General features: G+C 35.5%; 4 protein-coding genes and 1 long non-coding RNA gene across 5 annotated transcripts; 3 read left to right on the forward strand and 2 right to left on the reverse strand.

Annotated features, from left to right (window-relative positions):
* Positions 1 to 1,296: 1,296 nt before the first annotated feature.
* On the forward strand, positions 1,297 to 2,268 carry LOC121247306 (uncharacterized mitochondrial protein AtMg00810-like). The gene has a single exon (XM_041145675.1). It carries the CDS (start codon positions 1,297 to 1,299, stop codon positions 2,266 to 2,268), a length of 972 nt encoding a protein of 323 aa, XP_041001609.1.
* A 2,941-nt stretch (positions 2,269 to 5,209) lies between these two features.
* Positions 5,210 to 6,172, reverse strand: LOC121247307 (protein FAR1-RELATED SEQUENCE 4-like). The gene is made up of 2 exons (XM_041145676.1): positions 5,885 to 6,172; positions 5,210 to 5,677 (listed from the first exon to the last, which is right to left on the reverse strand). Exons 1-2 carry the CDS (start codon positions 6,170 to 6,172, stop codon positions 5,210 to 5,212), a joined length of 756 nt encoding a protein of 251 aa, XP_041001610.1.
* Positions 6,173 to 12,184: 6,012 nt separating this feature from the next.
* Positions 12,185 to 28,508, forward strand: LOC121247100 (biotin synthase, mitochondrial). The gene is made up of 6 exons (XM_041145437.1): positions 12,185 to 12,567; positions 13,526 to 13,705; positions 15,555 to 15,661; positions 17,135 to 17,340; positions 23,895 to 24,034; positions 27,886 to 28,508. Exons 1-6 carry the CDS (start codon positions 12,364 to 12,366, stop codon positions 28,177 to 28,179), a joined length of 1,131 nt encoding a protein of 376 aa, XP_041001371.1. The 5' UTR covers positions 12,185 to 12,363; the 3' UTR covers positions 28,180 to 28,508.
* Positions 28,509 to 39,427: 10,919 nt separating this feature from the next.
* Positions 39,428 to 57,472, forward strand: LOC121247028. Its single transcript, XR_005937205.1, has 3 exons — positions 39,428 to 39,539; positions 45,370 to 45,372; positions 57,457 to 57,472. It is a non-coding gene; the product is annotated as an uncharacterized LOC121247028 (long non-coding RNA).
* LOC121247027 lies at positions 54,376 to 56,151 on the reverse strand. Its single transcript, XM_041145360.1, has 2 exons — positions 55,501 to 56,151; positions 54,376 to 54,835 (listed from the first exon to the last, which is right to left on the reverse strand). Exons 1-2 carry the CDS (start codon positions 56,039 to 56,041, stop codon positions 54,756 to 54,758), a joined length of 621 nt encoding a protein of 206 aa, XP_041001294.1. The 5' UTR covers positions 56,042 to 56,151; the 3' UTR covers positions 54,376 to 54,755.
* Positions 57,473 to 72,089: the final 14,617 nt, after the last annotated feature.

The raw sequence follows: 72,089 nt of genomic DNA on the forward strand, positions 1-72,089 counted from the left end.
TTAGGACATGTATCCCATCAAAAGATGAATGTTATTCAATCCCATGTTCCTAATGTAAAATGTAATAGTGATATGCAATGCACAATCTATCATTTGGCTAAACAAAAAAGGAAACCTTTCCATTTGAGCTCCATTTCCACATCTACTCCTTTTGAACTAATTCACTGTGACATTTACACCAAAGAACTTGCATCTACACCCCTCAACAAAATGGGGTGGTGGAGAGAAAGCATCAACATCTTCTCTCCACTGCCAGAGCCCTTCTTTTTCAAGCTTCTCTTCTACTCAAATTTTGGGAAGATGCTGTGTTGACTGTAGCACACATCATCAATAGAATTCCTACACATGTCCTCAACAATAAGTCTCCTTATGAAACTCTCTTCTCATCTATTCCCTCCTATTCTCACTTAAAGGTCTTTGGATGTCTATGCTTTGCATCCACTATCAAGAACCATAGAAGTAAGCTAGATCCTCGAGCAAGAAAATGTATTTTCATAGGCTACCCACCTGGAATCAAAGGATACAAAGTTTATGATCTTGAAGATCACTCTTGTTTTGTCTCAAGGGATGTGATTTTTATGAGTCATTTTTCCCTGTCCAACACCAAATTTTTTATACCACCCCACCAACTCAAAACCTAGTCCTTCCAATACCTATACAAGAATCCATCTCCTCTCCCTTCACATCCCAACATTTCACTCCCTTAACCCCTACTGAAAATAACACCACTGAATTTACCTCACAAAATGATGAACACAACCTGCCTCCACCCTCCTCACCTTACACACAATCACCTGCCTCTCCACAAATCAACACAGCACCTATCACCCTCAGGAGGTCTGATAGAACTCGAGACCCACCTGCTTATCTCTATGATTATCACTGCCAGATAGCTCATACCAACCCATCTTCACATTCACTTCATATCCCTACTGCTCATCCTCTCCATCACTACCTCTCCTACAAAAATCTTTCCCCTCATCACCATTCCCTTGCTCTCTCACTCTCCCACCTTTGAGAACCTCAAACCTACCAAGAAGCTGCTAAGTCTAAGTATTGGCAAAATGCCATGAATGCTGAACTCAAAACCCTAGAGGAGAATGACACCTGGACAATCATTGTGTTACTTGAAGGAAAAAGGGCAATGGGATGGAAATATGTCCATAAGATTAAACTCAAGTCTGATGGTACAGTAGAGGGCCTAAGGCTAGATTAGTAGCAAAAGGCTACACTCAAAGGAAAGGATTCGACTACCAAGAAACTTTCAGTCCAGTTGCAAAATTCACAACTGTCCGTATGTTTCTTGCCTTAGCTGCTACCCTCAATTGGCACCTTTATCAATTAGATGTGCACAATGCCTTCCTTCATGGAAAATTGGATGAGGAAATATATATGGAATTGCCTCCTGGTTATCACAGTAAGGGGGAGTCCACCACCAAGGGAAAGCTAGTTTGCAAACTCCACAAATCACTCTATGGACTCAAGCAAGCTTCTAGGCAATGGCACTCCAGATTTTCTGAATCCCTTACCTCCGTTGGGTTCCAACCCTCAAAATCAGATTACTCTCTCTTCACTAGAAACAATGAGGATGGTTTCATAGCCTTGCTTGTCTATGTTGATGACATAGTCATAGGCAGCTCCAACATCAAAGAAATTGATAAAGTAAAGGCCCACCTACACTCTCAATTCAGAATTAAAGACCTTGGCATCCTCAAATTTTTCTTGGGATTAGAAATTGCAAGGTCAGCTGCTGGGATCCACTTGTGCCAAAGAAAATATTGCCTAGAGATCTTAGAGGATGCAGGGCTTCTTGGGTGCAAAACAACAAGCACACCCATTGAAACAAATCACAAACTTTCACACTCAGCTTTAGATTCACTGAATGATCCCTCAAGCTACAGAAGGCTTGTGGGAAGGCTGATTTACCTCACCATAACCAGACCTGATATCACTTATGCAGTAGGCATACTCAGCCAATTTATGGACAGACCAAGTGAGGTGCACATGCAAGCTGCCCATCGAATTTTGAGATATGTGAAAGGGTCAATAGGGCAAGGTATACTCTTCTCCTCTCAATGTGATCTACACCTCAAGGCCTTTTGTGACTCAGATTGGACAGCCTGCCTAGAAACAAGGAAATCCATGGCAGGTTTCTGTGTTTTCATTGGTAATTCTTTGGTTAGCTGGAAGTCAAAGAAACAAGCAACTGTCTCACGTTCTTCTGCAGAAGCAAAATATCGAGCACTAGCTCACAGCTTGTATGGTTAATTTCCTTATTAAAAGATTTTAACATTATGCATACCAAGTTTGCCACCCTATACTGTGATAACCAATCTGCTTTGCACATAACCAAGAACCCAATTTTCCATGAAAGGACCAAACACATCGAGCTAGATTGTCATTTTGTTAGAGAAAAAGTGTTGGCCAAGGTTATCACTCCTTTACATGTTGCTTCAAGGTTTCAACTTGCAGACATTTTCACTAAGGCACTAGGCACTGCAAATTTCTAGTTTCTGTTGTCCAAGACGGGCATCTTAAATATCTATGCCCATCTTGAGGGGGAGTCACAAAACTCGAATGTCTTAAGGTCCATGGAGAAGCAATGCAACCCTATTAATGCTACAAAAGGCTACTCTGTCAACACTGCAACAGAGGGATATGCAGCTAACAAGCTGCAAAAGCTGGACCAACAGCCACCATGATAAAGTAAGAGGAACCTGTAGTATGCTTTTGGTGCCAGAATGTTACTTTACTGTTTATGTACATTTTGTAGAATTGATTGTATACTAGAAATAGAAACTTAGTTGTCTTTTTCCTCTTTCCTTAATCTTTGTACCCATATGGTTTGTGCAATATATAAAGGGATAGTGTGTAATGAAGAACATCAATTAATGAAAAGATTCAAAAAATGGCCTCAACTACTCTCTCGATTTCCTTTCTCATTTTCTTTTCTCTCAAGGTGCAATTCTAACAACCGTTTCACTTGGTACCATCTCAAATATAGACACGGTTGTTTTTTTGTCAAGTGAGCACCGCTTATATGTCATGTCTAAACAGGTCGTTACAGAAGACGCAACCATTAAAAAAAAAAAAAAAACTACTGAAGAGGCAACTGACGAAACCGAAGTGGCAAATATGAAGCAGTTCTCTTTCTTTCACTCTTTCGATCATATATATTTTGGAAACTTTTTTTTTTTTTCACTTTCTTCTCCGCTCGCTCTCTCTCAAATAAATGCCATTTCAACCACGACGCCAAGCCACTGTATATTTCTGCATTAAACTGTGTTACGGATGTAGAGGTGTCGTGACCCCATCTCAAAATTTTGGTTTCAGATCTGCAGCGATTAGTGATTTATTATTTCTCATAATGATATTTTTGTTTTCCTGCAAATGCATCGGTTTATCCTGTTCTAAAAATAACTTGATAGATGTGTTTATGTGTATAGCCACTCTTTCTTTATTCTTTTTTTTTAATCAATGCAAGTTTGGTCTTAGAAAGTCTTCAATTGATAGGCATATGACCGTTTGAAACAGGGACAATCACAGTAACCCCGGGATTGAAATTTGAAACTTAGCCTTTCGACAATGACTTAGTTTCGTATAGTTCTCTATTACTAGATTTCATATATTTCAAAAGTTCTACACTACCTTTATTGTTGGGAGAGACGCCAACCATGGAATCAAGACTGACCTTCGGCATGTATGTCTCTTCTTGATAAAGAGAGAATTTCACTTCAGATAAATAGAATCCAGCATGGTTATAAAGCATAGTTATAATCAACAATTTGTTTGGTTCTCATAAGACTCTTACCATTAGGACCATGCAATCTCTCTGTCATCACAAGGAAATCAAAAGAATAGGAATTAATAGAAAAGTGCTAAAAGAAATTTACGTATTTGTCAGCATAGAATCACAAGTTCTTTTACCTTCTCATCTAGTATGCAGGCAAACCATATTTTCCCTCAATTTATATTTTCCAAAGCTTCAGCATGCACTTAAACATTGTAATATGCAAATGTTCGTTGAGGTGTAATTCTGTTATGTTTATATGTTAAAGGTTGGATTATAGTGCAAACTTTAAAAAATGTATTGAAGTTATATTCTATTATGTTTCGTACTTATGGTTTACCTGTTAAAAAATTGCTTCCAGTTGCATACTTTCTGGTTTATCTTGGAAATTTATTCCAAGTTTGCTTTTATCATCTTTCTAAATGGTATTTTTTTTATCAGGAGTATTGGTGCAAAAGATTACCCGATGGTTTAGGGGTATCCAAAATACTTTTCCAGTTTGTGATGGTTTGGGTTTTTCATATATAGCAATTTGGTATGTGTTTTATTAAGATATTCCTGATGAAAATAAATGATAATTTATGACAGGAACTAGAATTGTTTGGTGCAATCGCTACCCATTTTAGGTTAATAGTTCATAGTTTTATTTGCTTCTTTTGATGCTTCCGATTTGAGAGATGGGTAGAATACACTTCATGGTGATCATTGTCATCATGTATTTATTTGTTAGTTGAATAATATGCATATATTAAGCTAAACTAATCGTCACATCTTCTATTTATACACTGTGCTTTTTAGATATGAATTTGAATTTTAAAATATATTCAGTATATGTATTCTTCTCAAGATATGGGAAAGTGAAAAAACAAATCCAATCTAGAAGACATTGGGAAAACTTTAAAGAGACAGATTCTAAGATCAACAACGGTTGCACTATACAATTATCAATGATCCCTTCAACATCCCAATGATAAACCACTGAAAGCTACTGTGGGTGGAATCCACTATACTGGAAATGTGAAAAGTCTAATAAAGAATTTCAAACATGAAGAAATATTGGAAAAAGTATTCTAAGAGAAAAAATTGTTCATGCTATGCAATCTCAAAGGAAAATCTAGATGAAGGCAGTAATGACATAGACAACCAAAACACCTCTCTACCAAGGATCGAAGAAGTTGGTCATACCAAGAAATGTGGTCAAAATGGTGGCATCTACACAAAACATTACGTTGACTATGATGGGTGTGACACTAAACGACGTTCTATTTTTTTAATGCCTTTAAATAACCATCAAAGTGGTACTTCATTTACATCATCATGAGAATCCAATGCACATAGTTGGGATGATTGTGTATCAGATAATGGTTCATGGAAGCATGGTTTTATAATGATTGTGTATCCAATGCACGGAAGCATGGTTCACGTGCATTTAACTTCACATTCGTCTTCATTAAAGTAAACTATGTACTTCACAATTTTGGACTGTCCGTTAGGTGTGGAAATTTCTTCAAAAACATCGAAGGTGGAAATGCTACCTTCTATGCTGACAAGTGAAGGGTTACATAAAAGCATCCCCCAAACCTCTGCTTGGACCTCTTTAAATTTTACATTCGTGTACAATAATTGAACCTGCTTCTCAATTTTGAATAGGGATACACATGGGATTGTTTGGTTACACGACTGGAAATCAGTTGTCATCTCCGTCTCCACCTTCTTCCTTAGAGCATTGTCAAATTGATCGACAAATTCTTTCAATGTCGTACCGGAATGTACATATTCGTCGAAAAAGGCATTCATGCTTTCAGACCGTTGGGTAGTGCTCATACCAGCCCAGAATACACCTTTCAAGTTAACTGATACCCAAAATGACCTCTCGGTGTACAACCCCTACAACCATGCATTATCAATAAGGTCATACTTATGAATTAACTGCCCCCACTTCTCCTCAAATTGTTCGCAACTTTGTGTATCATAGACTACACTCTGAATGGCAGTCTTCAACCCTGCGTTGTATGTCAAGTGGGATCCTAATTTCTCTGGCAGTTTCTGCATTATATGCTAGAGACAATATCTATGTCTTGTATTCGGGAATACAATTTGAATCGCATTTTTCATTGTCTGGTCTTGGTCTGTTATGATGGCTTCAGGTGCCTGTCCATTCATGCATTCTAACCATGCTTCAAACAACCACACGAAAGTACTTGTGTCCTCGCTTGAAATCAAGCCTGCTCCTAAGAGTATGGACTGTCCATGATGGTTGACACCAACAAATGGAGCAAACGGCATCCCGTACCTATTTGTTAGGTACGTTGTATCGAACTTGATAACATCTCCAAAATACTCATATGCCGTCTTGACTTCTTGTGTCAGTCCAAAACACATTCCTAACTCTAAACTCATCATCCACATCCATGACGGAAACAAAGTCATCATTCATTTTCCTCATTCTCTTAAAGTAGTCATTTAGTGCTTCACCACCTCCTTTACCCATTCTTAAGTATCTAGCTTTGTCAATAAAATTCCTACAATTTTTCTCTTGAAAAGCTAAATTCTCAAACCCCCCGCATCAGTCACAAGTGCTTGGAAATTTTTATTCATCCGAATACCCACTCTATCATTCAAATCGAGTATCCTCTGACTATATTCATCTAAACATTTGTGAGATCTAAAAAATCTAGATTTTTGTGGGCTAATCGTACTATGATTGTGAACAAGATCAACACTGGTCAACACCCATACCCCATTCACAAAGCGAGCATTTACCTTTGCCTTACAATCAGTTTTTGTCGTTGGTCATGGCTTTGATAAATTATTGTGGCTAGGATAGTACCTGTCGTCACGTGCACAGGCAATGGTCACATACTTTGCACCCCCATCCAGATTTCTCTTCGTCCTTTTTATGATAACACCAAAACTCTCTTGTTTGGTGTATTGTTTGTAATAGTCTAAAACCTTTTTATCAGTAGCAAATTGCATACCAGATTTGGAGGCTCAACTCTATTATCATCATCCGATACATCATTTATCCCCTCCGCATCAGACTCTATATTTATGTCGAATGAAGTTTCTGACAAGGAAGATTGCATGGTTAGGAACATTGCATTTTTCATATATACAGTGGATGTTAACTCAAATATGGTTAAAACTGTACCTACTAAATTCTTTTCACCTACAGTATTGGATGACATAGTTGATGACTCACTTGCGCAATGTGGGTAGGGCATAGTTGGCACACATGGTGGCATCGCCGAATGTCGCATTTTTCGCAATGCACGTTATTCAGTAAGGGAAATATGGAAGTAGAAGAAAAAATCATAAAAAGAGACTCAAATGAACTACCTGGGTTGTATCTTCAACTCGTCTCAACTCATCCGGATTACTTGACAGAGGGAATGGCCTCTTTGGTCCAAAGGGTGACAATGCCAGATGCTGCAAAAAATCCACTATGTTAGAATGACTCAAATCCACGCATTAAAAAAATCAATATACTAAATTAACTTTATCTAGCTACTCCAAGCATATGGATATGGATGTGGATATGTTTCTGATAAGGAAGATTGCATGGTTAGGAACATTGCATTTTTAATATATAATGTGGATGTTAACTTATATGGTTAAAAGTGTACCTCCTAAATTCTTTTCACCTATAGCTTTGGATGGTATAGTTGATGACTCACTTGTGCAATATGGGTAGGGCATAGTTGGCACACATGGTGGCATCGTCGAATGCTGCATTTTTCGGAATGCACGTTATTCAGTAAGGAAAATACGGAAGTAGAATAAAAAATCATAAAAAGAGACTCAAATGAACTACCTAGGTTGTATCTTCACCTTGTCTCAACTCCTCCAGATTACTCGACATAGGGGATGGCATGATTGGTCCAAAGGGTGACAGTGTCAGATACTGCAATTACCAACTTTGTTAGAATGACTCAAACCCACGCATTAAAAAAAATCAATATACTAAAATAACTTTACCTAGCTACCCTAAGCATATGGATATGGATGTGGATATGTCATTGGAGGCGTCATATATGACAGGTTATATGGATTTACAGTTCCATAACATCCCTATAATATACAAATAAACAATGGATTAATTAAATGATACAATATCTCACGCTGCGATATTTTCAAATAACCAATGTGTATCATACCTGGGTGAGGGAAATCGATGTAGAAGGCCTAGGTGGCCTTCCATCTTCCTCTTCGCCCGTCACGTTATTATTCAATAACTATTGAGTGTTACAATATCATATTAGCATAACAAATCCCTCAATCTACTACCACAAGGTATAGTTTATATACTAAAAAGAAGAAGAAAATATCCCATATATCTAACAACTATGCATTGATCATCTAAACCTCATAATTAATCCTCATAATTAATTAGACATAGTCCAAATACAGAGGGAGTACACAAAAGGGAGACATATAGTTAGAAGCTAAGAGCTGGAAAAAAGCCTGCATAAAAAGTCATTCAAAGTAGTCCAATTCAAGACAAAAGAGGCCACTTGTAAATGCAAGCAGCAAGCCAGTTATTTTTTCAAATAAAAAGTGATCAAAGACACTATTTTTTCAAAGTAGTCCCATTCTTTTAACTTATTTTTTTTCATTAAGATGAAAAGTGATATAAGATAACTATTTTTTCAAAATTTTATAAATTTATTTTAAAATTTTAAGTGAAGCTTGTTTTGATAAAATAGAGTTATAAGAATATTATTAGTTTATAAACATATCTTCCATTTAAGTAGAGTTATGAAAATGAAATTGTAAGAAGTATGCGACTCTATTGTTACTCTTTTCAAATATATGGAAAGAGAGTAAAGGGTTCAACGAACAATCTAAGTTGGGTTTTTTTTTCCTTAAATTTCGCATTATGACTATCAAATTATCTTATTTTCATTTCATTCGAATATTTAACGGGTGCGATCACATTCTTCCCGAAATAAGTTCGATATCATTTTCATTTTTTTGAGCAATATATACAAAGAACTCTTTCTAGCTAGCCCCAAAAAATCTAAGCTAAACTTTTACAACTCAATTAAAGATCAATTTCATATAAAAATTACAAAGGCATTTCAAGTGATTAGATCATAATCCTACAATCAGCATGACATTTTCTAGTATTATTTGGTAGCTAGCTAGTCACTTGAAATCACCGCAATTGACTAGTTTTTAACACAAGATAAATTATTATTTATCGTTGCCATAATGTATTCCCAACGGGGTAATTTTTGCCAGAATAGAGTTTTGTGGCGATATGTGATTGCCGCAAATAAGTTTATTGAACAAAAAATATTTCCAACGAATTTTACTCTCCAGAAAAGGTTTTTCACAAAATAAAAATAAAAAAATAAAAAAAAACACAAAAACATAATACATAAATTACTTGAACTTCCCAACTCACACCCAAAAAGGTCATTATGATCAAACAACACATGCAGTATCTCTTCAACTAAGAATGAATGAAAATCGAATAAAATGTCACAATTTAGCTCTTATGAGTCTCACAATCAAACAACCTAGGAAACAAATTTTTTTTTTTTTTAAAAAAAGTAACATCAACAGTCAGCAAGAAATCCACCAGTATATAGAAAATTTCACAGCCAAATGAAATGAAGAGGTAGTCGACTTAAAGTAGACTCACAAGTTCTTTTTGCTGTCCAATACCCACTGAGGTACTTCCCCACTTAATTAGTTGTGGGTTAAGAACCTACATCCATAAAAATCCTCAAATAGGACAGAAAAAAAATTAAACTTTTATGACTCCAAGAAGGGAAAGATGGTAGATAAAATGAATGGAAGTACAAGACTCACAGACTTGTAAGATTGATCCAATTCCCAACATAATCGGGTATTTTCCTTGAAATTCTACTCCAATCTATCCTACTGCAAGCATTAGCTCAAGTTTTAAGAATTTCTGAATTTTAAAAGCTGCATCTCCAAATAAAGTTTATAGAATCACACAACTTATAACTTTTCTAAATTATTTAAATTTCCAAATGTTTTCAGTATTGCATCTGTAGAATTGTTTCCAGATAGAAGGCTGCAAGATAATGAAACTTAGAAAATACTTTTCCTCGAAGAAGCATGATTATAAAAGTAGATGGACCATAACTATGCAGACAGAAACAATTCAAGCTTGACATATGAAAATGGCAAATATGGGCTTTTATTTTAGTCATTTGAATTAACAAAAAAAGAGTGTTCTAAGTCTTACAGTCTTCTCAAGTGGCTCAAATTTCTAAGGCTTTCAGGAAGTGGTGTTTTGCAATGTCCTTCTCATTGCATAACAAGAGGGCATCTTTTAACTATAAATAAAAATTAACTTGCTAAGAAATTACATAGAACCAACAGGCAGATATATATTACCTCTTCCTCACCCATGCTGCTCCTTTAATGCCCTCTTACCATCTTCTTCTATCACTCACTCATCATCAAACTTTAGCATAAAGACAACAAATCACAGATTATTATAAATAATAGCAAGAGAAAAACTTCACAATATTGGTTAAATCAGAGCTTGGCTTTCACCAAGATCATTGCAATTTCTAACGTTGGCAAGGTATAACCCACCTTGACTATCTCTTTTTTTTTCCAAGTCACCTTGACTATCCTGTTGCAACCAAACTTCCATTTTATTCCAATTTTCATTTGAAACATACCTAATCAGTATAGATTGGGTTCAACCAAGTTCCACCCAACATTATTTTCATTCCTTTATTGCTTTGAATCCCCAACTTGAAAGAAATGGGTCTTAACTTCTAGTATAACATTTTAGTATTTTTCAGATAATGAGTTCATGCACCTATTTGCCCCACAAAAATGTCATGACAGCATTGCTAATGTATGGTGTTGAGAAAGAACCAAAGAACCACAAATAGCAGTAGCAAAAATAGAGGAAAACACGTAAACCATGCACTTCACATTAACTACAAGAATTTACAAAGGATTACACATAATATAAGAATTCATTAGAATTACACACAATATATGAATTGATTATCAATTAAAGAGAATTATACATTGTTTGTCTAAACTGTCCCACATTTGTTTATGTGGATGCCGCCTTTTTGCAATGCGATTGGTGATTCATGTTCGAATAAAAATTAATTAGACAAGGATGTAGTATTTGCTCTAACTCTACTCGTTTAAACTTCTAGTTATACTTAAAATAAGCATGGCCAGAAGCACCACGGTGTGTAACCAAGTTTCTAAGATAAGTTAATGTTGCCAAAATTCTGGTGCAGCTGAAGTGACTCCAAAATGTTTTGTGATTGTTTAAAATTGAAAGCTGCTTCTATCATGTCTAAGATATTTGCCATTTGTAAAAGCAAGATGCTCTCCCTTTCTAATAGAGCAACCTCCAATTTGTTGAATGAAGATTATACAAAGGGCCCAAGAAATGCTTCTAATAATTGGTTTGGTGACAATAATACCATTTTTTCAACGCAGATTTATTATCACTTTGATTTGTATACCTTTAAAGAATTATTTCTTTGATGATGTGATTTTAAGCCATCTTGTCTTACATGCTTGCCTATAGTTTTTCTAATTTATAAACTAGTTTTCCGTTTATGAACATAGAAAAGAGTTGCGATGTCACCATGCCTCTAAATGGTTATGAAAACAGCAGAGTCAAGCCACTTCTAGATCTTTTTACTATCTTGGATGTATGGTTCTATTTAAATGAGCTAGTAAAAGGTATAAATTTTAGTTCTTCAAGAATTTTAGTCCTTTGTGTCTTCCCCTTCCAACTACCCCCAGCCAATAAATCTCACTCATTTCAGATGTTATCAACAATAAAAAAAATCAGTGGCATACATACAACATCAACAATCAAAAAATCCTACAAAACACAAATCAAATAAATATCAAATCACATATCTATAAACGCATAAACACACAAAATAAACTACCTGCTAGAAACGTTTGAAATGAAATTAAAAAAAAAATCATTTTTTTTAATTTCTTACTCTTGCAAGACGACATACGGTGGCTCTCGATAGCGGTAAATACAATACCAATAGAGGATTGAAGTGCGAAAATGGTGAACCTAAAAATATTTCTTATACGGTGTCGGAGTGAGGGAGCTATATAGTATCGGAGTGATGTAGCCACACAAGAAGAGAAGAGAGTGAGGCCGGCAAAACAACACGAGCTGAGGAGCGTAAGGGATGAGAGAACGCGGGGGAAGGATTTAGAAGCAGATGTGAAGACGAACGTCGGGGGAATTGAAATGCACATTTACGCATCAAAATGCACGTGTTCTTTTGAAAAAGAAAAAACAAAATAAAATAGGTTGCGGAAGTTGTAAACAGTAAAAATTGTGTAGTAAAGTGGGTGCGGTGCGTATGCGTAGCAGGTACAACTGTATTTTTTATATTTTTGTGAGCCAGGCACGACTGCTGACGCTGAACTGATTATAATCGAGTTAGGTGGCTGATTTGTTTTTATTTCCCTCGATTTCTCAGCCGCTCTGTCCCTTCTTCCTCTAGCTATCTTCTTAATTTCTTTCCGTCCTGAGAAACTAATTTGAGAGGACTCCTCCATTTTTTCTTAATCCAAACATGTTTTCCGTTCGCTCAATCTTTGGTCCCCGGCTGAGAAGCTCAATCCTCCTACTGCAATCTTCTTCGGCTTCGTATTCTGCTTCTTCGGCTGCTGCTATTCAAGCTGAGCGAACGATAAGTGAAGGTCCTAGGAATGACTGGACCCGAGACGAGATCAAGTCCATCTACGATTCTCCTGTCCTCGATCTCCTCTTCCATGGAGTCGGTGCCAATTATCTCTCTCTCTCTCTGTTTTTTTTTCTCCTTTTTTTTTCTGTTTGTTTTTGTCTAAGTTTGGAATGCATTGCTTGGTTCCCTAGAAAATCAATGAAAAACAGGAATACGATTTTTCTATCCCGTTATTTTGCCGTATTTGTGACACTGAGTTTCTTGTTGGAGTCGGCTCTTCATTTGTTTGCCAGAAAGATGCAACAAAGAGAATGAAAATGAGAATTCTCAGCTGTAACTGTGTACATTCGTTTTATTTCTTCTGGGAAGAGCGGACGAAAGATATATACTTTTCCATTTTGTCTATTTTGTTTTAGTTTGGCTGCTCAGAAAATGCAAGAAAACCGTGAATACTGCTTTAAACAATCAGTTATGCAACAAAGAGAATAAAAATGAGAATTCTCAGCTGTAACTGCGTACATTCGTTTTATTTCTTCTGGGAAGGGTGGACGAAAGATATATGCTTTTCCATCTTGTCTATTTTATTTTAGTTTGACTGCTGAGAAAATGCAAGAAACCGTGAATAGTGCTGTAAACAATCAGTTATGCGCAATTTCCCAGGACGCGCAGTTTTCTTTACTTGAGCAAATGTTGTATTAAAATTTTCTGCTATTCATAATAATATCAAAATCGTCAAAAGTCGGATTTTTTTTGGTTGCTGATAAAATGTATGCCTGTTTTTGTTTACTCTTTTGGAAAGAGTGAGAAGATATAAACTTTCATGCCGTGCTCTATGAACATACTATGCAACTTCTACCCTGTGCAAGTCGACTCATTTGTTTAATTATCAAAAAAATTTGCGTATATTGCAGCCCTATTTACATTTAGGGTTCGTTCTTTCCCAATTCTGTGTCTCATTTGAACAAACAAAATTTGTGTTTTTATTACCGTTATCTACTAATTTAAAGTACCACGATTATAATCCTTCAAGTGAAAATTCTTGCTTTGTTAGGCTCAAGTTCACAGACATGCTCACAACTTTAGGGAAGTGCAGCAGTGTACTCTCCTCTCTATCAAGACAGGTGGATGTAGTGAAGATTGCTCGTATTGTCCTCAATCCTCTAGATATGACACAGGACTGAAGGCACAAAAGCTTATGACCAAGGAAGCTGTTATGCAGGCAGCAAGAAAGGTCAAATTTCTGTCTTTGGATGCTTTGCACTGCCCTTGAAAGTTTAGTTCTCCAATAGACTAAGAAATTATGATTGAGTACTAGTTTTGGTATGCTAGGATCTTACTCATATCCTAATTGTTTTACTAGAAGCCAATATTTGCAACACTGTTTTACTAGAAGAAAACAATGTTTTACGTAAGTGATATTGCAACATTGTGGTGCTGGAAGACAACAATGTTTACCAAAGCGATGTTGTAACATTGTTTAAGCTACAGGCATATCTTTTCACTGATGATCACGTTTAACGTAATACACTTCTCACCTCTGGCCATGCATCTGAGTTTATTTTGACCTTTTATGAATGTAACGTCTTGGTAGTTTTTTTTTTTTTTTTTTTTTTAAGTAAACGATTGTATTGATAAGGATAGGCATAGCTCAAGTGCACAAGATGGTATACAAGAGGTAACACCTATCTAGGAAGAAGCAATGGAAACATGAAAATCATGAACATCAAGGCCATTAAAATCTATAGCTATGGCCTATAGAAATAAAGTCCTAATAAAAAGAGATTTAAGAGCGCTGGCATTGGATTAGCCAAATGCCAATGAAAGTCATATTTTGAAGAATGTCCACCAAATTTATGCTACATTGGATTAGCTAAATACAATTCATTTGGAAGATGAGCTACAGTAACTTCATCCCTAGATTCATATATGAAGGGAACTGTAGCATCTTCATTCTAATATTTTATTATTTCCTGTGTTTTCCTTTTCCTTTCCTCTAGTGTAACTTCATCCCTAGAATTACAATGCATTTTCCTATTATTAATTATATTTTTGTAAAATAATATTAATCATCTTTCTTTTAATATTTTTTAAAATATAAAAATAATTAGGAAATTATTTATTGCATCTATCTATAATGATGCAAAAATTATAATAATATGAGAAAATATGAATAAACTTTTTATTAATTATTTATAAAGTACAAAAATAATGCAATAATCTTATATTATAACAAATTATAATATATATATGTTCATCTATATAATTTAATTAAATAAATATTAATAATAAAAAATAATAATATTTTATTATTATAGAGTGTGATGGTTAATCCAATATAGACTTCAGATTTTGAGTGATTGGCTAAAAGTAAAAAAGTTTCATATTAATCAAATTTTGAAGATTGGGATGACTAATCCAATGTCAATGCTCTAAGTTCCTCTATCGTGTGCTCCTTGTCTTCGAACGTCTGGTCATTTCAGTCCTGCCACAAGCACCACAGAATACATATAGGAACCATCTTCCACACAACTTTCGTAGTTATTTTAATTAGGTAGGGTTGAATAGTTCAATCAAACTTTCATAACTTACAAGCAAAACATAATAAAGAGCCTCACAAATTATATCCTTTTTTTATAAGTAAAAGAATTTATTCATAATGGCAAAGTAGGCATAGCCCAAATACACATGAATATACAACAGGAAACACCTAGTTAAGAGGAAAAAATAGATACAAGGAAATCATGAAAATCAATCCCATTGAAGTCAATAGTTTTATCCCACAGGAACAATGTATTAAAAAAGAACGATCTAATCTCCTCCAGTAAACCTCACAAATTATAGATTGATATACTTGGTTTGAGTTATTAAAACTGCAAAGCTTTGACTTGTTATTTACTTCTCTCCTAGGCAGCATAACTAGATGGCACTGCTTTATGATCCACTTTCTATGGATGAGATGATTATATTCTCCCTTTGGATGTGATAGAATTCATATAAAATAATGCTAAAATCCTTCTCTTGCACATAATCTGTTGCCCTTTTATGGAGCATCATTTGGAAATATTATCATCTATTGGCAGGCAAAAGAGGCTGGTAGCACACGTTTTTGCATGGGTGCTGCATGGAGGGACACTATTGGAAGAAAGACCAACTTCACCCAGATCCTAGAATACGTAAAAGAAATAAGGTAAGAGAACATCATTGGAAATTCTAAACACAAACACAATAGGGCCATTTTATACTCATAAGTAAAATATGAGTTTCCGATAGTGCCAAAGAACTTGGACCCTCATTTACTCTATTATGTGACATAGCTGCATTCAGAGTCTTGGAAGTCTTTTGGGTGATGTAATATGAGTTCTATAAAAGATTCCAGGATCGTATCCACCTCTTTGATAAAAAATAAAAGGATCATTTAAACAATATGCAATGGAACTTTTTATGTTACTTCTAGAAGATGCTGCAAGATGATTTAATTTGGACTCGTTAAATAGGAGTATTTTTTTTTTTTTTTTTTGAGAAGGAAGATTAATACTCTGATCTTTGACAGTAACTGCACTGTTTAGGGATCTGTGGTTCTCCTAAGTTGCAACCTTATGGTCGTCACACATGTCACTTAAATTTCCTTGAAATCATAATGGGATGGAATGTGTTTTGAAACGTTTAGGAGTGGTTTGGATTGAGAGATGAGTTGAGATAGTTGAAATGGTTTGTGAATAATAGAATAAAAGTTAAATTATTTATTATATTTTGTATGAGAATTTGAGAAAGTTGTTTTGGGATTTGAAAAAGTTGAATTGTTTATTATATTTTGTGTGGAAATTTGGAAAAATTGTAATGATGAGATGAGTTGAGATGGGTTTTGAATGCAAATGAGGCCTTAAGCTTCACATATAGTGGGAGAGACCAGTTTTTTAGAGTTGTGATGTTCAAGTAATGACCAGCCTTGGTGCATATACTTGGCCAAAGGGATTAGAAGTGAGTTACTTTAAGAAAAGTCGTTAGAATGATATTTAGAAACTTCCTAAATATGTTTAAATTTTGGTCTAGAATATCGTCTCAATTAACCATTGACAATTCAGTATTTCAAGTCATGGTTCATAATTGATTACCACTTTTTTAATCCCCCTTTCATTGAAAGAATAATATTGGTTGTTTCTGTAGTTTACTAGGAACCACTTCATTCAGTGGACTGGTTCATAACTTTAGTAAAGTACATCAGGCAGTTTGTTCTTGTCTTAATTTGGTGGAAATACCTGTCAATAATGTGCTTATCTTTAATTTTTAATTTTTTTTAATTTTTAATTTTTTATGTTTACCATGGACCACCTCAAAATAATACTTGGGAAATTATTATTATTTTTGTTTGTTGGATTTTTTCTCAATATGAGTTACAAGTGTCTTGGTTGTTCGGTTTCTATTTCACTAAAGAAAAAATAAAAAGAGAATAAAGATCTTCAAGATGGTTGCTAATGGTTTCCAAACAAACATATTCACATGCATTTAACTTGCTTCAGGCCTGTAATTTTCAAACTCACATCTATGGCAACCTTGTACAATTTTGAGTTCATGACATTTGTGGGTTTCAGCTATCATTGCGTTACATGCTTTTCTTCCATCATCTTGTTAAAATATGTCAGTGGTATCTCTCCTGTTCCAGGGATATGGGGATGGAGGTGTGCTGCACCTTGGGCATGCTAGAGGAGAAGCAAGCTGTAGAACTCAAGAAGGCTGGCCTGACAGCTTATAATCACAATCTTGATACCTCGAGGGAATACTATCCAAACATCATCACCACAAGGACTTATGATGAGCGCCTAGAAACCCTTCAGTTTGTCCGTGATGCAGGGATTAATGTCTGTTCAGGTATTATAAGTTAAACTCTTAAATGCATTGTTATCAAGCATATAATTGATTGTTGTCTTGCCAAATTTATGCATTTAATTTATTCTGCTTTCTTCTCCTCCTCTACTTCATTTTCTTCTTGTTCTTCTTCTTCTTTGAAAAGCAAACAAAATTTCATAAAATCACTAAAGGGGGCAAATGTTGACACCAGTGTGCCCTCACATAATGGAAGATTACATGCCGTTCTAGGAATGTATGGGTGTTAGGACAGCAATTTGTGTGGCTGAGGTCAACTGGCGAGAGATTATTTATTATCTTTCTATCTTTCTATTTTAATTTCTTCCCCAAACAGAGTTGATTTGGTTCCCCAATTTAGTAATCACCCAATATTAAGACATTGTTCAAACAGTCTTACTACATGCTTCCCATGATACTCTTGAAAACCCCGAGGATGGACATTGTTTAAACACCATTCCCATGATCTTCTCATGATGCATTTTGGAATTCTCAAAAGGATACTGTATAAATAAAGCATCATTCGATGCATCTTCGAGCACGAACTTGGGTGATTTCATCAGTTTGCTTATTTAGGGATTTTTATCTGTTTTCTTAAAAGTTCATGAAGTGTAGCCATTAGGCACGAACATTGAGTGTTAGTGAATGAAAATTTATGCTTTTGGATTTTCAGAATAAGGATTTCTTCTTTGATTGTACTAGTTTCCATAGAGCAGCGAGCGTGTATACTTTGTATCTCTTGATGGGCTTCCATTGGATGGTGAGCTTGTTTCTCGAGTGGTGCTTGTGTTTCCTTCTCATTCTCTATTTGTCCAGCATCAAGCTGGTTTCATAGCTTTTTTTCCATGGCTGGTCGTGATCACTGTGTGACGGATGTTGAAGGGGCAGCCCTTGAACTTTTGAGCTTTGCAATGTTGAGATGGACAACAGTAGACACATACAATAACTCCAGTTGTGTTTAGTGTGCTATACATCGAGTGCTGGAGCTCCGTTTTGTCATCATTCTCATTGACTGAGTGATTAGTATATCGTTTGGAAACATCCTGCATTTAACGACTGGTAGGAATGCAATGCAAATTTACTAGAATCAGTACTGCAGGAAGTAGAAAACAAAGAGGGAAAGGAACTTGGTCCGAGTGACTTACAGCCACAGGTCCTGTAAATTCATTTTCCATTGGCTGCATCTCAGTCCCAGACTAGCTTGGAATGCTCAATCACTTGGAATTCAAGGAAAAAGTATATATATATTTTTTTTCTGGGACGAGATTATGATATCAAGACTGACATTTTGGAGTTTGAAGGGGGAATTCATAACAACGAATTAATTTCTTGTCCTGATACCATTGAGAATTTTTTTTTCTTTCTTACAATGATGTTTTGGAATGTGACAAGGTGATGATTGTGATTTCAAACTGAAGAAGCATGTGTTGATATGGTGGGAACACAGCCTGTGAGAGGAAAAGTTGAATTGCAATGTGGAAAAAGATGAGGAAGGTGCTCAAGAAGAAATATCGACCTGAAAATTGTAGGCAAGACTTAAAAATTTTCATAAATTAAAGCATGTAGAATTGTATATAGAAGACTGTTCTTCTGGGTTGTATATCCTAAGAGCAATGTGATATTTTGGAATCAAAGGAAAATATAATTGCCCATTATCTTGGAGAGCTTTGAATTGAGATATGTCACATTGTACAGCTCTAAACTTTTTGGACCTACAATGTGGTTTCTAATCTTGTAATAAAGGTAGAGAGACAGCTTATGAAATCATGTGGGAATAGCTTTCGATCATTCAACTGTGACAATGCTTTGAACTGGGGGAATCTTTTCATGCCAAAGCCTCCTTTGTTAAAGACTTATGTATGTAGTGTACCTCATAAGTCAGATGTTGTAGCTGTTTATAGTCCTTCAAATTCTTCTACTTCCAGTGGTGTTTCAAATGTCAAGGATTTGGTGATATAGTTGCCGATTGCCCTAATTATAATATAATCTCTTATGAGAGAACATATAGAAGACGAGGGTGATTTAGACTTGCCTATAGTCAAAGAGGATTTGAATGAAGAAGGGATTACTGATATCAATTGTGGAGAGTCTCTAGTTACCTACTGAAGATTCAGTGCATCTGATGTAGACAAAGATGATTGGATCTAAAACAATATCTTCTGTATAAAGTGTCCCTCTCATTAAAGATTTTTTTACATGATATGGTGGAATTTGGAAATATTTGTATCATCAAAGATGGTGGACAACTTGAAACTTAAGAAGCAGAAGAAGCATCATCATTCTTACAAGCTTTTCAGACTTTGCAGGGAAAGGAAGTAAGAGTTCTTAGAAGATGCTTAGTTCAATTTCCCATCAGCTAAACAATAAAGATGAGATGTTATGTGATGTTGTTTTGACGGATGCATGCCATTTGCTTCTTGACCCCTTTAGTAGTATGATAAAACATGCATCCGTTTCTTGGTCCCATTGGTTGTATGATAAAAGTTATCTACAATGAGTTAAAGAATACATAATGTTTTGTTAAAGAAGTGATGGGTTTTGGGGCATATGGAAGTCAAGAGATTTTCTTAGGCTTCTGACAGGTGGAGAACTATAGTCTTAAATTTCGAAATTGGAAAGGCAATGGATGCAGTTAGTGAAGTATTTTTGTTGTGATTTTGGAAGAGAATAGGGAAAATGAACCATAGTTGTCTATAACATCAATGTTTCGAGATCTTCAGAATGTTGTACCAGTAGAATTACCAAATAAATAGTTTGCTTGTGTAACACCCCTTCCCGTAGGCTAGGAGTGTCACGTACTTTTCATAAAAATAAAATCCGGCAAGAGATCTCAAAGTTCATAAATAAAAATCAGCAATTTATTTTGTGGAAAATGTCTAATAAAAGTCTTCCAAAAATATTAAATGAAATAAACAGAACGAAACTCATGTCATAAAAACATGTTTTATTTTAGAAAGTCTGAACAAAAATAAATTAATGCTCCTTCTACTCCTGGCCTGCCTGCTCGTATTCATCATCATCACCTGGGAGGTTTAAAACATGAAAATAAACAAAAATGAGTCGAAAACTCAGCAAGAAATCTATCACAACGTAAACATACTAAATATAAGGTTTTCATAAAAAAACTTTCATGCTGAGAGTTTAAAAATCCTGACTATTCATGCTGATGCTTGTGCTATGCATGACTGTTTAACTGAATTAACAGACTGATCTGACTGATTTATCTGATTTAACTAATTTATCTGACTGGCCAACACTTAACCCTGTGTGCGAGATTGTGCACCGGCCCCACATCCCGCGGCCGCAAGGGGAGCCGCTGATAGTATTCTGGCATACTATGGTGGACCACGACTGAGTTCGTGGCTTGCACATCCACCCTGAACTGAACTGCATTGGTACCATGCATCTGAATGGTCATCTTATTAACTGATCTGATCTTATTTTTAACTTGAATTTAAGATGGCTTACGTGTCTTATACACATGAGATGCATGACATACTATATACGTAATCATAATTTCTGAATTTAAACATGATGCGGAATGACAAAATAGTATGCTATGCTGAATGACATGTTTGCTTATGACATGAGTGGTGCATAAAATAATTGGCTGGAAAGAACTGGCTTGAATACTAATTATCTATAAACTGAACTGTGATGATCCTAAACTTGTGATCAGATTACTTATCTCGCTGCGTGTCTTCTTGAATAATACTTCGTAACTTGAGACCTATACGAAATAATAACTATCACTAAATTGGTTGGAAACACGTACTAATATCTTACTTAATTAAATCTACAATCTAAAAGATAATGTTAAACAATTCAATAAATCCTGGTATTTAAATTACTTAAAATACTTATTTATAATTTAGATGAATACTCAAATTATTTTAAATACTTCATAAAACTTAAATTCTTAAACTAAGTTTTATTTCTTAACATAATTATTAAACCTTATAAGAAACCTAATAAATTCTATTAAATATTCTTAACATCATAATTTTATTAAATTCTTAACATAATAAGTTTATTAAATTATACTAAATAGACAAAGGAATATTAACAAAATATTTGCAAACATCCTTATAAAATAACCTTTGACTACTATATTTATTTAACAAAAACTGACTTTTAAAAAAATGTAAAGCACAATAAAATTAATAAACTGCTAATAAAATAAAATCAATTACAAATTAAAATACAAGTTCATTTAAATAATTAGAATTATTTCTGTAAAAACATACAACTTGGCCCATAACATAAAACTGTATTACATGAGCCCAACAAAAATGAGCTCAACACTCGTGCAAGGCCTAGGGCCCAAGGCCCATCAAAAGAACCCACGGGTTCAACAAGACCCGAAACCCACGGCTTAACACAAGGAAAAATAGAGAGTTCGAGAGAGAAAGGGGTTCTGCGAAAAGTGAGCTCACCGAGAGGGCTGAGTGCGACGGCGGCTTCGGGTGGCTGGGAGAGACCGGCGACGCGACAGGGGGGGTCCCTAAGGTGGTGCGATACCGAGTGAGTGAGAGAGAGAGAGAGAGAGAAACTGAGCCGAGAACTACCGAAATCAAAAACAAAGGCTGCTCTATGGTGGTCGACGGTGGTTGGGAAGAAACCTAAGGCTTAAACGGCAGTGTTTTAGTACTCTGGGTATTTCAGAAGCAGATGATTAGGAGTGGCTCACGAGTTACTCCTCTCGTACGAGGTAAGTGCTATTTATAAGTGTAGAAGATAGAGAAAATAAAAAGAAAATCTTAGAGAAGTAGAGACGTGCATGCGACTGAGAGTGTAGACGTGTGAAGTAAAAATCGTTACTCACTAACAGAGTCGGTTTCCACTGGAATTTAAATTTACAAAGCTAGGGATGAGGCTGAAAGTTAGGATTTCAAATCGACAGAAAGTGAGTTCAAACCTACGGGTTGGAGGTTTAAAGTGTTTAACTAATAGGCTAAAACCAAAGATACGGTTCGGTGGAGATAGAAAAAAAATAAACTTTAAATTTCAAACCAAACCTAGCGAATGTAAATCTGATGTAATATAGAAAATCATTATTAAAAACAAACTCTAGCAATTTTAAATAACATCATAAAAGTAATTATACAAAAATATAAAGTAAATATCAATTCTGATAAAACTATAATCATAATAATAATAATAGAAAAACTTTTACTAGGAAAGTTACTGATGTACCCTAAAACCAAAACTAGTATGTTACAGCTTGTGAGATATATCCGATGTTGCATTATTTTTTTTCTCCTTTTTATGAAGCCTAAATCGATTATGACTAAGGGGATATGCTTGGGGAATGAGATGAGATGAAAATTTTGTTAATAAAAGTGAAATAGTTTGAGTTAAGATGTTATATTGGGTTTTGGAAAACGAGAGAAAAAAAATTGAATAAAAAATATTATAGTTAAAATATTGTTAAAATATTATTTTTTAATATTATTTTTTGTTTTGAAATTTGAAATAGTAGTATTATTTTGTGTTTTGTTTGGAAGTTTGAGAAAGTGTTAATAATTAGATGAAAAAGTTGTAGATTTGAAATTAAAAAGTGTTTGTATTTAAGTGATGTTTGAGAAGAAAATTATGAGAAATTTTGAGATGAGATGAAGTGCTTCCCAAACAACCCCTAAGGGCTATCTCTATCAACGCGGGCGCAGGGGGGATTATGACACCGGTGTGTTGTGTAGTGCAAGATTATGTGGTATCCTACAAACACATGGTAGATGGAATTGCATTTGGAGAGTTTGAAGTTATGAGCGAGAGTGCTAATCTTGAAGAATGTACAAGGCCATCAATATAGTTGGCCATTTAATTTTTCCTCATTTGCATTTATTTATTTTTTGTTCTTTTCATTCTAAGTTATTTGGTGATACAGTGGTGGATAAGTTTGTTTGGACTCCTTCTCGTAAAGGAAACTTTTCTGTACGCTATTTCTATGAAATCTGTGTAAAATACACACCAGCAAAAAATATGGAAAGAAAAATAGAGGTGAACAGAGAGAATCACTGCAGATAGGGAGTCACCAAGGAGAGGGAGAGAGTATCAGATTATTCATTCTCTATGTATGTATATTACTGTTTTATCAGTGTGTCACTTCCCAAGAGGCATAGAGAATGACATTACATGTGCCAAGTCAGCACATTGGTAAACATTCTTGGAATATATAATTGAATTCACGTGAGATATGTGCCAAGTCAGCACATTGGCTTCTTGCAGTCTGAGTTCCATATTGATTGTATAGTAACTCACCTAAGCGAGCTGAGGGTTAAACCTGCACCAAAATCTTAGTCTTCTCTCAATGGATGGTGCTTCTGCAGTACGAAGCATAAAATTTGTAGAACGTACCTGATTAAAAAGTTCTTATACCTTAAAAATCTTTAATCCACATGCTTGAACAACCTTGTTTGTTGTCAGGCTAGACTCCTAGCCTTTAACTTGAGCTCCCATGTGTTTATAATCTTAAAGATGCTTAAAACAGATAAATGAATCTCTATGACTTGCTTAATTGAGCTGGAAAATATGATATACTCTTTGTTTTCTTTTAATAGGAGGAATAATAGGGCTTGGAGAAGCAGAAGAGGACCGAGTTGGTCTTTTACATACGTTGGCAACACTCCCTACTCACCCAGAAAGTGTTCCAATCAATGCATTGATTGCAGTGAAAGGCACACCTCTGCAGGATGAGAAGGTAACTAAATCTAATTCTGTTCATCTTAAAATCTATAACATTGGTTATTACATCTAGCAATTCTTTTGCATTCTACAATTTGTATGTGAGTTGCATACTGAGCACTTAGAGCTTTTAAGGAAGTTCGAGATTTCAGTACTCAGATGTATTTGTTTTATCATATGTGGTTTGCGTTAGGGCTTTACCATCAGGTAAGGAAGCATAAGTACGGTTATTTTATTAGAGATTATTTTGGAAGTTTGTCAGAGGTTATTTCGGAAGTAGATTCGCATGTGTTGAAGAGATGATCTCCTGTGAGTTTAGTCAAATGGAACGTGTTAAAAGTGGGATTATGTGAATTTTGTATAATCTATCTAATTTTGTGAAAATATTCCTAAATGAGAATGGTAGTATTAGTAGTAATCCTGCAAATTGTCATTGTCATTAAACTTTAGTGTGCACCATTAGTGTGGAAAACAGACAGGGAACTTCTAAAACAACTGATTAATTGTGTAGTTAATAGTTATATCATGTATTCATTATTCTAGAAAATATATATTCTTTGCCTTAACAACCTCTAGGGGTTGACTCAAGTGGTAAGGGTCTTTGTGACGTCCCGATCCCGGAGGTTCTGAAGAGTTAGCTCTTATTACTTAATATCAACTTTAATATCACAACTATAAAATTCAGAAAACTCTATAAAATATTAATTCATTTACTCAATCCAAATATTCATGTTCCTTCATAGGAACAACAAAGAAATTCTCAATAACATAAATTAAACTCTCCAAAGACTCGAAAATATTCTTAACTCATCAAATCAAAATAATAAAAAATAAAGCAATTTACTAACTACGACTCTCAAATAAGCACTTGTACCCTCAGACATTTATTCCACTACAATTGTCACACCTTGCTAAAACTTCATACTCTTGTTCTCCAGCTAAACCATCATAATTATCTGAAAAATATTTAGAAATACGGAGTGAGTTATCAATAACTCAGTAAGCAAAGAACATATACTAGTGTGTAAATATGAGCATTTACAGAGTTCAGAATGCAGAACAAAATACTTTTGATTTTCAAAATGCAGAATCAGAATATTTGTTTTCAGAATGCAGAGTCAGAAGATGTTATCAAAATATCAGAGCGAAAGTTCAAAATATTCATAATTAAAATCCCTTTGGCATAGCATAAATTGAAATATCACATCTTATCATATCAGAACAGAGACCATGTTTAACGCCCGTGGTAGGGTTGTGCAAACCCCGGCAGCCAACCGAGTAGAAACAGAATGTGAATCTTCCCCTTATTATTCTCGAAACCTCAAGTGTGCACACAGGAAATACCACGCAGAAAATTACTTTACTTCCAAAGTGGGTGCATCGAAAATAGAAAAGTTGGTATCAACCCTAATGAGGCCACAGTTTTACAACCGTCGTAAGGTCAGAACAGAAATAGAAACAGGATGTTATGCCAAAGGTTTTCAAAAATCACATCATATCATATCAGAGTACTGGACATCTTCAGAACATAACAGAATGAGATCACAAAAACATAATTTATGCATAAAATTTCATATTTGCTCTCTTTTGCACAGTTCAGAAATAAAATGCTAAAATGGTTCATGTCTACACCAGTCATGTCCGAAAATACTTTATTCTTAAACAGAATCTCATGAGTAATACAAAACAAATAACTGAGGTAGTTCAAATTTCTTTTCATAATAAAACATTCATATTTTCCAAAAATCAACTTTAGCCCATTTTATTTTTATGCAAAGTCTAGTATAGGAACTTCGCTTACTTGGACTTTTTAGCTTTTTAGAATTTTTTCACAGTAGTGCTAAACAAAAATCAATCACCTATAACAAATAGTCACGTAACTTTCGTAAATTTTCAATTGAACACGTATTTCAATATTTAACCTAAAATACTTAATTAACCTATTTTAATTCCTTGAAAACCTGAAATTCGACCCTAAAATATTATCATTTCTCACATGCATCCATTCTCAATGAATATCTCTACTAAAATATAAACTCTAAATTCTTTTAAACATTACTATCATCTAATATAATTTTGTACTATAAAGTGAGACAAAACCCATATAAAATTCTAAAAATATTTATTGGAAACGACATAGGCCCATGAAAGAGAAAACATGTCCAACTGAATTCATTCGTTTAAGAAATATTTGGATTAAAAGGGTAAAATTGTAATTAATACTCAAAATATTTACTAAACCTACGTAAGTTTCCGGGGACAACTTAAACACTTAAGATAGAAAACGAGGTAGTGTCGTTGAGAGTAACGAAGGACTTACCAAGAGATGGAGAGCACGACGCGTGGCGAGTTGGGCGGTTGTCTACGGTGGTGAGGGCGGTGGCAAGACACTGGTTAGAGAGAGAGACCAACTAATGAGAGAGAGAGCTTACGGGATGAGCAAGCCAAGCGTGAGAGAGAAATGAAGCTAACTGTGAGCCTGAGGTGGGGTGCGGCAGATTGTGGGTGACGGAAAGTTTTTCGCTAGCTGTTTCTATGTAACCTTTCCGTGGCTGGTGGCACTGAGAAGAAGTTGAGGAGTGGCTGTAAGGGGTGGCTTTGTTTTGGGTGTGGGAAAACAGGGGACAAAACAGGCTAAGTTTCTGTGAGATGGGGGGTGGCTCCCGGTGGTTTGTTAGGAGGTTCCTACGGCAGCGTGGCGGTCTTCGTGTTGCATTGTGCAATGGTTGATTTGGTGCAGCAACACCACGGAGCGCGACACCGGGTTGTGTCTTGGGCTGGGCTCATTCGTGGCAGTGGCTGGGGTGCTACATGGCTGTTCCACGGTGGTCCTATGGTTGACGCTAGGAGATGCGGCTGCTGGGCTTCACGTGGCATGCAACGCTATGGTTGCTATCTCTATGGCAGTGCACATGTTTCGTGGTGCAAGAGGCTTCCTGTTTAGGGCTGTTTCTATGGTGGAAAGGAGTGTGGAACAGGAGAGAGAGGCCGCAACTTGTTGGGGAAAGAAAAGTGTAAGTGGCAACCCTAGTTTATCAAACTGATGAACTGCCAAACGTGAGTATATATATCATTATCTATTACACAATTGTTGCCATGCATGTAGCGGAGATAGGAAGTTCATGCCATGGAGAAATGGACGTGAATAGCAATCCTAGTTGAGGGAGGTTCTACGTGTATGAGATGATGCCTAAATAGGTGGTTGAAACCCTAGGAAAAAAAAAATAGGAAGAAGCGTGCATGGCGTGATCTCACCGGTTTGCACTTTAGGGCTCGTTTCAAAGTATTTGGGCCTTCACTTACATTCCAATTAGTCTAATTCGTTCCATAACTTTGTTGAGCTCTAAATAAATAAAAATCCCACTTGTTCCATAAAAATATTAGCTGAAAAAAAAAAAAAAAAAAAAAAAAAAAAAAAAAAACCCAAACCTAATAAAAGTCCATATTTCATCAAATATAAAATTACAAAAAAAAGGGGCCTATAACCTATTTTCAAAAATACTCGCTAAAACTCAACTGTGCTTTTCCTCCATATAAAAAAAAGAATTTGAGCACAAGTTTCGTGTTGGGCCTGGGTGTTATAGTCTTAATCTTGGTGGTATGCTCCTTTCAAATCTAAGATTCGAATTCTTGAATGCAAACAATTTCTAGGAACCACCTCTCATTGGTGTAATGTCAATGATTTACCTGATCCGTGTGCTGGGGACGTGCTACTAGCTAAAAACATGTTAAGTTTGCACGGTCTCTAAGATTCCTCACCATCAAAAATATATTCTTTGCTTTGACGACATTTGCACAAGTTTTCTCCATACCTTTGTGTTTTTAGCAGTGTAAAATACTCGTTTTCTTTTTTCTGTCTTTGTTCAGCCAGTTGACATTTGGGAGATGATTCGGATGATTGGAACAGCACGTATAGTGATGCCCAAAGCAATGGTCAGATTATCAGCTGGCAGAGTTCGGTTCTCCATGCCTGAGCAGGCATTATGCTTCCTTGCTGGTGCAAATTCAATCTTCACGGGCGAGAAGCTATTGACAACTCCTAATAATGATTTTGATGCTGATCAACTCATGTTCAAGGTGCTCGGACTCGTGCCTAAAGCACCCAGTTTTGGCGAGAATGCAGAAAAGGTATATGAGACTGAGGAAGCCGTTTCGATTTAGGGTTAAAAAGAACCTTGTCAAAGCAAGTGTTCGTCTGTTTCTCAAAGAAAGTGTATGTCCATTCTTTTAGGAACGTGCTTCCCTGCTGTATGGAGGAAATAGAATACTACTTTTATCTCACAATTTTTGTTGTGGAATTAGAAGCTACATTCTGTCTCGTTAGCATTTCCAACTGGCGATGTTGGCCTCAAGTTAGGGCAAGGATTATTATAACACAGAGAGTCAGCATGTAGAGATCCATATTTCGGATGTTTAAGACAAAAGAATGCAAAAACGCTGAGTGCATCTTTTGGTCTCATTTGATCGTTGTGGGAGTGTGGATACTTCAACTATTAGTGCTTTGGCCTTTCAGACCATGTGTTTAGGATAAGGTTCGGGATCTAAAGTAGTTGTCTCTACATAACCACCACCAAATGAACTCATGACATCTACACTAGTGTTGTAAAAAAGACTGGTTATAATGTGATAATGAAGCCAGTTTTACATGGTCTTGAGTTAGGTTTTGATGGATTTGCAAAATAAGATCGCGCCACTGCCCTCCCAACGTCTAAGTTAGTCGTAATAATCATTAGGAGAGAACATTTGCACAAGTGTTTGTGGTTCAATCTTTTTGTTTTTTTATCGATTTTCTTCTTCCCTTTTGATTTTTCCATACTTAGGCAACAAGTTTTTGTACTATACGCTGTTTGCATGCGTCAATGGAGAAGTTAAGAGGCGTTTTAATTAGGAAGATCATGCATATGGATTCATTCGTGGTGCTTGGACTTGAACACTTCTTTGGGACTAATGATCATCTCTTGGTGTTTGGGAAGGAACATGACGTATGTTATTGATAGACAAAAATGGTCGGGACACAATTAGCTAGTACACAACTAGTGTACCACCATATAATAAAATATTATTTTTTGAAAAACTGTGTTGACTATTGCTTTGATTTTGGTATATTTCAATTTTCTTTTAAAATAATAATAAGGTTTTTACTCCTACACAACTTTTGCACAATTATTATTTAAAAAAATAATTTTCACTTTAATTAAATCACACCATCTGACAATCAAGGAAAATTATATTTTTAACTTTATCCATTTTTCTTTAAAGAAACCAGAAAGTTGAGGAGGACTAGACAAAATCTCAGACTGAGCAAATAAATTTTCTCTACATAAGTATTGTAAAATCCTGCCTAATTAACCATTAGAATTAACCTTTAAATGCTCTATTAAGCTTATGATTTTGGGATTTAATTATTTTTTTATTATTTTATCATATTATTTTGTTTGATTGTTTTATTTACTTACTTCAATGTTGACAGTGAGATTAGTTTAGACCTTGGCACTTAGTATCATTAAGCAAAAAGTTAGAGAAGTAAACTCATTAGTGATTCTAGTAAGGCCTTTAAGACCTTAGAACATTTATGGGTCAAGTCTTAGCCTCAGAAGCCTTAGACCAAGCCTCTTAGGAATTCAAGACTTAGTAGATAGCTTTGGCCCAAGTATAAGAAAGGCTCAAGGACTTTGGGCCAAACATGGTGTAAAATTGACCCTTGGCCCAATTAGGTCAAGGTTAGCCCTTTCAAGCCCCACTTTGGTGGACTTAAGGCCTCTCTTTAATCCTCAAAATCTTAAAAACAAGGCCCCTCTCACTCAAGCCCAAAAGCCCATGAGCCCTTGACCCACACTCATGGCTCTTTTAAGCCCATCAAGGCCCAAAAGCCTTGTCTTCCATTTTTACACTTCTTATTGAAAACCCAATGCACAATACCATGGGTTCCCTTAAGCCCATGTCATACCCTAAATACCCAAATTAAATTTTAAAATTAGTTAAGACCATTAATCAACTTATCCAAGATTAATAATCTTTAAACCATGCTTTGAAACTTAATTTCATTCTTAATCTTTCTTTAAACTTTCGATCTGAAACTCTTATTTTATTACTCAATTACATCCATCTTAGATCATACTAAAATCCTAGATAAACCTCCACGCATGTCATTAGAGGAAATGACATATCAAACTAAAAAACTACACCAATTGGCACACGTGTACCCTTTGAGTGCATGGACTGTTTTGTCTTTAGGTCTAATATTTTGTGCCTTTTTCTCAGGCTAATATAGTCCTTAAACATCTCATGAGACCTATTTAAACCCAGACCAAGTTTTGGACGAAATTGGTTTAAAAAACCAAGTTCTTAACCAAAACTGAATGGCATCAAGGGACTAGTTGAATGAGAACCAGTTGGGTTGAGTTTCAACTAACCTCCTGCCATGGCTGAGCCACCACCCCACGCCACCTCCAGCACCACCCAATCCCCAAGAAGGCCCCATGACCATCATGACCATTTGACTAAATTTTCCCACCCAATGAAGACACAAAACCGAAGGCATCCAAGAAACATTCACTCAGCAACCACCTCCCTTTGCATCACCTTCTTGAGCTACACCTCTATGACTCACTTTGCAGCCAACCATCAACCTTTTATCACCTAAAAAAGGCTTCAAGAAATTACATTACCTCTGCACAATTCAGCCTTGAAGGAGAGTCAAGGAGAGGAGTCAAAGTGATGATCAAATTTGCCCAAGGAAACCACTTGAATCCATTAGCCCCTTAGGTGGTTTTGATGTTTTTTTTTCATCTCTCCTCTACCTCACGACTTGACCACCACCTACAAGAGCAATGTAACCACAGTAGGGAAGAAATCATGGTGATTTCAAGACACTATTCCCCCTGCACAAGGTGACACAAGCTGATGAAGGCAAATTGGGAAATTTCATCCCTTAACCACCGCCCACCTCCACCTATCCCTTGAACCAAGGTTAACGTCCCCTCCCCTTTGGCTGCCTATCAAAGGCCCATTCACCCCCTCATTTCCTCTTCACCTCATCTCTAGCTCTCCCTTGAGCATAGAGAGCAATCTTCCCCCTTAGTCTTGAGAGAAATCGAAAGTGAGTGAGTTTGAGTGCTATTGGAAGTTCTTATGAGTTCTTGAACTATGAGCATAAGTGGGCTACAAAATTGGTAAGTTTGCTTGCCCTTGATTTTCGTTTACATTTCAAGTTGAGGTTTTAAGTGTTAGAGTGAATCTTGGTTGAGTTTAGAAAATGTTACCATGCTTAATGCAAAACCGGATTCATTAAGGATGTTCAAAATGTTTAAATGGTTTTAAGTAGAAATTTAGCTATGTCATGTCTTATGTATGTTTTGGTATGATTTATTGATGTCTTAGAATGATTATGGAATGTTTGATTTTTTATTAAAAGCATGCCGTGATATGTTTTAATTCTATCTTATTTTGATCATCAAAGCCTGCATAGGTTTTAGTTAGTTTGTGATTAAGGCCTAAAGCTTGATTTGTCCCACCTAGGCTTGATGATTAAGCATATAGGAACCTTCTAATTGGGATAAGAACGAAATTTGCATGATTTGAATGAATTTTGAAAGCATACCTTGATGATTTGTACTAAGAATATCAAACTTGATTAATGAAAGATTATTGAAGATTAAGGTTCTTAGCCATGATTAAGTATTGGGATGGACTTGATTATCCAAGAGTTAGCCTTTATCATATCATTAAATACTTTAATGATTGTTTATCATATCATATCAACAGATCTAGAAGTTGTTGGAGAAATATGAGTTGGCCTTAGTACAAAAAATCAACAAGGAAAAAACTTCTATGGTTTTAGGTAAAACACAAGGGTAGAGATGAGAGAAGAAATCATGCCATTATTGGGTGGAAGCATGGTTCAGCAATATGAGAAATACTTGGGGTTACCACCTATGATTGTCAAAGCAAAATCAAAGGCATTTTCTGGTATCAAACATCATGTGTGGCAGAAACTTCAAACTTGGAAGGAAAAGCACCTATCACAAGGAGGCAAGGAGATCCTTATTAAAGTAGTGGCTTTATCCATCCCAACTTATGCTATGAGTTGTTTTAAGTTGCTTGATTGCTTATGTAAGGAGTTGGAAGGAATGCTGGCACATTTCTGGTGGGGTAGAAAAGAAAATGAAAGAAAAATCCATTGGGTAAGTTGGAACAAGCTGTGTGCATCAAAATTCCATGTGGTATGGGATTCAAAGATCTCAAGAAGTTTAATATGGCTCTTTTGGCAAAATAAGGATAGAGAATTTTACAAGAAAATGATACTCTTCTTCATAAGCTTTTTAAGGCAAAATACTTCCCAGATTCTGATTTTTTGATGCAAAACTAGCTTATAATCCCTCTTATGCTTGGAGGGGTATCTGAGAAGCTAAATTATGTTTGATGAAGGGTTGCCAATGGCGTGTAGGAGATGGAAGAAAGATTAAAATATGGAAGGATTGCTGGATTCCTGATCATAACTTATTACATGAAGAATCAGTCTCCATACCATAACAATTAATAGATAATACAGTTGATACTTTGATTCATAGAACTACAAAATGGTGGAACTTACAAAAGCTTCGAGCTTCCTTCAATCCAAGCATTATTAATGATATGCTAAAGATAATTCTTAATCCAGAGGGTGGGGAAGACAAGATTATATGGAAGCTAGCAAAGGATGGAAGATTTTCAGTCAAAACAGCCTACAAGCTCTGGACAAATAGAAAGGTTGGGTCAGATGTTGAAAGTTCACATTACCACCAACTTTTTCCTTTATGGAAAAGTCTATGGAAGTTGAAGATACCCCATAAGGTGAAAATATTTGTTTGGAGAGCATGTAAGAATTGTCTGCCAACTACAGAGAATATGATACATAAACATGTCAACGTGGATCCCATTTGTTGTTTGTGCACTAATGTGCCATATTGCATATCACATGCTTTATTGCACTGTCATTTGATACAAGAAACTTGGAGACAGGTGTTACCTACTGTGCACAATAATGAAACAATATGGGGTTGTTCTTTTTACTGGCATGGGGTTTTTGGTTTAGAAGAAACAAGATTGTTCATGACAAGATAGTTATCAGTCCAAAACAGATTGTAACTCAAGCTCTGTCTTTGCAAAAATATGCTTAGGATTAGATGTAGTCACCACAATCAAATCTGAAGCATTATTGCAAATGGCAGCCACCTCTTTCTCGTTTGGTTAAACTCAATGTTGATGGAGCCATGTTTTCAGACCAACAGAGGGCAGGAGTGGGGGCAATTCGAAGAGACCAAAGTGGTGAAGTCTTATTTGCTGTTAGTATGAAAGAATAAAATGTTGCTGAGCCTGAGGCAGTGGAGCTTCTTGCAATGTTTAGAGGCCTACAATTCTGTATGCAAAGAGGGATTACTTAGCTAGTTCTTGAAAGTGACTGTTTGGTGATGATCAAGGCTATTCAAGATGAAACAGTTGTTGCTTTCTCAATATTATTTCATGTACTGCAAGAAAGTTTCTTATGAGAAGGTTTAACTTATGTTTAGTCCAACATGTCCATAGATTAGGTAATTAAGCTGCCCATGGGTTGGTTCGTTATGCTTAGCATGTAGATAATGTTGTAATGTGGGAGGATGTGATTCCAACGCCTATATCCAAAATTGTTTGGGTTGATAAGGCTTCCTTGTAAGTCTGTCCTTCTATAATGGAATTTTCTTACTATCAAAAAAGAAAAGAGAGAGAGAGAGAAAGTTGCTTAAGCATGCATTTATAGGGATCAATAGTTGAAAACACTTAAAAGCATCAACTAGAGTGCATGCCACGAGTTGGGAGTATTTGAGTTAGTTCCACTTTGAATTTTACAATTCCAAGAGTTTAGATGATTTTAAAATATCAAAAATATAAGGTCCATGAGTCTAGTTGAATTTGAAGTTTGTTTGCAAATAATGAAAATTTATGGCCTTAATGGCAATTTTGAAAAGTTTAGGGATATTTTTGTAAATACACATTTTGGAAGCACTTGTTTGTGAACCTCACCCATCATATTATTAATCCTAACTTAGTACGAATTTGTTTTCAACCGCTACGGCATTTTTTGAAAACTTAAGAAGTTTGTAAGTTGGCATCTAACTTGCACATTGACAAGTTATTTATGAGTTATTGATAAATGCTTCATTCATGTCATAATTGTCCTTTTGAGCATAAAATATCATGTTATATGTTACATTGAGTGCATATTTACATGACATGTGATATTTTTCACAATTTTTGCATATTGCATCTATAAATGTCATTTTTACATAAAAACTTGCTACATATGCACATATCAGGAAATACTTTTCCAACTTAGCATGAAAAAAATATTTTTGTCACGACCCCAAAGGCTAGAATGGGAAATTATCATAGTGGAACTCCTCTGTCCACTCTGAAATGTTTAAAAAAATGAATGAAACCCCTAGGTTGACAAAGAACAGTCAACGGGTTCGAATGGGTTCTTTTTAAAGAACACCAGAGCGAAGTCAAAATTTTATGACACCTAAGGCTGGTGGGTGTACATGTTATGATGTTATGTTATATTACCAATGCATTGAGAACGAGCCTGCAGACAACATAGTTTTAACGTGAGTTGCATTACTGTCACCGGTAGGTACTCACAGTGCATATAGGAAACTGTGACGATACCACACGTTATGATTAGATGAAAATTTTATCTTTTGACGATTGAAGTAAAAAATGTTCTCTGAACAAACATATGTCTCTGTTTTTCTGAAAATGTTAAGGAATCTGGATGAGAGACACACGTACAATTTTTTTCTGCATTTCATATTTATTATTCTTCATACATAATTATCTTTGTGCAAGTTAGTTGTTAACTTACTAAGATTTCATGTAAATCTCACACCTTGTAGACCCACTCAGAATGATAGAAGTTGTGTAAGAATTTGAGGAAGACGGATTAGATGGAGCATTGGATCCGACTAATTGAGGAGGAGTCTAACCTTGAGAGGAGATTGGACTTGATCCTTATGTTTATAGTCTTTATTCTTCATGCTCTAGAATGCATGAAGTGTTTGATTTAACTTTGGAGACTTTTATGTTTATCTTATGCTATTATGTGGTTTTGAACATATGATGGTCAGTAATGCATTTGGGATATTTTTAGTTATTCTGGCATGAAGTTATATTTTCACCCTTAATCCAATGCGAATATTGCATTCTGCTAGTTGCATTTATAGGATGCATTGCGTAATAACTATCATGTATCGGGTGGAGGGGGGTATGTAACCTTGTGTTACATGTCCCGACGCTCTAAGTCTCCATTCCATCCCAAGCAGAGATTGGGGGCGTGTGGTATCAGATCAATTACGTCTCTGGGTAAACCCACATGTCTTTAGGAATAATATGCCAGAGTATATGATTTAATCTATAGACTTGTTAGGCTTGAAATCTTATAGCAGGAATTGGATATAATACACGTGCCCCACAAGATTTGGAGAACTAAAGCAGCATGGCACGTGAAAGAAAGGAAAGAAACCTTGAAGGATCCAATGCCCGACATGATTAGGACCGTTGTTTTGAAGGAGGACGTGACTTGGCGAACGCAATTCGTCAAATGAAGAAAACTATGAAACAACAATAGGTGGTGATCCTGAGTCAAAACCAACAACACCCGCAGTTTGAGAGACAAGAGAATTGAGGGTGTTCATATAAAGTTTCTGATATACAAATACCCTAATTTCATGGGAACTGAATGACCCATGAAGGCCAACAAGTGGCTACTAGATCTCGACTGGACCTTCGCGATTAGTGATTGTACTAAGGAGTAGAAAGTGCAGTACGCGAGGCATCTGCTTCAAGGAGAACCCGGTATTTGGTGAGATACAAAGAGACAACTTTTAATAAGAGAGTTGGGCAATATCACAGTTTTGACCTGGGATAGGTTCAAAGAAGAGTTTGATAATCAATTCTTCCCTGAATTGATGAAGACCTAAAAAGCTCAAGAGTTTGCCACTTTGTTGCAAGGCAATCTCTCAGTTGAATAATATGTTATGAAATCCATAGAGCTGGGGAGGTTTTCTCCACATCTGATCGCCACTGAAAAGATGCAGGCTCAGAAGTTCCAAGGAGGACTACAACCCAGGATTCGCAGCTACGTAGTTGGGTTCCGTATTAACAATTTCCAGGAATTGGTTAATCTAGCTACAATAACTGAAGCAGAACAATGGAGTGTGCTAGCCCAGATTAACCTTGAGAGAAAAAGGGTTTCTTCCTTCTTTGCAAGAGGAGATAATGCCAAAAGAATGATTATTCAAGGAGCCAAAAAGGGCAAAGGCATTATGACAGCTCCACCAACTACTTGCAAAAAGTGTGAAAAGAATCACGGTGGAGAATGTCGAGTGGGCTTAGGAGTATGTTTTCGATGCGGCCAGTCAGGGCATATGATTCTAGAGTGCCCTCAGAATGCACAAGGTGGAAAGAACGCTCCTAACAATCGGCCCAATCAGAGGACACCTATTCAAGCTTATGTATACGCCATCACCCCTAGAGAAATCAACGAGGAGATACCCGAGGAGGAAGAGACGAAAGTCATCACTGGTATTTTCTTTAAATACCCCTCTTTAGAAATTAGTTATCTTTATAGCTGCTTAGGTAAAATCACGTTATACGAATACACGGCTTGCGCTTTATTTGACTCTGGCACTACAAGGTCTTTTGTGTCTACGGCGTTTGCATGCACGTGTAACCTACAAACTCAAACGTTACCTCAAGCTATAGTAGTGTCAATTCTTGAAGGGAGCATGATCAACTGTACCCACCTATTAAAAAACTATCCTATAACCCTGAAGGAAAGATTGATGGAAGTTGACTTGATCGTCTTCGACCAACTAGGGTTCGACATTATACTAGGAATTGACTGGCTATCCAAACACTATGCTCAAATAGATTGTCGGAGCAAGGAAATTATCTTTGATTCATCCGTAGGTGGGCAAATCCGTCATACGAGAGGGACTGTGAAGGTTACCCCCTCTCTGATTTCGGCTTTGCAAGCATGGAAGTGCATCGCTAATGGCACCACAACGTACTTAGCATTCATATTGGAGGACTATGGTGGTAATAAGGAGATTCAAGGGATTCCTATAGTTGAGGAGTATCCCGAGGTTTTCACTGACGATCTACCTAGATTACCCCTGATAGAGAAACATAGTTCATTATAGAACTAGAACTCGCTACAACCCCTGTCCATAAAGCTCCTTATCATATGGCCCCTCTAGAACTAAAAGAACTAAAGGAGCATATAGAAGAGCTACTGGAGAAGGGATTTATTTGACCTAGTTCATCACCTTGAGGAGCACCAGTTATGTTCGTTAAGGAAAAGGATGGATCATTAAGAATGTGCATTGATTATAGGGAATTGAACAAAGTAACGGTTAAAAATAAGTACTCGTTATTGCGTATCGATGACCTGTTAGATCAATTGCAAGGAGCATCAGTGTTCTCAAAGATAGACTTAAGGTCTGGTTACCATCAGCTCAAGATTAGGGAGAAGGATACCCCTAAAACAACGTTTTGGACTAGATACGGTCACTATGAATTCTTAGTGATGTCTTTTGGTCTAACCAATGCCCCTGCCACATTCATGGATATGATGAAGAGAGTATTCAGACCCTACCTGGATAGCTTTGTTGTCATATTCATTGATCATCATATTCATTGATCATATATTGATATACTCAAGGAGCGAAGAAGATCACAAGCAGCATGTGAGATCCATAAAATCTTGTGTTTATAATTTATTTTATAAGTGTGTTATTTTATTTATTTTTGTTATTGTAATTTATTTTGGTGTGTTTTATTTTGAGTTTTATTTTCCTTATTATTTATTTATTTATATTATGATATTTTTGGTGTGTTTTTATTTTGAGCTTTTTAATTTATTATGTTTTTATTTTGCTAGGCTCTGTGTGTGTGTGTTTTTTTCATTGTGGGCCGTGGGTGTGTGAGTTCGGTGAGCCAGTTCCAACCCAACCTGTGTGAATTACTTGTGGCCCAGCCGTTTGGTCTGAAGCCCAGCCCCTCATTTAGCTAAACGGCGTCGTTTGGTGTGAACCCCTTAGGGTTCCATCACTTTCTCCATGTGCCGACCCTCTCTTCTTCCTCCTTCTTCTTTTCTTCTTCATTCTTCTACCAGTTTCCAGCTTCTTCATGAACCAGCTACTGCCATTGTCACCTCCTCCTTCCATTGTTCTACTCGGTGTCATTCAACTGGGTATTTCCGAAGAGCTACTATCCAGCTACCGCTCCACGCGGCCCCCTTTCCACCTCAAGCTTCCATTGTTGCCTCCGTGCCTTTCGGCATGAACACCAAGGGCTGCTGTCAACCCGCAGCTTCACCACGCAACCCTCTCGGCCACGCATCTCCTCCACGACTTGAGCTGCCGCATTGTTCTTCTTCCACCCGTGCGACACGCATGCCCCGCAAACCGCCATTCTTGGCCTATAAATAGGCCACGGCTTCTGCTACTTAATTCTTCCGAGTTCCTCTTCCTTCCTCTCTTGTCTAAACCATCTTCATTTCTAGTTGTTTAGTGTTTTGGTCTGTGAAATTTTGGGTGAATCCGAGAGATTGTGAAGTGATTGTCGTGCTTGGTTTTGTTCTAAAATTGTGTATTGCAATTGGTTTATTTTGGTGAATTGTTGGAATTGCCGTGTGTGGAGTTTCTCAAAACCTTGTTCTTAGATCGAATTCTTTTGAGAGAACCCACTAGAAAAGTCACTGATTTCACCATTTGCCGCCGTTGTGCCGCCACCTTGAACAACGCCCTTTGGAGTGATCTTTCAGAATTTCTTAACTTCGTGTGTATGTAATTTTCCATCGCGAATCAAGTGATTTAAATTGACGTTATTATAATTGTGTTGTATTGTTGATCTGTTGGTTTTGTTGGGAATTGGGCCTTGGGCCGTTGAAGTATTGGGTTGTAATTGTTAATTGGAGTTGTTGGAATTGGGCCTTGGGCCGGATTGGAGGTTGGGATTACGCGTGTATTTGTGAAACTGTATAATTGTAAATGGAGGATTATTTTATTGTAAATGAGATATTTAATATTTATTCCAATAAACTATTGTAATGCATATTTATCGTTTTATTAAAATTGTGTTGTGATGTCACATGGTCTGTTTGCAACTGTGACTGAACATGTGGGTGTGTGTGTATCACGACCCCAAGCTGAGATGGGGCATTATCTCGGAGGAGCTCCTCTGGTCACTCGGGAGCATAACAGACTAACGTGACGTCCCCTGAGTTGTCGTAGGGCGACGACGGGAACGAACAAGACGGTAACGCTCTCGTACAGATTCCGTGACCTTTTGACTGGCGAGGTTAGAGGATGTTTGGCCATGTACGTGCTGGGCGCGGAACTGGGCATCGCTCGTTATGAAGTCTCATGCACGGACGTTACCCATGATGTGACAAAGAGAGCTAGGGTGTGCAGACGGTCCATAAGGGAGACCGTGGTGCATGCGTAATTTTGTAATAATTATGATTGGGATGAAAAATGGGATTTTTGGTGTGAGTATTAAAACTGTATTATTGGGAAAAATGAATGTGGGTTGTTATTCTGTCCGTATGGGGACACGTGATTATTAATGTGTTTTAAATCTCTTAGATGTTGTTTTGGTTAAGTAAATTTTATGGTGTCGTAGAGTTTGACGCAGAGTCCGAGTATGAACCTGAAGGACCGACTCTGCCAGAAGCTTAAGTTGCTGATATGATGTTCAGCGTTTTGGGATTTCTTTCCCTTATGTTATTTGTTTTCGTTACATTATCTGTTGGAAGACTGTATAATCCTTGTAAAGTTATTTTACTGTTTTTGAACCAATTCTGGTACTTAATAAAGAAAGACCTTTTATTTTCTCCGCTACGAATATTATTTTGTACATTTATTGCATGTTATACACACTTTGAGCACTGGTTGTTGGGGTGCATGATCCGTGTGGTCATCATCCCGGTATCACGAGCTCCACAAAAATAACACGTGGGGGTCGAGGGCGCCACACAGCATCTCCATTTGGCACTAGAAAGGCTAAAAGAACATCGGTTGTATGCCTAATTCAGCAAATGTGAGTTTTGGCTCAAGGAGATAAAATTTTTAGGGCACGTAATCTCAAGTCAATGAGTATCAGTTGATCCCAACAAGATCGAAGTTGTGGTAAACTGGAAGCGTTCGACTAATGTGCATGAAATTTGGAGTTTCCTGGGATTAGCTGGTTACTATCGGCGATTCGTGGAGGGATTCTCTAAGCTGACAGGACCCCTTATTGCCTTAACCAAAAAGAACACTAAGTATATTTGGACAGAGAAGTGTGAGCAAAGTTTTGTAGAACTCAAGGGAATGCTCACAACCGCGCTAGTACTAGTCCTACCTGAATCCCATAAACCCTACGTGGTTTTCAGTGATGCATCCAAATCAGGACTTGGATGTGTGCTCATGCAAGAAGAGCAGGTTGTAGTATCCGCTTCACGACAACTGAAAAACTATGAGCAGAATTACCCCACCCATGACTTGGAACTAGCCGTCGTAGTTTTCGCTTTAAGGATTTGGAGGCATTACTTGTATGGCATAAAATGTGAAATCTACACTGATCACAAGAGCCTCAAGTACTTATTCAGTTAGCAAAATGTAAATATGAGGTAGAGAAGGTGGTTAGAAACTATTAGCGACTACCAATGTAAAATCAAGTATCACCCTGGCAAGAGGATGATCCCATGGGCCCCACCTTGGAAATGGAGTCCTTTCTGCACGACATGAGGAGTTTAGTGATGAAGGATCTTCCTGCCGAGGCATCCCTGACCACTGTACAAGAAATTGTACCATTAGAGTGGGAAGAGGTGAAAAAGTATCAGATGGAGGATCCCAAATGGGTAGAAATCAAGTAGAAGGTGGAAAAGAAGGAGGGTCTAAAAGGTTTCACCCCTCAAAGATGATGGATTATTGTACTATCAAGATTGAAAGGTTATTCCAATTGATCAGCAAATCAAGGATAAGAAATTAAGGAAAGTGCATTAGACTCCATACACGGCTCACCCAAGAAGCACAAAGATATATCGAGATTTGAAGCAACACTTTTTTGTGGGAAGGCTTAAAGAAAGATGTAGCAGAGTATGTTAATAGACGCTCAGTTTGTAGAACAGTCAAAGCAGAGCATCAAAGACCCGTTGGAGATTTACAGCCACTTCCAATCCCAGAATGGAAATGGGAGGACACATCCATGGACTTTGTAATCGGGTTACTAAGAACTTCGAGGGGAAATAACTCTATTTGGGACGTGGTCGATTGCTTAACAAAAAGTGCTCACTTTTTGGCAATGATTAATACCGACCCTATGGAGAAGTTTACTTGGCTATTCGTGTCAGAAATAGTGCAACTACATGGAGTTCCAAAAACGATTGTATCAGATAGGGATATGCATTTGACCTCTCATTTTTTGCAAGGCCTTTAGGACGCTCTAGGCACCTAGTTGAAATTTAGTAGTGCTTATCACCCTCAAACTGATGGGCAAATTGAACGGACAATTTAGAATTTGGAGGACATGCTGAGGGAGTGTGTTTTGCAAGAAAATGATGATTGGGAGAAGCTCTTACCCATAATTGAGTTTGCCTACAATAATAGCTTCCAGACCACCATTCAAATGGCACCTTACGAAACTTTATATGGAAGGAAGTGCATGTCTCCCTTATACTGGGATGAAGCAGGAGAAGGAAATATTTATGGTGTAGAGATTCTTCAAGAAATGAAGGATCAAATCCAACTAATAAGGGAAATGATGAAGGCTGTCCAAGATAAGTAGAAGAGCTATGCCAAATGTCGAAGAAGGAACCTCGAGTTCGAAATTGGCGATTGGTTCTATCTTAAAGTATCACCCATGAAAGGAGTCGTTTGGTTTGGAAAGAAAGGGAAACTAAGCCCAAGATACGTAGGACCCTATGAGATACTGGAAAAAGTAAGAGTAGTTGCTTATAGACTGGATCTTCCCGCTGACTTCCAAGGAATTCACAATGTCTTCCATGTATCTTCCCTCAAGAAGAGTTTCAAGGGACAAATACTATCAGTTGTTGATACGAGGGATATTTCGCTCCATCCTGACCTAACTTATGAAACAGTTCATGTTCAAATCACAGATTGGAAGGACAAGGAACTTCAGAATTGAAAAATTCCTTTGGTTAAGGTTCTATGGTGGAATCATGATATTGAGGAAGCTACATGGGAAAAAGAAGCTGATATGAGAAACAAATACCCTTATTTGTTTGGCCTGAGAATTGTTTGACATCGCATCATGGCATTGGCATCCATTCATGCATGGCATCCATTGTTATTTTGTCGTGTGATCTGCATTCGTTCTCGTCATTTTTAGTTGCACCATGGCTGGTAATGGTAGGATTGCATGTTGGACTTATATGACCCGCAGTCGACTTCAGAGGCTAAGAGCCGAGCAGTGGCAGAGACGACTAGACCGTTTGGTTACACATTTTGGGCTCAGTAGAAAAGGCTGGAGTACCATAAGACTCACATCCTCGACCATGATGGGAGAGGTAACATCCATCTGAGGAGGGCACTACCACATGAGGAGTGTCAGCCTTATGACCTCGTCCGTTGGATGGGAGAGACAAGGACCAGATGGCTTAGATGTCGTATGAGATCAACTCCCTTAGTTACACCAGATTAGCCTGAGTTGAGCCAGGTAGCTGAGCAACAACAGATAGAGTAAGAGCGACTTATTCCTGACTCCACTCCCCTCGACACATAAGATATTTCTGACTCTTCCCCGAGTCGCATTCGTTTTCGTGAGGAGGAAAACACCTAGCTTGAGGACGAAGAATATAGGCAGTGGAGACACCATGAGCAAAGAGTTAACGCCTTCTATGATTCGGAGAAGGATGAGTACTATTACCAAACTTAGGTCAAAAGATGGTAATGAGAGACCCCCATCGAGCCCTGAGCTTTAGCACGGTTGGTGAGTCACACTTGACTTTTGCTTATTGCATGTCTTCCTTTGGCCCCGATTTTGAGGACGAAATCTTGTTTTAAGGGGGGAGGATGTAACACCCTGCCTAATTAACCATTAGGATTAACCTTTAAAATCTCTAGATTAAGCTTATGATTTTGGGCTTTAATTATATTTTTTATATTTTTTTATTATTTTATCATATTATTTTGTTTGAATGTTTTATTACTTACTTCAATGTTGACAGTGGAATTAGTTTAGAACCTGGCACTTAGTATCATTAAGCAAAGGATTAGAGATGCAAGCCCATTAGTGATTCTAGTAAGGTCTTTAGGACCTTAGAACATTTATGGGCCAAGTCTTAGAAATCTTAGACCAAACCTTTCAGGAAACATCTCATCTCATCTCATCTCATCTCATCTCACTTCATCATTACAACTTTCTCAAATTCCCACACAAAATAAAATAAACAATTCAACTTTTTCAAATCCCAAAATAAAAATAATATTAAAAAATATATTCTAACAATATTTTATTCAACTTTTTAACTTTAATCTCATCTCATCTCATCTCATCTCTGAAAACAAACGAGCCCTTAGTAGATAGCCTTGGCCCAAGTATAAAGAAGGCTTAAGGCTTATGGGACAAATTTGGTGTAGAACTGACCCATGGCCCAATTAGGACAAGTCAAGCACTTTCAAGCCCCACCTTGGTGGACTTAAGGCCTCTTTTTAATCCTTCAAATTTGGAAAACAAGGCCCTTCTGTATCAATCTGTCCCTTCTCTCTAACGACTGCGAGTCTCGTAATGCGTGTCAAATCTCGATGTCATGTTTTTAAAGATACTATGTGATTTCTAAAGCTAGCTCATTGTTTAAAGCCAAGAGTATTTTAAATGGGATGTTCCCGATGTTATTTGACTAAGCCTGATTTTAAGTAAGACAATTATAATAGTTTTGAAGAGTTTCAAAAATATTATAATTGTAGAAAATCATTTCATCAATGTAATTTCAGTTATTTAAAATATTATAATATTTAAATTATGTTGAAACTCTAATAAATTAGATGGTTTTATTCTCTTAAAGATATTATGCAAGACTTCATCATTTTATTAATGATGAGGGAATATTATTCTATAAACTAAAGTTTAGTTTAAATAATATTCTATCTTAATTCCTCTCAGTGTTTTTAAGTTAAATCGGTGTTTAATATCTTACCGTTAGATCGTTTTGAAGATCCCAAGATGAAGGGTTTAGATTAAATACCCAAGCCCCTAGCCTTTCTCCCTCACTTTTCCCTTTCCCTTTCTCTCCCCTCCCTCTCACTCAACTCACGCGTACGGCCCCTCTTCCTCAGCCGAATCTCCTTTAGCCTAGCTCAGCGTCGCCGTGTGCCACCCAGCCTCACCGCCACCACCGGTGACTCCCTCTCACGCCAGCGAGCTCCCACCATCGAACCCAACCTCCATCTCACAACCACCCTCTCCCATGCACTCCCGCAGCTCCTCACGCACGGCTTCACCATGCGCAACTCCTAGCGCCACCGTACACAGCCACCCAGGCCACTAAGGACCACCATGGGCCTTCCCTGGCCACCCTCTACCGAACCTAGCCGCCTTAACTCCTCCCTAGACCGCACACATGGATTCACTATACCTACAACAGAGCTCCGCCTCCCAAGGCCACCGCACCACCACTAGAGGCTCCTCCTCTAATCGGCGACCTCCCTTAGACGCCCCCATGCCCAGCCCAGCCGCCTAGCTCCCCCATGCTCTCTCACTCTCTTGCGGGTGTTCCTCCACCCTTTGGCCTAGATCCGTCGCCGTAGGCCGCCGTGCCACCTCCACCTCGCCACCACAGCTCCATCAGCAACCCCCTAAGCCCTCCATGGCTAGCCCATGACCAGTCAAGCCCTCCCTCCAATTTCCCATGTTGAAACCCACAGCCTAAACTCCTCCACGAGCTGCTGTGTCTTCAACGTATGCCATCTCGACACCACCATGAGACCACCACCCCATGACCATGACCCAACCCTTTTACGCATAAATCCGCACCTGTAGCCATCTTCAATGACCCAAACAACTACTATATGTGGTAATCGCCACTGTACACGGCCTTAGTCACCACCCATGGACTCCCCACCATGTTGGCCACCCTCGTATAGCCTAGATCCACCCACCAGAATCCTAGATCCGGTCCCTAAGATAGTCCCGTTGTAAGGTCATGGTAGTGACCGCTACCGCCCAAGTTAGTGGCTTCCGACGCTACTGGCCATGCCAGACAGCGAGCAACGCACGGGTTATCCCGTCAATGATATAACTCTCTTTCCCTTACCTTCGTTATTATGTTAGTTGGTTGGTTAGGTTGTAGATTGTGTTGTTAGTAATTGTGAAGTTCGCTGTGTAGTGAAGTGTAGGGTGTATCTATGTAGTGTGTTGTGAAGTGTTGTGGACTGTGCTGTGAAGTGTGGGTGTGAAGTGTGCACTGTAGTAGTGATGCGACATAGTGTGTGAAGGGAGTACACGTGGAGTGTACTCCATGTAGCGGAGTGATGCACCATATGGCATGTATGCCGTAATGGTGATGTGGCGTAGCGTGTGTGAATGGAGTACATGTGGAGTGTACTCCATGAGGTGAAGCGATACACCGTGTGACGTGTTGGAAAGATAAGGATGGTTGCGTAGTTAATGGGCATAGAGCTTGATAAGTAGTGTCGGGAATTGTGGAACAGTGTCCCGAAGTAGCTGTGATGCGATCTGTAGTATGAGGTGACAGGTGTCAGCGTGTAGTTGACTTATTATTAGGAGTATGTGTGAAGTGACAAAACAAATGTAAGAGTGGCTCAACGGAAGCATGACGGGGGAATGCCACAAAATGACATGGTTAAGCAAGAAGTCGTGCTTATAATGAGTGAGGAGTTAGCATAAGAGTGATGTAGCGGGATGTTAGGTGACATTGCAAGGTCACGGTGTAGCTTGGGAGTAATCTCGATCTATGACGTGACGTAAGGTGTAGTTATGAATGGAGTCTTGTCTTGTTAAGTGTTGTGATGAACTGTCAAGAGGGATGTGTAGCATGAAGAGTCATACTAGCCGAGTTAAGAGAAGGTTAGTATCGGCGTATGGGCTTGTTTACACAAGCGGGTGATCAACGAGTTATATGCTGGTCTTAGGTGATAAAAAGATAGGTTACATGTACATCTGGTTAGACACATGTGCCAGACAGATTCACAATATGTAATGGGTAATTTGTCCTAAGCACGGTTACATGGTGCTTAAGCCTCAGAGTTGGCCTAAAGCCTTGTGGCGTGTATGGATGGGAATGAGGATTTAATGTGAGCTAAGATGCATGAAGGTAGTGACGGGTGAATTGTCTAGGATCGGGATGCGTGATTTCGTCTGTCGGAATCATGCGTTGGAATGTGGTCAATAGGAAGAATAAAACAAAAGTCTTAGTGTCTTGACCCTAGGGTGAATCATAGAGGTTCACTTTAATGGGTAAGCACTCGTAGTAGAACATTGAGTTTGGAAGAGGTAGTGACCGTAAGAGGATCCCGAAAGTAAGGGATACGTAAGAGCACGGGATAGAAGGAGAGTGTTTCAAGTGAAGTATAGTTCTATTCTAAGTTTAGTTGCTTATGCACTAGATAGAAAATGACGTCAAGGTTATGTGTATGCATGTATGTTGCCATCTGACACACACATGAATATACTACATGAAATGAGTATGGCATAAAGTCCAAGTATTATGTTCATACTCTTCTAGAGTTTTCTAAACGATATGAAATGGAAAATGAAATGTTTTTCCCTTATGATGCCTTACGAAACGAGATGAAATGATGTTTTATGAAAAGCGTGCTAAGTGTTCAAAGGTATACGTATGTATGGCCCTTCTTGGTAGCCCATTTTTATTCAACCAAAGTATTAATTGTATGCATGTGAATGAATGACTATACGCAATATCTATTGTATCTATTTTTCACGAAATGAGATGTCAGGCTAATGCCTCGTGCTTTAAGTGATGCTTTAAACGACACGAAGAAAGTATTTTAAAATGTCCCTACGAACTGATGCTTTATGGATGCCATGAAAGATGATGTTTGAGCCCATGTTTTTAAATGACGTTTTTCCATGAACGAACTGTTAAATGAAAAGGATTGAATGAAAGGAAATGACTGAACTGAAAGGAAGGACTGAATGTTTAATGTATGAAAATACATAACGACCACATGAATGAATGAAAAGGGTACCAAAGGACTGGGCAGATTGCAATGCCGGGTAAGTAGTACTAGTAGTGCACCCACTGCTGCCCCCTGACTGAAAGGGATTCCTAACCCATGGCCACAGGCAGAGTCCAAGTCCAAAGGAAGACTGCTAATCCCAACACAGGGGACGTAACAATGTGTATCGGCTAAAGAAAATGATAAAAAAGAATGTATGAATGCATTGAACTCTTGAAGAAATGAAGTCACTAATGGGAGATACGTTTTATGAAAAGAAAACTCTTTTTAAAGAAAAACTCCGCCTAGTGATGTTTTCAAAACGAATGCATGTCGCATGTACGTATAATATCTATGAAGTGATGAATGTATGAATGAAAACCTATGTTATTATATTTTAACTGTATGAAGTAATGCTTACTGAGTATTTGACTTATTTTAGTTTTTATGTGTGCCTTTCCCCCACAAAAACCAAATGAGCAGTGCGCGTCAGGACAGACACGGCCCAAGGGGAAGAGCATGGGAGTCCAGGTCTGAGTTTTAACTGTATGAGAGGCCTTTTTATTTTAAGATTAATGTTTTCTGCTGTAAACCTCTTTTATTATCAAAGCACATTTTATTTTATAACGTAGAGTCATACACCCTGGCCATGGAAGCAAAAAGTTTTAAAACGAACGGTAATTCACATCGTCCTTTCTTAAAATCATTTTATAAAAAGTCTCAACACAAGGACAGGTATTACACCCTCTCACTCAAGACCAAAAGCCCATGAGCCCTTTACCCACACTCATGGCCCTTTTAAGCCCATCAAGGCTCAAAAGCATCGTCTTTCATTTTTACACTTCTTATTGAAAGCCCAATGCACCATACCATAGATTTCCTTAAGCCCATGTCATACTTTAACTACGTAAATTAAGTTTTAAAAATGGTTAAGACCATTAATCAACTTACCCAAGATTAGTGATCTTTAAACCTTGCTTCGAAACTTAATTTCGTTCTTAATCTTTCTTTAACCTTTCGATCAGAAATTCTCTTATTTTATTTCTCAATTACATCCCTCTTAGATCATGCTAAAACCCTAAATAAACCTCCACACGTCATAAGAGGAAATGACATATCAAACTAAAAAACTACACCAATTGGCACACATGTGTACCCTTTGAGTGCATGGTCTGTTTTGCCCTTAGGTCCAATATTTTTGTGCCTTTTTGTCAAAGGTAATATGGTCCTTAAATATCTCATGAGACTCCTTTAAACCTAGACCAAGCTTTGGATGAAATTGGTTTAAAAAACCAAGTCCTTAACCAAAATAGAATGGCATGAAGGGACTAGTTGAATGAGAACCGGTTGGGTTGAGTTTCAACTAACCTCCTGCCATGGCTAAGCCACCACCCCACCCCACCTCCAGCACCACCCAATCCCCAAGAAGCCCACATGGCCATCATGACCATTTGACTCAGTTTTCCCACCCAAAGAAGACACAAAACCAAAGGCATCCAAGAAACCTTCACTTAGCAACCACCTCCCTTTGCATCACCTTCTTGAGCTGCACCTCCATGATTCACTTTGCAGCCAACCATTCACCTTCTACCACCTAAAAAAGGCTTCAAGAAATGACCTTACCTCCACACAATTCAGCCTTGAAGAAGAGTCAAAGTGATGATCAAAACTGCCCAAGAAAACCATTTGAACCTGTCAGCCCCTTGGGTGGTTTTGATGGTTTTTTTTCATCTCTCCTCCTCCCCACGACTTGACCACCACCTGCAGAAGAAATGTAGCCACAGTAGGGAAGAAATCATGGTGGTTTCAAGCCACTTTTTCCCCTACACAACATGACACAAACTAATGAAGCAAATCTACAAATTTCAGCCCTTCACCGCCGCCCACCTCCACCAATCCCCATGAACCAAGGCCAACGTTCCCTCACCTTTGGCTACCTATAAAAGGCCCCTTCACCCCCTCATTTCCTTCACACAAAATCTCCAGACCCTCCTTGAGCATAGAGAGCAATCTTCCTCCTTAGCTTGAGAGAAACTGAAAGTGAGTGAATTTGAGTGTTCTTAGAAGTTCTTGTGATTTCTTGAGCTAGGAGCTTAAGTGGGCTACGGAATTTGTAAATTTTCTGGCCCTTGATCTTAGTTTACATCTCAAGTTGAATTTTTTAAGTGTTGGAATGAATTTTGGTTGAGTTTAGAAAATGTTACCATGCTTAATGCAAAACCGGGTTCATTAAGGATGTTTAGAATGTTTAAATGGTTTTAAGTGGAAATTTAGGTATGGCATGTCTTAAGTATGTTTTGGTATGATTTATTGATGTCATAGAATGATTACGGAAGGTTTTATTTTTTATTAAAAGCATGCCATGATAAGTTTTAATTCTATCTTGTTTTGATCTTCAAAGCATACATAGGTTTTAGTAAGTTTGTGATTAAGGCCTGAAACTTTATTTGTCCCACCTAAGCTTGATGATTAAGCATATAGGAACCTTTTGATTGGGATAAGAATGAACTTTGCTTGATTTGAATGAATTTTGAAAGCCTACCTTGATGATTTGCACTAAGAATATCAAACTTGATTAATGGAAGATTATTGAAGATTAAGGTTCTTAGCCATGATTGAGTGTTGGGATGAACTTGATTATCCAAGAATTAGCCTATATCATATCATTAAAGACTTTAGTAATTGTTTATGACTAAAAAAAGTTGCTTAAGCATGCATTCATAGAGATCAATAGCTGAAAACACTTAAAGGTATCAACTAGAGTGCATGCCACGGGTTAGGAGTATTTGAACTAGTTCCACTTTGAATTTTACAATTCTAAAAATTTAGATGATTTTAGAATATCAAAAAGATAAGGTCCATCAAGTTTGGTTGAATTTGAAATTTGTTTGCAAATAGTGAAAATTTAGGGCCTTAATGGCAATTTTGGAAAGTTTAGGGTTATTTTTTTAAATACCCATTTTTGAAACCCTTTTTTGTGAACCTCACCCATAATAGTATTAATCCTAACTTAGTACGAATTTTTTTTCAGCTGCTACGACCTTTTTCGAAAACTTATGAAGTTTATAAGTTGGTCTCTAACTTACACATTGATATTTCTTATTTATAAATTATTGATAAATGCTTCATTTATGTCATAATTGTCATTTTGAGCATAAAATATCATGTTATATGATACATTGAGTTCATACTTACATGACATGTAATATTTTTCACCATTTTTACATATTGCATCTATAATTGTCATTTTCACATGAAAACTTGCTACATATGCACATGTCGTGAAATACTTTTTCAACTTAGCATGAAAAAAATATTCTTGTCACGACCCCAAAGGATAGGATGAGAAATTATTCTAATGGAACTCCTTTGTCGACTCTGGAGTGTTTAAAGAATGGAGTGGTAACCTCTAGGTTGATGAAGAACAGTCAACGAGCTTCAAATGGGTTCTTTTTAAAGAACGCCAGAGTGAAGTCAAATTTTTATGACACCTAAGGCTGGTGGGTGTACACGTTATGATGTTATGTTATATTACTAATGCATTGAGAACGAACCTGCAAACAACGTAATTTCAATGTGAGTTGTACTAAGGTCACTGGTGGATACTCACAGTGCATATGGGGAACTGTGACGATACCACATGTTATGATTAATTATGAATAGATAATAATGATAAAATGTTATGATGAAAATTTTATTTTTTGACAATTGAAGTAAAAAGGTTCTCTGAACGAAAATATGTGTCTCCATTTTTCTACAAATGTTAAGAAATTTGGATGGGAGACACACGTACAATTATTTCTGCATTTCATGCAGCATTTCATATTTGTCATTCTTCATGCATAATTGTCTTTGTGCAAGTTGGTTGTTAACTTACTGAAATTTCATGTAAATCTCACCCCTAGTGGACCCACTCGGAATGATAAAAGTTGTGTCAAGATTCGAGGAAGACGGATTAGATAGAGCACTGGATCCGACTGATTGAGAAGGAGCCTAACCTCGAGAAGAGATTGGACTAGATCCTTATGTTTATAGCCTTAATTATTTATGCTCTAGACCGCATGAAGTGTTTGATTTAACTTTGGAGACTTTTATGTTTAGCTTATGCTACTACGTGGTTTTGAACCTATGATGGTCACTAATGCATTTGGCATATTTTTAGTTATTCTGGCATAATGTTATACTTTCAACCTTAAGCCACGGCGATATTGCATTCTACTAGTTGCATTTGGAGGATGCATTGCGTAATAATTGTTATGTACAGGGGTATGTAATCTTGTGTTACATGTCTCGACGCTCGAAGTTTTCGATCCATCCCAAGCAGAGGTTGGGGGTGTCACAAGTATTCCCAGCATTTCTACTTTTATTTTATTGACGTTGGGCGAGTAAGTCTTTCCTCGCACGGGCTATTAAGTGCAAAAACTCCTCGCCATTGGAGCTGCACACGCCACAACATGGTTGTTAAGCTCAGCCTAGCATGGAGTGTATGTGAAAACGGCCAGTGGACACAACGTTGCCATCACCAGCGTTTTCTGCCTCCAAAACGTGAACAACTACTTGACCTGAGCCCCTCTACTCGGACACAACTTCCTCGGCCTCGGTGGTTCTCCGGCCACACAGCTCCACAGAGACAGTGCCCAAACATGAAGTCCCTTAGCATTCAGTGGTCAAAGCTACACAGTATACGTTGGACAAGCTATTAAAAAAAACAGAGAAGAAGGAAACAACAACCGACAGTGAACAGTTTTAGTCAAGCAAAAATTAGCTACAATGGCTAAAACACCCTGTTTGTCTCTTTCGTAATTTATGTGAATTTCATTTTTCCTAACCAAATCAATTCCTGTGATGCGAAACACCGGCTATATAGCCCCACTCGAACACCACTCGGACGTCTCAATATATCTTCATCTGACTAAACTACTTGGCATCAACATGCAAGCGGACAACTCCCCCAGCAGCAAACAGTCTCAGCAAATAAAAAAAACAAAAAAAAAGAGAGAAAAGAAAAAGAGAAGAAGAAACAAAAAGAAGAAGAAAATCAGTGATGTACAAACTCAATCAAGTGAAAATCAGAAACAACGGCTTCATCGCCCTGTCTCTTTCCACAAAACTCCTTAAGGTTCCATTGGAATCCAGGTGTCAGTACACTCCGGGAACATACTTTGTCGGGACTCACTCACGCAATGCGAAACACCGGCTGCACTGCCCCATTCGGGCAATGCTAAGACGTCTCAATATGTCTCAATCAGAATATATTTCTTGGCATTAACATGCACGTGGGCACCCCAAACCTTTGTTATCGCCAAAATATGGTTGCCCACAAGCCTTGCTGGCACGCCTCAAACCTTTGCCACACTACAGCTAGATGATTCAGGTTTGCAAATCTTACATTTGTAATTAGGGATCATCTACGCTAACCGATTTGACTTTTCTAGCACAGTCAAGCATCTCCTCCATTACCTTCTTACTAAGTGTCAATAGGTGAGTCTAGCCATTCGATTGCCCAACCTCTTTCACGGTGAAGCGCGGGTCTAGCCTCTCGGCTGCCCAACTACTTGACCTTTCTATTGAGAGTCAATAGGCACGTCCAGCCTTTCGACTACCTAACCTCCCTCATGGCGAAGCGCGGGTCTATCCTCTCGGTTGTCCGACTACTTGACCTTTCCACTAAGAGTCAACAGGCGGGTTCCAACCTTTCGATTGCCAAACCTCACTCACGGCAAAGCGCGAGTCTTGCCTCTCGATTGTCTGACTATTTTATAGACGGGTCTAATCTTTTGGCTACCTGATCTTACTCTAAGCACATCATCTCCTCCAACAAATGTCGAGTGTTTACACTCGTGCCATAACCGCAGCCAGCGGATTACTTTTAAGAATGAGCCTCCGAGCCTCACAACCAACTCGCGCGGGTTACCTTCATGAATGAGTAAATGGGCTCGGAAACTACCTAAGGTGGACCCAGGGGGTCGACAAGCTCCCCGACCACTTAGTGCGAATTACTACAAACAAACTCTAACACTAATAGCAAAATGAAAGCATCAACAACAATTGTCACCAAATGGCAAAAAGCCGCCATCAAAAACAAAAATGTCGGAAGGATAAACGCTCTTCGCTAAAGATAAACGTTCATACAAAACGAACTCAAAGCCAACCTTACCTTCTCGTAGAGTGTCAACAAGTGGTTCCAGCCTTTCAACTACCCGACTTCTCTCGCGGCGAAGCACGGGTCCAGCCTTTGGACATCCCAACCTCCCTCATGGCGAAGCACGGGTCTAGATGAAAAAGTTAAAAACTTGAAAATTTGAAATTTAGAAATATTCGTTTTTTAATGATAGTTAAATATGAGATGAGATGGAATGAAATAGTTTCAAAAGTTTGTGAGTCATAAACCTTTTCTTCTGTATCTTGCTCCTTCTCATGTATCTTGCTTAATTTTTCTATCTAATAAAATGTTTACTTGCATAGGAAAGAAAAAACATATGCTTTTTTAAATATGCAACTTGATTCGCCACATTTATTAAAGCACTTGAAAGATTCATAACGTAAAATTATTATTATTTTTTAAATATGATTTTTTATATAATTTTTAATATTTTAAACCGAGTTTATTCAACTTGTATTCTGTCTAATATATGAGGTCAAAGTTAATGTTAATAAACAACTTATTAATTAAACCAGCCGGACTCTGGGCTGCTCACGCAACAATGTATTTGTTCTTAGTCGTCAGTTGTAGGCAAACATATTCTCCCTGAGGAAAGTGGCGGCCAGGTTTGAGATGAAATGAGACACAAAATTTTCATTTTATTATTACATATATTTTAAATTTTTATATAAAATATAATAAATAATTTAATTTTTTCAAATCTAAATATAATAATAATACTAAAACATTTTATTTTAAACATCCCAGAGCCATTGACTCTTCATTATAGTGTCAGAATACCTCAGAAAATGCAGAGGTCTCTGCAATAGGCTGGTGAAACTCTAAACTCTAATGATTAGTTTGGAGTTTAAATTCATTTCACTTATTATTATAATTTTTTTAAATTTTAATATAAAATATAATAAAAATTTTAATTTTTTTAAATCTTAAAATAATAATAATATTAAAAAAATAATATTTTAAATCGATAAAACGAATACGCTGAAGATAGATATATTTATTCAGATCCTTGTTTATCCAAAAGTGCTAAATACAAATAATCAAATAATATAATCTTAACCTCAGAAGAATTTAAGTCAGACTCAGTTGGATTTTGGTTAATTTCAAACCAGATACCTTCTTCTGCTTCTTCTTCCTCTAACTCCACTTCACTAAAGCCTGCCCATTTCTCATTTGGGTTTAGCAGGTTTCTAGATCTCCAGCTAAAAAAATGCAGGAACATTAGCTCCTGAAAAAAGTTTCTCCTGGAGGGAAAACTGTAACGAAAGCTCCACAAGAAGGTCCAGGTTGACGACAGCCAATTGCAAAGAAAAATGTTTCCCTTTTTTCCCCTACTGATGGATTCATTAGCTCCGTTAGCTGCATAATTTAACAGTACATGCCACAGCCTGGGCCCAAAATTTAAGCCTTGCCTTGACATCTTCCGGACGATCGCCTGGACAGAAAAGGCATCAGAATGTGTAAATCAGACGCCAGATGTTCACATGGATTGAAGTCACAAGACACTTGGAAAATAAACAGGAAACAAATTCCAAAGAAGGCATATGATGGCTAAGAATTAGTTTCTGAAAACAAGGCAAACATATAAGCGTAGTTTACAAATCTCCTCTCTTTTATAAACTGTTAATATGATTTGGTCTAAGAATCCTCATATTTCACCCATAGATATCATCGTTTGATCTGCTGAACATCTAATTAGAGAAAATAAAACCATAACTCGAAGATTAATTTTAGAATGATGCCGATAATAAAAAATAGAATAGAAGAAACCCAGTTCATCAATCCAGCTAAAGGATACCTTGAGAAGGCTATATTTCAAGTCTTTATCCAATTTCGTATGAAAGAAAAATAACTCCAGGAAAATTCATCGCGGTACTTCAAAAATAAAGTACGCGGCTCATCACTCCATCGACAAAAAACCCCTTAATCCACGAAAATCAGGTGGTAACCAAAAATTTCCACTCAAAAACCAAAGAAACCCAGAGCATTGCCGAATCAAAACGCATCACAGGGAGATTATATATCACCCCAAGGCAAGACCATCCATAGACAAGAAAAATTAAAACTTCTCCAAGAAAATAAATAAGACAGAACACTCACCGGGACTGGAGATCCTCCAATTGGCAATCGGGCTCGCAACAGAAGAGAAGGAGTCCGTGGCCGCCGCTTCAGCATTCTCTGGCAACTTCTGCTGTTCGTCCATGAACTTCTGGCTCATGGAATAGCAGAGCTCAAGCGCAGGCAAGGTGTTGCAGAGCTCAGGGATTTCATCATAGCTGAATCCAAAGCCAAGATCCAAGCAACCTTTGAGCTCATCTAGATCCTCATCCGTCAAGCTTTTGGTCCTCGTGAGGTCGTCTTCATCCGCAGACTCAACGTACCCTTCAAGCAAAACCTGGCTCTTCTTGTTCTTCTTGTTACTGACATTCAATTTTGCCCACTCTTCGTCTTGGTTCAGAATCCCAGCAGCAGTGCTTTGGGTTTGGCTTTCCAAAGTTTCGTCTTCTGGGTTATGGTGGAATCCGATCGTGGAGGAAACCCAAGATTCACAAGGAGAGTCCGCCATCTCTCCCTCTCTCTCTGGGTTATGGTGGAATCCGATCGTGGAGGAAACCCAAGATTCACAAGGAGAGTCCGCCATCTCCCCCTCTCTCTCTCTCGCGGAAACTACTCCTCTGTTTCCTGAGGCGGATCCGAGAGACGGAGGGAGGCCACTTTTAAAGCTGCATCCAGAAGGAGGGCAGATAGGGTTTTTTACTCTTTCTTTTTATTTTTCTTTTCTATTTAACTCTTCACTAAACTGACAAAACTCAAGTTTTTTAAAAGTAAAAAGTTATTAATTTTTTTTAAATAAATTAAAAAATACTAAAAATCATTTTATTGCTTATTATTAAATTAATTATTCTACTCAATAACTTCACATCGCATATCTGTTTAAAAAAAATAAAAATAAATGTGTGGTATAGAACTACTAAATAAAATTTAACTTATCAAATATAATTAAGAAATTAAAATTTTAAGTATTTTTTTCATTTTTACATATTAAATTATTTTTATTTTAAGAGAGTCTTCAATCTATGGTAACATGAGTGGTGCTACACTCATCGAGGGTGTAGTTCGAAGATGAGTCTTGATAAGATTATTTAACTTTTTTTTTAGTCATTTTTTATACCATTAAACATTTTAAAAAAATCACAACTTCATTAAAATCTACTTCTTTAATTACTAAGTTAAAAAAAAAAAAAAAAAAATTACATGGGGACCATCCTCGGGACAACAAGCATTTCCTTGTTTTCTAAAATATTATTTAGATTTATGTTCGAATTTTGTTAGAATAATATCGATTGGAACAAAAGAAAAAACGCATATTCCATAGAGGACATATGTTTCTTATTCATATGAACCGAAACAAATCTCTCGACAACATGTTTCTCCTTTATAATAAATAAAATAAATGCAATTTTATAAAATTAAAATTCATTTCTAATGGATTGACATGATTGTATTGAAAAGCAAGCGTATACAAAAATCTTACACTAGTATAGTATAATATAATACCTTAAATTTATTTTATAATAAAATGAATTTTAGGATATGCAACATCGTATTAAAATATACTAATTTATAATTTATTTTATATTATAGAATTCTTGTTTTATTTTTATTAAGTGTATAATTCCTTTTTATTTTTTATTCAACTATGATCTTCTATGAACGTTTGTACGTAGGCGCATGTAGATGGGGGATGCTGCGTGAATAATTATGGTGATGACATGGAGGGGGGACAGCTGTACTAGTGGGTGGAACAAACAGGTAAGGTGGGTGAGGACCTCATATAGAAGTAGTGGGGTCCACCAGTGGTGTTGAAAAAAAAATTAAAAAAAAAAATTTACAAACAATATTTTTTACAATATTTTATATAATAATATTTTAAATGATGTATACTTTTATAAAATATTTTATAAAAGTAACATCATTTTATAAAAATATTATTGTGTAATGTGCTTTGTAATGTATTGTGTATATATCATTACTCTTAAAAAAAAAAGAATGAAGTTAACTATATTAATAGATTAAAAAAAATTAGTAATAGGGTTACTATTTATTTACTACTTACATATATTTGAAATTTTTTTATTTTTTTATTATTTTCTTTTTAGTTTTTTTGTTAACATCTTTAATCATTAAGAAAAAATTAAAAAAATATATAATTTTACTAATTGTAGCTTCTTTAAGTATTAAGTAAAATTAAAAAATTAAAAAAAATTAAATAAAAAAAGAGTAGTAAATAGGTAATAAGAGGATAGTAATCCTATTATTTTTCCATTATTATTATTTTTTTTTTAAATCACATTACGCTGGCTCAAGTATGCAACCCATTAATGTAAATAACATTTTTTTTGTTTGTATTTGTAAGGTGAGATGGGCGCTAAAAGGAAACTTCTCCAAAGTGTTTAGACATGAGTATGGGTGTCAAATCTTGTTAACGGATCATATTTGTGTCGTGTTAAAATATGTACATTATATTTAATGGGTCAATACGAATACGACCCATTAAGAGTTTTGTGTCAAAATTCCAAATACGAACATGACACAGTAAGATAACATGTTGACATGATGCGACCCATTATGATACGTTAAGACACGAGCAACTCTACCCCTTAACTCTCATACATACATATATGTGTGTGTGTGTATATATACAAGTCTAGCATATTTTTTTAAAAAAAGAACGGATAATATGAGACTTACGTGAAAATTTTATTTTTTCAATGACGGATCTTATTTTTTTAAAGAAAGCGCAAGAAACTTGTACATCTTAAAATTATATTTAACAGTAGTATGTATATATATATGTGTGTGTATGTGTATATATGTATGTATTTTTGATTTATAATTAAGCAAGGTTTGTGCATAGGGTGGTCCATACAACTCAGTAATCAAGGACTCAACTTTTGTTTTTAACCACAAAATTGTATTGCACCAATTTAACAAACATAAAATTAAAAAGTAATTTCCAACATTAACTTTTAAATCTTTTAAATTTTGAATTTTTATAATATGGCACGTGTTGTCCTCTAATTAGTCACTATGGGATGGTCAAGTATCAAGTCAGCATTTTCTCAACGGAGGTACTGTTTTAAAATTTGACCATAACCATAATATTAATTTAAATCAGAGAAAATAGTTTTAAAAAGTGCAAATCTCAAGAATCTGAACACTAATTTTTTCAAATTTTACCAGTTATGTGCGAAGGTTGAGGTTATCTAGATGATTTAAATTATAATGTATTTAAATATAAATAAATTGATATATATATTTAAATATATGAAGTAAGTTGATATAAATATAATATTTTTATAGAAAAAAATCAGTAGATTTTTTTCCCTTCATTCGAAAAAAGGAGAAGAGATTCTCTTAAAAAAAAAGGAGAAGAAAAGAAGTATAGGAGAGGAGACAAAGGGAGGGCTAACAACAGAAACGTAAAGCAAGTGCTTAAGAACTTGGACAGGGAAATTACTCTTAAATTACTATATTATTTTAGGGGTGGCCATTCCATGTTTATGCTGCATGAGTATTAAATTATATAAATTAATTGAACACAATATGTTTAATTAAATAGATTAGACCCTATGACACGAGTTATACAAATGACGGGTGACAAAACATGATCCGTATAACCCTTTTAACAATTAATTTTTATTGGATTAACCTAAACACAACCCATTTAACTTTTTTTTAACATGTTTTATATAAATGGGTTGAGATAATTTGTATATTTATTTTAACATAATTAATATAATTCCATATATCATATATGAATAACTACATAAATTATTCGTTGTTACAACTAAATTCTTGATAAAATATTTTATGATCAATATCTAAACCAATAATCTATAAGGAAATTAATATTTTCATAAAATAATTAAGTAGTCATATACTAATATTAATATTCCATTTCAATAATAATAGATGCATATAAAACAAAATACTCATTGAGTTTAAAAAAATAGAATTTATTTGTATTATATGGATCAATTGAAGTTTTGCTAGCTTATTCACAATTGACTCTTTTATTAATCGTGTTATATCAAGTCAACCCATTTTGATCCAAACCCAACTGTATTAAACTCAAATCCTCTTATTTTAGGATTAAGCAAAAATCTGAAAATCTGATTTCTAATTCGACTCCGCACCTAAAATAGAGTCGAAGTCAGAAGTGTTATTTGACCAACTCTAACTCTGCTCTGCTCCAACTCCGATATTGTACATGTATTATAAAAATATTTATTATTTATGTATTGATCATATATATGAGTATATTATTGAATTTAATTATATATAATTATATAACTATAACTTATATAAGTTAAATTCAAAAACATATTAATATGTTATAAAATAATATACTTATACTATAATATTATGGTTGTAATCGAGCCGAACCAAACCGGTCTTTGACTTGCCGAGCTCAGCTCGACTCAAAATACTTAAGTTCGAGCTCGAGCTCATCCCACAAACGAATTCAAGCTCGAACTGTGTATTTTTTTAATTTTTTGAATAAGATTTAATAATTAATAAAATAAATAAATGAATAAATAATCTAATATTAAATTTATACAACTAACAAGTAGAACCTCTATTGAATTATAAAATTTTAAAAAATTTATAAGTAATTAATATCTAACTAGTTGATATTTATCCAAAATAATAATATATTATATACCTACATATATTATTAATACATACACTTAATATGATAACATATATCTATTTCATATATGATTCTCACATACTAGTATATGAAATTATTAAATTTTATCTACTAATTATTATACAAATTATAAAATATACTTATGAAGTATATTCATTATATAGACATAAGTAATTAGATTACATATTATATATTTAATTATAACAGTGGTATGCTTATATTATTAGTTACTATATATATATATGTGTGTGTGTGTGTATATATACATAGGTGTATGTATATATTTATCAATATATGAATGAATTTTAATTGAATCGAGTTCGATTCGAATTTAACTAAGTGAGTACTGAGCAGGCTATCAAACAGACTGGTTCATTTATAGCCCTATATAATATAAATGGATTAATAGTTTAATATATGTAAACATCATAATATTACTACCATACATAATTAAGTATAGAAATAAGTCTAATATAATAAGTTAATAACAAATAATACTAATTTACTAAAGTATAATAAAAGGTAATTAGACACTAGAAATAAGTGTGGTATAAGTTATAAATAAGTTAGACACTAGTATAATATAATAACATGTAATACTAATATGCTATAGCATAATAAAATTTAATTAGAGATTATAGTACAAGTCTAATATGAAATAAGTTAGACACTAGTATAGAGATATGTCTAATATAATAAGTTAATAACACAAAAATATTATAGTATAATAATATGTAATTAGATACTAGTGAATTAATAAATTATCCAAACCATAAATTAAAAAAAAAAAACTCATGGCTAAAAAAATTTAAAAATTAAATTAAATTTTATTTATATTTTTGATAAATTTAAAATTTGAAAACCCACAAAAAATAATCTATTATAAAACTGCCAACTTCAATAGAACTATTAAAAAAATTAAAATTAAATCAATTGACTATTCAAGAAATTGATACATAATAATAATTACTTCATTTTAAGGGACAAACGGGTTCCAAAAAAGTATAAAGGCCGCGTCAGCATGCATGGACGATACGTTTACATCTTCATATATATTGTATGAAAAATTCTATTTATTATCTAGCGTAGATAATATATCTTAATTTAATAAATGGATCATACTAATTGACCGCTAAGTTCTTATGGTTGGGCGTGATCGCTAATTCTTTTTTATTTTTTTATTTTTGAAAATTATTTTTTAAACATCTCTAAATAGTTTTTAAGGAAAAATTACACAAATTTATTAGTAGTAACCTTATAAATATTTTTAAAAAAAAAAAAACAAGGCCTCGTTTGTATTCAAAATTCATCTCAACTCATCTCAATTCATTTCATCTCATCATTATAATATTTTCAAATTATCACATAAAATATAATAAACAAGTGAATTTTTTCAAATTTCAAAACAACTTTCTCTAATTTTTATATAAAATATAATTATATTCAATCATAATTTTATTTAGCGGGAAAACATGCATTCGTGTCACGCGCTTGTTGATCTTTAGAATCAATCAGCAATCATAATCGATTCCTTTGAATCAATCAGCAATCATAATCTATTTCTTTTACTCAGTAATTTTTATTTTTTTACTTTTCAATAAATGTGTTGTATAGAATTACTGAATATAATTTTTTTTTTTTAATTGTGATATCTTCCCACTTGACACAAAAATCTTAGAAGAAACGGTACACCAACCTTTGTTAGGTGGGGAGACAGCCCAGAGACATTTCTATTCATTATTAATTAATTTGTCAGACACACACACACATATATATATATATAGTATTTCATTCTCATTTTCCTTATTAAAAAAAAAAAATTGCTAAGGTTTCTCCAAAGTTGTGGTCCTAATTTTTGATACTTTGCTCCCTAAGATACCTCATATATTCTGCTAAGATACCTCATATATTCTGCAAAGTCTCAATAGCTTTTATTGTACTGGTCCCAGCATTTCTTGGAGAAATATCCATTTTTATTTTCTTTCTTTGAATTATTATAAGGCTCGATATGTATATACATTTCAGTTCATATGAGATGAGATGATATATTTTAAATAGTAGGGTACAGGACGGGGTCACTCCTTCTCTACCCCCCATCCCGTATGGGCGGGGGTGGGAAATTTTTCCCCGTACCCCGCCCCTGTCCATGCGGGGGTGGGGTATCCCGTCTGCTGCCCGGGGTGCAGGAGTGAACCTCCATCCGTTTGCCCCCTGCCCCCTTACTGGGCTTTCGGCCTAGTTCAATTATCTAGATCCTAAATAGTCCAGAATCTGTCTTCGGACCACTTTGGACCCATAATTTAACTAAAATAAATATATATATTTAAAAAATGAAAACAAAAAATAAAATATATAGATAGAACTATTAACTATATACTAAGTTTCAGCTAATACTATTAAGTATTAACTAATTAAGTAATAATCATTACTAAGGTACTAAACTATTATAATTTACAATTATACAAATTAAGAAAACTAATAAACTATTACAATATTACAAGCTTCTCTAAAAATATTAAATATTACAAATTGTATTATTAACTATTGTAACAACATTACAATTAGTTGTAAATTAACAAAATCATAACATTTCAATTTGATTAATTTGGGGTGACATTGTGGCGGTGAGTTCATTGAGTAGTGTCGACTGCTGTGAGACTGAAATTCAATATCATAAAAATTAATAAGTTATAAAACCTGAAATATTAATAAGTTAAAAATAAAACAAATTAGAATTATAAAGTTATAAAGATGAAACAAAAATTTAAAATACAAAATATTAAAAGTACTAACCAAGATGAGATTGAGATTGGGCCATTGGAATTTGGGATGAAGATGAGGCAGATGAGTATAGGTTAGTCATTAGGATTCAGCATATCTATATTAAGAATATAAAAACTAAAAAACATACAAGTAAAATAATTAGATACTAAAATATTATATAAAATTATAAATGTAAAAAATAATTAAAGGACAAATTGTGTAAACCATGGCAATGGTAAGTCCAATACACACAAAGTCATATTGCATCGGAGGTAGCCGTAGACGCCATATCATGTATCACTATAATAATTAAATTTGAAATGAAATTAATGGATATCGATTAAATGAAAATAAATAAATGAAAATAAGAAATTACAAAATAAAATTAAAATAAATACCAGATCCAGGCTGATCACCACCATCCTTCTTGACGTCGACCTCCTCATACTCAAGAACATCCGGAGCATGACTTAGAGTTCCATTGATCCAATTCTACGAGTAAATCAAACCCTCCACAATAGTAGGAGCTAATGAACTTCGAAATGAATCTAATACACGCCCTCTGGTGCTAAAGGTCGACTCTAAGGCTATGGTGCTAAAAGGAATGGCCAAAAGACTGTGGACTATCTATCCAAGAATAAGATACTTCACGACATTCACCTTCCACTAACTTAATATATCGAAGTCTCGTGAAAATGATAGAAGCTCCACTGCTAAGTCTGTTTATCTTTGACTGAGCCTCTTCAGAACTCTGGATGAAGGGGGTCTGCTCTAAAATCTCACCTCAGTCTAATCTACGTATTTTCCAAATCTCAGCTTCTGAAACTTGTAAGGGGGTAGGTGTAGTGCCGCAATATTACCACTCCGCAGAACGGTAAATTCATCAAATAATGTATTAAGGGTTTCCCGAACTCTTGCTGCAATAAGCCCCACCTATGCTTGCTCGTACGCAAGGCTCAATCCAAATACCATTCCATACACCTTAAACCGAGGTTCAAAGACGACAGCTACATATAACAAAATATTAGCCCTAGTAAAATCTCTCCAATACTTGTCGTACTTTGTCCTCATAACCAATGCCATCTCCCGTAGCCTAATGTGACCACTCATGACCATGTCATCTTATTTTTCTTTTATTCTACATATTTATTCACAGAATTGATGAGATGTAGGGTACAAAGTCCCAGATTGCGTTGTGGTGACCTCGTAAAAAATCCTAAAAAACTTTATAAAAATAGATACAATTACCCAATCATCATCTACGGGTTTTCCAATTCCCTGTGATTATCAAAATATTTAACATATTAGATGTCTTCGTCACTCAATAATGCAAATGCCAGCTTATATTATTGGGCCACCTCCAACATAAAAAATGTTGAGTTCCATCGTGTAGGCATATCAGTACAAAGACCTTTCTTGGATGTTAGGCCCGCAGACCTTGTAGCAACCTTGAATTTCTCCAACCTCAAAGGAGAATATCTCACCCATCTCACAACAGTCTTGACCCGAGCAATCGGGTCATGAAGATCCCTCAAACCATCAGTGACAATAAGATTCAGAAGTTGTGTCACACATCTCATAGGCAGACACTTACCACTCGTAGTTGTCTTATTTGCCTCTCTAAAATAGGTCTTCAGATGTCCCGATGTAACATCGTTAGACGATGCATTATCAACTGTGACTGTAACAACTTAGGTTAACCCCCACACATTTACTGCGGCCTCCAAGGCATTCCTAATTGTCTCACCCTTGTGATCAATGATTTGATAAAATGTTATAATTTTCTTATGCAATGTCCAATGACAATCAACAAAATGCACAGTCAAAGACATATAATTAAAATTTTAGACTAATGTCCAAGTATCAGTGGTGACACAAACAAATTGATTCGCCAATTGACCCCTCAACTTCTCTTTTACAAACCAAAAATATTTTTTTACATCATTTGCCACTGTGTGGCAAGAATGAATATTAAACCTTGGTTCCAAGTAGCGAGAATACGCTTGGAACCCTTTTCCATCAACAACTTGAAAATGTAGCTTGTCCATGATGACCATATGAGTTATGTGTCTTCTACACTTATTGAGATTATACTTAGTAGATCCCCTCAAAGTTGCACCCCACTTGTCTCATCTGCCATTTTTTTAAGTCCAATTTCTAGCCTAAATTGGCTCTTCTCTTGTAATGATCTTAATATTGAAATTTTTTTGTATTACTCTTCTAAGTGCACCTTTAATTGTGAGGTGTCATGTCTCCTATAGTAGCATTCATAAATTTTTCCACAGTGGTTACACTTGACTTGCAGGTTATTGGGGTCACCACCCTCTAGTTTGGTGAAATGAGCCCAAACTATAGAAGTAGGTTTCTTGCTGGGCTTGGGGGCAGAGCAGGGTGCTGTAAGGGTAGGTGTTGGGCCAGGGGTAGGAGTAGGAGTAGGAGTAGGAGTAGTAGGGGTAGGGGTAGGGATACCTTTGGCCTGGAAAGGGGAGCTCATACTAGAATCTGTCGGCATATCTACATATCTATGAACTCAAGCAAATAAGAAATCTAAAATTATAGCAAATATAATAATATGCCAAACAATTAACATCCAAGCATTAACATCCAAACATTAATTGGGAAAATTAACATCCAAACATTAATTATGAAAATTAACATCCAAGCATTAACATATATATTGGAAGTTGGAAAATGAGGAAAATGATTATGAAAATTGAGGAAATGGTATCGAAAAATTTGTCTTAAAACAGAAAGTCACTTATTTCATGATATTGATCCTTTGTTCTAAGTTGAAATTTTGAACCATATATTCATACACACACATATATATATATATATGTATATAGATCAGATTTGTGATAAAAAGAAAAAAATAGTTCAAACATCAAACAATTCAAATATAAAAAAAATGAATTTTAGAGCTGTGAATACAATGGATATCGAGTAAGCAGTATATATATATATATATATATATGAGAGAATAACTTCCTACAGGTCTCCTATAAACTTTATGCATCGGAGACCAATGAGTGCTTGCCACGTAAGGGGCACAAGAAGGAAACTGAGAAGTTGCGCGTATAGGGGATCGAATTTCTTACCCCCATCTCTGCTCTCTCACTCTCTGTCTTTCGATCCGAAATCGAGCCAGAGAGATGGAAAACCCAAACCATCCCTCACGTTGCCTATCTCGCTCCTTCACTCCATCTCCGTCTCTCTCCTTCTCATTCAAGAATACTCATGCGGAAGCGTGGTTTGATAGGCTAAGGAAAGGGATTGCGGATCCTGGGGCGGTTTCTTTGGGTTGTTTCAAGAGTTGTTTCTAGGCTGAGTGGAAGGTGTGGATTTAATTTCACTGTGTTGCTGCCATCGGCATTTTATCTTGTTGATTGGAGTCAGATTCGAAGTCTGTTTCGAGGGCCTAGAGACAAGGTTGCTTAAAAAGTTGAGGCAGATCCAGTCTAGAAGTTTGGTCGTTCACTTGTGGAATAGGCAAAGTAGGAAGCTAGAGGTTGAAAAGGGAAGCATCATCAGTCATGTAGTCTCTGATTGTTGCATCAATTCAGCCCTCTCCAGCTTGTAATTATAGAATAAGTACGACAATGGCAAATTGTCTTCTGTAATTGTTCGTTGTACATGAAAAGGAATTGCTAACCACTTTTTCTTTCTTTAAAATAAATGTGTACTCATAGTTCAGAAATTATGGTTGTGGCATTACAATTAGGGATTTCGTGAGAGATATTGAAGGAGAGAGAAGGAAGGAGAGAGAGAGGTTAGGGATTTCAGGAGGGATTTCTTGAGAGAGAGATCGAAGATGAGAGAGAGTTTCGTCGAGTGGGAAGGAAAACTGGGAAGGAAGATTTCTGATCCCCTGCTACGCATCCACATTGTGTTAGTTATGAAACCCTTACGTGGCAAGCTCTAATTGGTCTCCGATAAAATCTCCTTATAGGAGACACATGCCAGAAGCGGTTCTGATATATATATATATATAATATATATATATATATATATAATATATATATATATATATATTATATATATATATAAAAGAGCCATCTTGTATGATTAATCTTTTTTCCTTTTTAAACAAAGTTTTCAAACTTAATTCAAATTAAATTTAGAGTATTTTGAAATACCCTAAATTAATTTAGGGGCATCAATCTCTACATTAAGTTAGGATATTTGGAAATCTTAAATTAATTTAGGAGTTTCAATCTCTAAATTATTTTAGGGTATTTCGAAACCCTAAATGAATTAGGGGTTTCAAAAATTGGAACTCTAAATTAATTTAGGGTTCCAATCCGATTCAATTAGCCACAATTCAAGTCATCAATCAAAATTCACACACATTACATAATACAAACCCAAAAAGATCAAGTCTCCACAGCACACAATTCACAAAATCTCATCCTCCATCTCCGATTAAATCCTATTATTCCTCCAATCTCCATTTCATAAAATATAAATCATAAAAAATAAAACTTTAATTTAGGGTTTCTTACCTTCGGCGACGGAGATGAAGAAGGAAGGTGACGGTGATGGCGATGGCTCAATTTGCTAGTTCTTCGACAATGATGGACTATGGAGAATCGGAGATGCAAATTGCAGAGTAGGTGCGAGACTCAGAGAGAAAGAGAGAGAGATTTATAGTGGGTGAACTGAGCTCTTTGAAGGGGGGGAGGGATCTAAACAAATAATGAAACGACACTGTTTTTCCATTGACAAAACGACGTCGTTTTGTTATTTGTTATTAAGTAAAAAAATCCATGCCTGGTTTTTTATATTTTTTTTATTATATATATAAATACTTATATATATAATTATATATATATTATGTATGCGGGGCAGGGTGGGGGATTTGTAGGGCGAGGGTCACCCCTATCTCGCCTCCGCCCCCGCCTTGGGTGCCAGATGCGGGCGGGGCTACCCGCCCCTCGCATTTGGCAGACGAGGTAATCCACCCTGCCACATGGGGCGAGGCCCCATTGCCCACCCATATTGAATAGTAGTGAGATTTTTTGAGTTAAAATGAGATGAGATAATTTATAAAAAAATATATGTTTGGCTCGTGAGATGAGATGAGATAGTTTTGACTTTTTAGGATTTAATAAAGGAAAATTACTAAAACCACAATTGGGTATTCCCAACTGGGATCTCGACTCAGTTTTTTTTTTTTACTTAATGATTAAATAAATATTTTTATAGATGTTATGAATTTTTTTTAAACGAAATTAAAAATGATAAAAAAAATGCATGAATAAAAGCAAAAAAAAAAAAAAAAAAAAAAAAAAAAAAAAAAAAACACATTGAGTGGGATCCTCCATGTGTGGGTGTGGAAGCACTATTTGATAAGGGGTGAGTCCACCAATGATAGTAATAATTATAAATATATTAATAACATTTATGAGTAATTAAAAAATATATCATAAATAAATTTAAATCTCAAAATATATTGAGAGTTGTTGGCCGAAATTACTCTATAATTTCAAAAAATAATTTCTCTTTTTTAAAATATATTTTCTTAAAGATATTATTATTCTAAAAAATAATATAAATCTCAAAATATATTGGGAAGGTTTTGGCCGAAACTTATAATTTCTCTTTTTTAAATGATATTTTTATCTATTTATTTTTCTATATATAAGAAATTCGTCATTTTTTATTCTAATAATAAATTATAATAATTTTGATTGTCTTAAAATGATATTGTATCACCTAAATTTAAGTGAAACAACGTTGTTTGACCTAAGATAAATAATATATATATATATATCCGGTCGACGGATTCGGAAGTTTGAAACATGTTTAAATCGGAACCGAACCGGTCGACATCGATTTTTTGATATTTCTGCCATCAACCGACCAGTTCTCTGTCAATTTCGATCGATTCTATACTCTGTTAGCCAGTTTGATTAGTTACAGTCAATTTTTATACAATCCTGAACGGAAGAATAATGTTAAGATTTAAGATGATGAAAAAATTATTAGGTGATCTAAAAGTACGGATGACGTTGTACTCTTATAATAAGTTTTGAATATCATGTATCCGTACTTTAAAATTACCTAATAATAATTGGAATAAATAGTAACATCGTTAGAGCACAGGACACATAAACTTAAAAAAAAGAATAATGCTAGAGCTCCGTTGGGGCTCCCGCTGGAGCTCCAACAGGTATTTTCATGTGTTTGTTTTTAGTTGTTTTTTATATAAATTTTTTAAATAATTTTAGATATTTTGAAAAAATAAAAAAAATTTATAATATTATTAAAAAAATATTTTCTTAATCACGAAATAAAATAAAAAATATTTTTTTTATGATTTTTAATTTTATTTCGTGATTAAAGAAGTATTTTTTAATGATTTTTTTTTTACTTTCTAATTAAAAAAGTGTTTTTAATGCTGTTTTTACTTTATTTTATTTTTTAAAAATATTAAAAAGTATTAAAAAAATCTATTTAAAAAATAACTTAAAAAAAAATACATAGAAAACACAAATTAAGGGCTCGTTTGTTTTCAGAGATGAGATGAAATGAGTTGAGATTAAAGTTAAAAAGTTGAATAAAATATTGTTAGAATATATTTTTTAATATTATTTTTATTTTGAGATTTGAAAAATTGAATTATTTATTTTATTTTATAAATAAATTTAAAAAAATTATAATAATAAAGTGAGATAAAATAATATAAAATAAGATATTTTTTAAAAATAAACGAAGTCTAGAGCTCCAACAGGAGCTGTACCACTGTCATAAAAAAAAAAAAAAAATGTTGAATCAAATTATCAATCTGCATAGATGTTTTGGGTGGTTAAAAAGGTCAAATTACATATAAAGCATTAAGGCATTTAGTGTCTCTTTAATATATTGGGAGTAGAGGCTTAGAGCACACGATATCAACTAACAAGCTTTTTTCCATTCATCACATTTTCTCTATCTCGATTTTGTTAGTTACGAGTGAGTTCGTGCATTATATCGTATATCGATAATTTTTTTAATTTAAAAAAAATTAAAAATAAAATTTTTGTAAAAAAAAAATCTCTTATGTCATAAAAATTATTTTTATCTTTAATTTATATCATTTTATTAAATATATATATTATATATTAATATTAGTCTATAAATTAGTGTACGAACTTGTTTACAATAAAATTTTTCGTCTCCAGGTCCCTGCTCTCGTATATCGTAATGCGTGCATGTTTATGTGATTCATGAAGTGCGACGTGGGATGTCATCGCAATAAAGACAACTACAGGCCAACAACCCACGTGGCTTGTACCCTTCGGCCAATAATTCGGAGCATTTCTTTTAGGTGAGCAAAAATATTTAAGGGATGTTTTGTTTTCAGAAAATATTTTATTTTATTTTATTTAATTATTATAATTTTTTTAATTTTTAATATAAAATAAAATAAATAATTTAAATTTTTTAAATTTTAAAATAAAATAATATTAAAAAATATATTTTAACAATATTTTATTTAATTTTTTAATTTTAATCTCAACTCATCTACAAAAATAAATGAGACAACTGTCGTTCCCACTAAAACTTACTCCATATATTGCTACGACATGAACAATATTAGGTATAGTGTCTATTTAGAGATTATATGTATAAGTTTAGTCAACTTTATTTTTAAAATTTTTTAAAATTATAATAATATCTTTTTTAAAATGATATATATATATTTTTCTTTTAATGGAAGATTTGCACATATAATTTTTATTTGAAGACTGTAAATAAAATTTTTCTTTTAAAAATTACTCGAAATTGACCCAATTTTAATTTTTCCTTTTTGTACCATTAGACGGACGAGACCGGTTGTGTGTATATATATTTTTTATTTTTTTATATTATATAAAATATTTTTATATAATTTGATATTATATATAATATATATATATATAATTATATATAAAATAACATTTTATATATTCTCTCACCAATCTTGTATTTTTTACCAATAATTTTAGACATTTTGAAAAAAAAAAAAAATAGCATTTGAGCCGCAAGTGGAGTACTAGGGCTGATTAATTAAGTCTATAACTATGGTTTTGTTGACCTGTTTCCAGAAATTTTGGTGTTGTCCACATCTTATTATAAGCTTTATGATTTATGATATTATAAGGGGTTAGGTACAGAGTGGGCACATCAAACCTATATTCCATAAAGTTTTATGTTCTCTATAATTTTTACACCTTGACATGTGATGAGCATTTGCATTTGTTTTTGTTTATTTATTTATTTATTTTTTATTTTTTAAATAAGATGGAAGAGGTAGAGATTTGATTCTCGAATATTCTTTAGGAGAGAAGGGATTCATATATACAATTAGATTGATGACAAGAACACATCATATATGGAGTTCTAGTAGTTTATTTTGTTCTGCTTTCATTGTTATATCATTTCAGCAATAAATGCAGTATGATTTATTGTAAGTTGGGACAAAAACTTGAAAATATATTTTTCTATATGTATATGTATAGTTAAAGGTAAATGCATTATCTCACCGCAAAGGTAAATATCCCATATGGTGCTAAATATCAATTTATAATAATTTTATTTTTCTACGAGTAATGTTAGGTACAAATTTTAAATAGATAAATTTAGCGCAGACTTTTTGTAAAAAAATAGATCTCAATAATAAATAAATAAAAATAACTTTTTTACACTTTTTTAGTGTAATATCTACCTTTTTACAAAGGTCTGTGCGAAATTTATCTATTTAAAATTTATACAACAGGTTTAATAGAGTGGTTTTCAAGCAGGCTTCGCACATATTCAATCACAACCACATAACCAGCATTAATAACCTCTCTACCATTTGTAGCCATAACTAGCTCCCTTGAATCACCTTCAAACATAACATCAGGTATGCCTAGCTCTTGACACAAGATCACTGCCTTTCTAAGTGCACAAGCTTCAGCTACAACAGGTTTAATAGAGTGGTTTATGTTTAGGCACAGAGAAGCAATCAACTCACCATCACTACTTCTGATCACAACTCCTATTTAGAACTTTGTGCTAGACTAAGATCTTCCATACTTTGTTTTGCCATCTGAATCAAAACAGACAATCTCGTCTGCACTTTTAAAGTTCAAGAAAAAGCCAAAAAATAAAAAAAATAAAAAAATCTTGGCATATTAATCAAAGTGCTTGTTATTAAAGATGATACTTCAAAGATAGTTTAGCTTAATTGGGCTGGAATTGT

The sequence above is a fragment of the Juglans microcarpa x Juglans regia genome, chromosome 1S (assembly GCF_004785595.1).
Source record: "Juglans microcarpa x Juglans regia isolate MS1-56 chromosome 1S, Jm3101_v1.0, whole genome shotgun sequence".
In the NCBI taxonomy this organism is placed as follows: Eukaryota; Viridiplantae; Streptophyta; class Magnoliopsida; order Fagales; family Juglandaceae; genus Juglans; species Juglans microcarpa x Juglans regia.

What these genes read in the sequence shown, in the direction of transcription:
- LOC121247306 (XM_041145675.1), top strand. Translation starts at nt 1,297, where the DNA reads ATGTTTCTTGCCTTAGCTGCTACCCTCAATTGGCACCTTTATCAATTA.
- LOC121247027 (XM_041145360.1), bottom strand. Translation starts at nt 56,041, where the DNA reads ATGGCGGACTCTCCTTGTGAATCTTGGGTTTCCTCCACGATCGGATTC. An exon ending in TTGGAGGATCTCCAGTCCCG is followed by an intron (nt 54,836 to 55,500) that starts GTGAGTGTTCTG and finishes TTTTCTGTCCAG; the next exon opens with GCGATCGTCCGGAAGATGTC.
- LOC121247307 (XM_041145676.1), bottom strand. Translation starts at nt 6,172, where the DNA reads ATGTGTTTTGGACTGACACAAGAAGTCAAGACGGCATATGAGTATTTT. An exon ending in TGAAAAATGCGATTCAAATT is followed by an intron (nt 5,678 to 5,884) that starts GTATTCCCGAAT and finishes GCATGGTTGTAG; the next exon opens with GGGTTGTACACCGAGAGGTC.
- LOC121247100 (XM_041145437.1), top strand. Translation starts at nt 12,364, where the DNA reads ATGTTTTCCGTTCGCTCAATCTTTGGTCCCCGGCTGAGAAGCTCAATC. An exon ending in TTATGCAGGCAGCAAGAAAG is followed by an intron (nt 13,706 to 15,554) that starts GTCAAATTTCTG and finishes ATCTATTGGCAG; the next exon opens with GCAAAAGAGGCTGGTAGCAC. An exon ending in AGGGATTAATGTCTGTTCAG is followed by an intron (nt 17,341 to 23,894) that starts GTATTATAAGTT and finishes TTCTTTTAATAG; the next exon opens with GAGGAATAATAGGGCTTGGA.